Source organism: Lynx rufus, unplaced genomic scaffold (genome assembly GCF_022079265.1).
Source record: "Lynx rufus isolate CCGP_SWC_20201006 ecotype Redwood Valley unplaced genomic scaffold, mLynRuf1.p SCAF_2, whole genome shotgun sequence".
NCBI lineage: Eukaryota > Metazoa > Chordata > Mammalia > Carnivora > Felidae > Lynx > Lynx rufus.
This window is the reverse complement of record NW_025814834.1, coordinates 179,616,268-179,674,396: the sequence shown is the minus strand read 5'-3', so window position 1 is coordinate 179,674,396 and position 58,129 is coordinate 179,616,268. Positions and strand designations below refer to the sequence as shown.

General features: G+C 44.1%; 1 protein-coding gene across 3 annotated transcripts; it reads left to right on the top strand.

The window, feature by feature from the left end:
• Window positions 1–40,662: 40,662 nt before the first annotated feature.
• Window positions 40,663–57,756, top strand: CPT2 (carnitine palmitoyltransferase 2). 3 transcript variants are annotated; one of them, XM_047084650.1, is made up of 6 exons: window positions 40,663–40,921; window positions 49,784–49,864; window positions 51,368–51,474; window positions 54,842–55,419; window positions 55,702–56,146; window positions 57,120–57,756. In XM_047084650.1, exons 1-6 carry the CDS (start codon window positions 40,770–40,772, stop codon window positions 57,449–57,451), a joined length of 1,695 nt encoding a protein of 564 aa, XP_046940606.1. In that variant the 5' UTR covers window positions 40,663–40,769; the 3' UTR covers window positions 57,452–57,756. The 3 variants fall into 3 exon arrangements, with proteins under 3 accessions (XP_046940606.1, XP_046940604.1, XP_046940607.1); XM_047084648.1 differs by having other exon boundaries at window positions 54,842–56,146; XM_047084651.1 differs by lacking the exons at window positions 40,663–40,921; window positions 49,784–49,864; window positions 51,368–51,474 and adding an exon at window positions 53,838–54,645 and having other exon boundaries at window positions 54,842–56,146.
• Window positions 57,757–58,129: the final 373 nt, after the last annotated feature.

Here is a 58,129-nt window from a genome sequence, read left to right as displayed (position 1 = left end):
GTTGTGCGCCGGCCTGTTCTAGTTGCTTGACTTATGTGAATCATACGGAATCACCCAACAACCCTAAGACTCCAACCTTCAGTTTACTGAAATGGAGACCCCAGGAGTGAGAGTCCCTTGGTCATTTTCACAGAGGCAGCAGTAGCAGAGTGGAATTCAGGCCTATGTTGGTTCGATTTCCACCACATGAATAGATAGATGGCTTCAAAAGTGCTCAGCAGTATTATGGGGGCTACAGGATTTGAACCCAGTGGATCTGGGTTCAGACTTGGGGCCGGCCATTCTCTGTGATGTGTATCCCTCAGGTTGCTTTACGCCTGAAGCTGGGAACCCTGTCAGCTCTCATAGGCTATTATTTTTTAAAATGACACAGCCCAAGGGACCTATTCAATTCCCAGCTCTGCCGTTTACTAGCTGTGTGGCCCTGGGCGAGCCATATAAGCTCAGGGTGCCTCAGTTTCCCCATATGAAAAACAAACATAATAATAGCACCATTAGCGCTGGTGTGACTTCCCATCCAGAGATTATTTGTGAAAGCAGGGGTGAACTGCACTGTGCCGAGCAGGGCAAAGTGCTGTTAGGATCATCGTCCACATTTAGCCATTTTTGTGAGCAAAGTTTTCTTTTTGCTTTTTTTTTGTGGCCCGGCCTGCCCTTTAAAGCTACAGAGAATTAACGCTAGTCTGTCTCACCAGGAGTCTGTAATCTCATTAGGGGCAGTCAGGCAGCAGCAGGGAGAGCATGCGTGTGCACAAGGGGTCCTCCCCTGACGAAGGGGGGAAGGAGGAAGATGGAGAGGAGAGGGTGAGGAATGGCAGGGAGGGCTGGGGGGGTCCAGGCAGAGGGGGCTGGGGTGCAGGCCCTGAAGCTGCGAACAGAGCTCACGACTGGGAGGGGGACCCCTGGATGTTGGTCCCAACTTAACCAGCTCTGTGACCTTGCCTTTTTTGGGCCTCAGCCTTGCCCTCCTTAGAATGAGAGAAATGGCAGGGTGGGGGCTGTTAGGGGTGCGGTGCCTGTTTGGTTCAGTCGGTGGAGCATGTGACTCTTGATCTCGGGGGTTGTGAATTTGAGCCCCACTTTGGGCACGGAGCCTACTTTAAAAAAAAAAAAATTAAAAGTCTCAAAAAAAAAAAAAGGATGAGAGAAACATCTTCTGAAGGGCCTCTCTTTGCCAATAGCTTCGGGCGGTGAGAGTGAGGTGGCTACCAGTCTGAGAGGTGTTTTTTCTCCAACTGTGATTCTTAAAACCAGGAATTTCCCGATAAACCTTCAACTCCAATGAATGTCTCATTTTCCAATTAACCAGACGGTACAGTTACTGTTGAAAAGAGAAAATATTTGGAGTAGAGATTTGGATTTGTGTTTCAGTCAGTGTCCTGGCCTGGCCTGTAGCCAAGGAACTCTAAGAAAGAACTAATTCACACTAAAGTGTAAGTGACTAATAATGAGCTTACTAAGGATATTTGCAAATCAAATCCAGAGTCCAGGATGAGAACGCTTTATTTTTTATTTTTTTAAAGTTTATCTATTTATTTTGAGAGAGAGAGAGAGAGAGAGAGAGAGAGAGAGAGAGAGAGAGAGAGAGAATCCCAAGCAGGCTCCCTCCCATGCAGGGCTCGATCTCACAAACCCTGAGATCATGACCTAAGCTGAAATCAAGAGTCTGGGTGCTTAACTGAGCCACCCAGGTGCCCCAAGAACCCTTTAATAGCTCCCTGTTGCCCACAGAATCAATTGCCTTACAATGTTACTAGATATGCAAATGTTTTCCATAATTAAAAACAAGTTGGGAAATTCTGGATGGAACAAAGTTAAGTTCTTTAGGACAGCTCAAAGTCAGACTGTTCAAGTTCAAACTTTAGGTCTATTTACTAACTGTGTGATCTTGGGCAAACTTCTTGACTTCTCTACAAAATAGGAATGATACATACAATAGTGCCTAGTTCATAGAGTTGTGATGTGGGCCAAATATGGTGATGCATGCCAAGTGCTCAGAGCATCACCTGCTGCCTTGTAGACACTCACAGGTAGTTAGTATTAGTTATACTATTAAGTTTTACAATACTAATATATGTTGGAGGAAGTCACTGAGTAGGGATGCAGAATCTTAGCCCTCTTCTGCAGCAGAGAAGTCCATGGGTCTGGTGTTTGGGGAACACAACTTCGGAACATCCCAGTCTCCTGGATGAAGTCCTTGCTTCTTACGGAAGGGTTTGAGGGCCCCAGGGGCTTGCATTGGTTCACCTCTTCAGGACACCCCCTCCTCCTGCTCGAGAGATCTGGAGCTTCTATAACGCCAACCACTTCAAGTCCCTTAGCCCTGCATTTCTCTTAGGCCTCTACCCCTGTGCTCATGCTATTTCCTCTGCCTGGAATGTTCTTCCCTCTGACTCCAAAGATGCAGGTCCAATGCCCCATCTTCCTTGAAACCTTCCCTAATTATCCCAGATACAACATTCCTTCTTTCCTCCTATTCAGGCCCTTCTGCCGTCACCACCTGAGCATGAACCCTGGTTCCCTTTTAAGTGGCTCAGACAAGGAAATAAATATCTATGAGAATGGAGTGAAGTCTCTGTTACCATGTCACTTGAAAACACCTTGAGGGTTCACCTTCAAAGTTGAAGGCTTAGACTAGGGGCTCAAGGGCACCCCAAGGAGCAAGGAGTTGCCCTCCAGAGCAGCTGAAACTGATGGGCAGCGAGAAGCCTGAGAGATGCTTCCTGGGAGACTTGAGCTGCACAGATTAAGATGCTATGGGCAGAGAAGATAAAGAATGTTGTGAAAAACGAGCCCAATCCAGTTGAGTGGAAGTGTAATGCTACGTAAAGAAAAATGCAGCCCATGTGAGCCGTACTCAAGTACAGCTGCTCTACTCCGCAGAAGGGAGTTTGCAGGCAAGCCGTTGCCACTGTAACAACTCTGCGTCGGGCGTGGTGGCAGGCACCAAGGTGGATTTATTTGTTAGTGATTGATGATTCTCCAGTGCCAGCAGAGGGCAATTCAGCCCGGGGTGGTGGGGGTGAGAAGGCTTCCTGGAGGAAGGGTCATTTAGCCAGAGGCCTGAGTAAACCGCGAGTTAACCCAAGGAAGGGGGTGCTGGTCAAGAGGGAGACAAGAGGAGAGCCTGCTCTGAAAGAGGAGCCCAGGCGGGAGGCGCAAGAGCTGGCTCTGGAACCTGCAGGGGAGCAGTGTGCTGGGGTGGCCAGCGGGCCTGGGGCCTCACCCCTTCCTCCATGTATCGAAATGAGTTTGGGTTGAGCTGTCTGAGCTCCTAGCTGGGTTATGGTGATGACAGCTCTGGGCTTGTTGGCTGCTTTTCAGAGACATACCAGAGGTGCCTTAATCTCCTCCCTGAGAAGCCTTCCCAGCCTAGTCTAGGCTGGGTCCTTCCGAGAAGGTTTTCTGTGGACAACTTGCCCATCTTGTTGTGGATTCCTGTGAGTGTTAGTCACTGAGAGGCTGTCCTGACCTCTGCTGAGGCTGGTCCTTTCCCATGTTTGCCTCAGACAGTGGAGTAACGTGACTCTTATGTTGCTGTCCTTCTTCCCTTTACAGCCACTCCTTTCTAGACTGTTCATCTATAGAAATTGGGCCTGAGCACCCATGAAACCACTTAGCTGCTGTTTGTTGAGCACCTACTATGTGCCAGGTTCAATCAAAGAGCCATGAACCAGAGGGAACCAGTGAGCAACTCAGTCCTGCTACAAACACTCGCTGAATCAGTCAGGTATTGGGGTTACAGGGTAAGGGCACAAATTCTGGATCTGCACGGTCACACTATATATATTCAAATTAATGAAAATTAGATGGTTTAAAATTCAGTTCTTTGGTTGTAGTAGCCACATTTCAAGGGCTCAATAGCCACATGTGGCTAGTGGCCACCATATTGAGCAGTTACAGAACATTTGCATTATCACAGAAAATTCTTTTGAACTTTCTCGAGTCACAATGAGCCAGATTCAAATCTCAGGTCATTCCCTTGGAAGCTATGTGACTTTGCCCAAATTTGTAAACCTCTCCAATACCTATACATTGCATTATACTTCCATTCATTTGCATATAATAGCTGGAGCAAAGTGTAAAGTTAAAACCCTCAGCAAGTTCAAATTCCAATTCCAAATTAATTAGGACTCTGGTTAGAAAATAACAGGAAACTGGGACACCTGGGTGGCTCAGTCGGTTAAGCGTCTGACTTCGGCTCAGGTCGTGATCTCACGGTCCAAGAATTTGAGCCCTGCGTCAGGCTCTGTGCTGACAGCTCAGAGCCTGGAGCCTGTTTTGGATTCTGTGTCTCCCTCTCTCCCTGACCCTCCCCCATTCATGCTCTGTCTCTCTCTGTCTCAAAAATAAATAAACGTTAAAAAAAATTTTTTTTAAAGAAAATAACAGGAAATTAAATCAAACTGGCTTAGGTAAAAAGGAAATTTATACGCAGGCTGATGACATGGTTTGTGAAGCCCAGAGCAAAGGGAACATGTGGAGATTTTTGTTCAAAAAGCAGGAAAAAAGTGCATTAAATGCACTAAAATATGAAGCTTTTTCTTTCTTCCACAGTCTCTCTCTCAACTTATTATGGTGGATTTTTTGGTTTTTTTGTTTGTTTGTTTGTTGTGTTTGCTATTTAATGTCATTCTGAAATAATAAAAATTAAAAATTTAAATTATTAACATGAATTTTCCTGTTCACCTTTATATTTGCAGCTCCACTCTTAAATGCAAATAGAGGAGCATTTATCTTGTATGCAGAGTCACCAAAAGGACACAATTTTTGTTTAGAAGCCCATACATGTATATATATTTTGTTCTTAACCGGAGCAGTGGAAACACCATACAAAACGAATTCAACTGTCTTTGTCTCTTGACACATAAACATTCTACCAGTCAGTACATTCTCTATCTTTGGCTTACGGGTGAGGAAGGACTGAAAAGCAAAGGAACTATATGGGTATCCCTTTCTCTTCTATATCATTTTCAGTATCAGTGGTTGGCCAGCACAGGGAAGTTACACCAGTAAGAAAGGATATGATAAGGTTCCTTGACCGTTTGCCTTTCTTATAACACCACTGTCTCCTTTCTGTGTTCAAAGCAAGTTCTGGTTTGAAGAAAGCATGGGTTTTCATGGCTGACAGCACCCCTGCTTACTCTGCTATAGACATAACATGCTTTCCTTGGACTTGCTTTGAGTCTTGCTGAACGTCCGTGTGTGGCCAGCTTACCAGAATTCTGAGCTCTTGGACACCACATACACTAACACAAGCAGAGGGGCAAGAAACTGGACGGGGTTCATTTATACTGCACACATCTTCTCTGCTCACATCATTCTCCACGGGCCTGTCCAACTTTGCTTATAAAACACAAATTCAAAGATAAATTATTAAGAATTCAGAGATGGTGACAGCAGAGCATTAAACCAAGCACAGGACCCTTCAGATGCCCATGGAACTAATCCCGTTTATAAGACTGGATGGTGAGGCCTTCACAGAACCCAAGGGCAAGAGCAGAGTTGGGCTGCAAAGACCATATGAACTCGGTTCTCAATTGTTGACAGAATTCTCTCTCTCCTTTCTGCATGACTGATCCATTCATTCATTCCTCATCAACATGTTTATTAAGAGGTGGTATAAAATAGTGATTAAGAGCACAGCCTCTGGAACTAGATGACTTGTGTTTGAATCCTGGCTCCCAGACCAACTATCTGTGTGACTTAAGACAGGATACCCTGTGTCTCAGTTTTCTCATGGAATATGGGGATAATAACATCCTATCTTCTAGGATTGTTATGTTAATTAAGTGAATTACATGGGAGAGGCACTTAGGACACTTGTCTGATCATAAGCACTATATACATGGTCCTTTTATTATCACTATTATTACATGCCACACATATTCAAGGGATAAAGCAACAAACAGAAATAGACAACAATCTCTGCTCTCATTGAGCCTACATTGGTGATGATATTTGTGCTAGATTGTTCTTTCTCTAATGGAGAGATGGAGCATTTCTGCTACTGTGCTGATCCTCGTGGAGGAAACATGGCTACCAGCAGCTCTGTTTCACTCCAAATCCAAAACTCCCAGGGAAGATTCTGATTGGCCCAGTCTGGACCAATCACCTGTGGCCAATAGGGGCAGGGGGTAGGGTCACATTGTTTAAAATCGCCATTTCTATGGTAACCCTGTAGCTGTGTGTGGGAGCAGTTAGAGAAGTGGATATACTGTGCAGACACAGCAAAATATCTAGTACATCATGCTAGTCACTCACCTCTTGGCATATCATGCTTAACCTTGGGTTTCTTTTCTTTCTTGTATAAAATGCTCAACTTCTCCTGTAAGGCTGCTCCAGAGCTTGGGACCAGCTGCTCAAGGTTCACCATTGCTCTGCCTTCTCTGATGTCTACCCTTCCCCTGCATGGCCCATCCTGCCTCACAGTAGGCATAGAAGAGACTGCAGACCACAGCTGGTCCAGGTGATTTCTCACTGCTTTCCAGCCCGCTCCTTCTCACTTGTTTGGGCCCATACAGCCACCAAAATCAGGGATCGAGGGTTCAAAACCCAGGGTTAAAGCCCACAGGGAGCCCCAGAGATATTCTGCTCCACTCTCTGAGGCTCAGAGAAGGAAAGAAGACTAGGCAGGGCCACTTGGAAATCAGGTGCCAAGTCAGGAACAGAACTGGAGTCTCCCCCTTTCTACTCAGTTCTCCCTAAACCCAGAAACACTTCTCAAAGAATCCTGTCATTTTTCAGCCTTTATGGTGCAGAATTGCCTCCACCTAGGAGGCTGCATGGCAGTAACTGAGTAGAGCCTCTTGGGGAGAAACACCCTCCACTACCAGCACTTCCTGTACAACCTGATCAGGCTCTTGCTCTCTGCTGCCTCTGGCTGCCAGACGATCATGTCCTTTGGGAAGGTGCTGAGGTTAGCAGATGCTGAATGGGAGAGGCAGGATGGGGGACACAGGATAGCTGTCTGCAGAGCCATAGTGGCCGGTGACTGGGGAAAGGATGATCTTGGGCAGATGGGACCACAGATGTTAGGGAATCAGATTAAGGAATTGAACAAGAAATGGACTGAGCTTTGGTTTCTCAAAAAAGTCAAAATAAAAGCGAGCAATGCACGGAGGCTCTGGGCAGAGGGTGCATGTTCTGACACTGAGGAATGCTCTCAGTAAGTCACTTGACCTCCTTGAGCTTTTGCTGTTTCAACACAAAGATGACTCCTTCCTTCAAGAGGCTATAAAGTGCTGCAGAACAGGCAAACACCATGGTGAAAGCAAGGGCTTTGGTGTCAGACAGACCGGGATTTAATTCCTAGCCCCACCTTAACTACCTGTGCAACTTTTAGGCATGTTGCCTCACTGCTCTGAATCTCTACTTCCTTGTCCATGAAATGAGAATATTAATTATACCTAACTCATAGGGCTTGGGGGAAGTTTAGAATCTTACATGAAAAATAATTCATGAGCTTGGCATGTAGTAACTGCTCAATAAATGGTTGCAAGATATAGAGACCTCAATTAGGAAAACTCAAGCAGAAAGAACAATTTATTCAAAAGCTTTTCTACCTTCCCTCCTTCCTGCCACATCACTGTTTCTAAGGCCTAACTCCTCAGCATTTTGGAATCTGACAACCATAAATGTTTGAAGATGCAATGGTCTCCCTCTAGAAGTAGTAAACTCCTTGTTCCCAGAGAAAAACAAACAAAAGCTAGATGACATCTTGGGGGCACATAGCAGAAGGGCTTCAAGCAACTGATGGGATCAGGGTGAGGGGAGGAAGGCACTGGGCTATAGGCCCTCAAAGATCTTTTCCAGACCCTCTCTCCCATAGTGGGCAGTGACCACTAAAAAGTCTCATGTGGGGAATGCTAAGAAAAATCCTGCTGAGAACTGGTCCCCAGGAAAGCCCATGATTAACAGATCCCTCCACATCATCAGGAATGTTTGTGTTCAGATGATTCCTCCTTCTCAGAGCTGAGGGTGGGGGCTGATCCTACAAGAAAACATGGTGCAGATAGCTGGCGCAGAACCCTTCAGTCAGAGCCTGGCTAAAGAGGGATCTGCAGTGATCATGGAGAACCTTCAGACCAGAGATGGGCCTTTGCAAGGGCAGGAGTGAGGAGCTCAGGAGAACAGCCCATTAACCTTCCCTCCCAGACCTCACCCACCTAGACCAGTCTCCAGAGCTGGGTACAACCACAGACCAGTCATCTGATTAAGTGATCCTCTACTCTAGGAGCGAGGGGATGCAGCACAACCCCTTGGGGGTAATGGCAGAGCCTCTGAGGAAGTTTTGCTTTAAAAAGCATGGTCAAGGGAAGCCTGCGTGACATAGTCAGTTAAGCTTCGGACTCTTTGATTTCAGCTCAGGTCATGAACTCGCAGTTCATGGGTTTGAGCCATGTGGGACTCTACACCGATAGCGGGGAGGTTGCCTAGGATTCTCTGTCTCCCTTTCTCTCTGCCCCTCCCCTGAGTGTGCACTCACTCTCTCTCTTTCTCTCTCTCTCAAAATAAATGAAAAAAAACATAGTCAATATCCTAATTTTATTTTTGGAAAATAAACACAAATCCTCTCTTTTTTTTTTACTACCTGAACAACAGAGTTCAACAAAATGTTCTTGACTAGTGAGGCTGTTTCTACCTAACCCCACCAGCCATGAAAATTCCCAAGGTTGGGGGAGAGGAGAATATTCCCCTGTAAGGTTCACATCATTATCTCTGGGAAATGTGAAATTTTTCTGTTCCTCTGAAAAAGGTATGTGTTCAAAATGGTCAAGTACTCTAATCTAGACTAAGTAATATTTTATAGAAGGGGGAAGAGATGCCAGCAAAGGAAAGGGAGTTACCTAAGGTTAAAAGTAAACTGGCTCTTGGGGCATCTGGGTGGCTTAGTTGGTTAAACATCTGACTCTTGATTTCAGCTCAGGTCATTATCTCACAGTTCGTGAGTTCGAGTCCCACGTCAGGCTCCATGCTGCCAACATGGAGGCTGCTTGGCATTCTCTCTCTCCCTCTCTCTGCCCCTCCCCTGCTTATGCATATGCTCTCTCTCTCAAAATAAATAAACAAACATAAAAAAAAGTAAACTGGCTCTGACTTGTAATTAAATCTCGTTTTATCTCATTGTTAAGTCCAGAGCTTGTTAATGCCTTGATTGGTTGATTGATGGTGAATGTGGCACTTAAGGATGACAATATGGGCAACAGTGCTAAGAACTATTAGTCATTAGCTTAATGATCAAGAGGTCAAGATCAGGGATTGACTCCTGTTGGGGTGAGTAAGGCTGGCTTGACTCTCTGACCACTAATGGCATCCAAACTCTTAGGAGGGTTCTGAGGGCAATTTTGCTCTAGCAAAGGGATGTTGTGTTTCCCTTAGCCCCAAGCTATAATCAATAAAATCTAAGGATGCCACAATTAAAAACAGAGGTCTTGGGGTGCCTGGGTGACTCAGTCGATCAAGCATCTGACTTCGGCCCATCTTGCAGTTTGTGAGTTGGAGCCCCTTGTTGTCAAGCTCTCAAGATTCAATGTCGTCGAGTATAGCTGTAATTTATTTTTTAATTTGCTATAAAGCATTTTGTGTTATGAATGGAATATTATTTATTTATCAAGCCTTGTTGATGGACATTTATGTTTTTTCCAGTTTTTGATTACTATGAACAATGTCACGATCAACATTCTTGAATGTTTATATGCACATGTGCAAGACTCTCTCTAGGTTACATACATAGCAATGGAATTATTAGGTCATAGGTTAGGCAGGTGTTCAACTTTACTGGGTAATACCACCTGTTTTCCAAATGACTTTTACCAATTGATGCATTCATCCACAATGTGTGAAAGTTCCCATTGCTACACATGATCTCCAACATTTGGTATTGATTAATTTTTAACTATTGCTAATCTGGTAGGTGTGAAATAGTATTACATTAGGGTGTATATTTGCATTTCCCTGATTACTGAAATTAAATATATTTTAATGCATTTGTGAGCCATCTGTGTTTCCTCTTCAGTGAAATTTCTGCTCATTTCTTTTGCCCATTTTTAATTGGGTTGTTTGTCTTTTCATATTGTTCTTCATACAATCTGAATATTTATTAATACATCATTTATATCTGTTTTCTGTTTATGGCTTATCTATATCTTTAGGTTTGTCTTTTAAAAATCTTCCCTATCCTAATAAATTTACTTTTCAATGTAAATTTCTAAGAGTTATGTATTTTTACTTTTCTCATATATATCTGACCAACCTGGTTAAAGACTAATGTAAGAGTCAAAAATTATGTTTCCCTTAGGGTAGCAAATTATCCCATTACTGCATATTGAAAAATCTATCCTTTCACCTTGAACTAAAATGCCTTCTCTGTAATAAAAAATCAAGTTCTTTATATATTTGAGTCTGTGATACCTTTGTCAATACCACTCTGTCTTAACTACTGTAAGTTTATAATAATTCTTGATTATTTGCCAAGCAAGTCTCTTTGTCTTTTTCTTCCTCTTCAGGAATGTATAGGTCTTCAAAAAAGTCATGAAAAATTTAGACAAAAACTTGTCAAGTTCCAGAAAAAGAAATTCTGATTTTTATTATAATTGCATGGAAATTATTGATCAATTTGATAAACTTTGCATCTTCATGATACTGAATCTTCCAATTCATGAACCTTTGCATTTATTTAGATATTGTTTCAATTGTCTTTATCATTTTTCTCCATAAGTGTTGAATATCTGTTTTTTAGATCTAGTCCTATAAATTTTATAGTTTTTGATACTATTGTAAATAGTATCCTGTTTTATTGCATTTTCTGTTTATGGTGGATAGAAATAAATTGATTTTTATACCTGGATTTTGTATCCTGTTGACTTACTAAATTCTCTTATACTTTAAGATGTTCTGTGTACACAGGCATATTATGAGCAAATAATGATAGCTTTGCTTCTTCTATTCAGTCCTTATACATTTTGTATCTATTTTATTTTATTTTATTTTATTTTATTTTTATTTTTTTATTTTTTGTCTACTGCCGTGGTTAAGACCTCTAGTACAAAGCTGAAAGAAAAATCATGATTTGCAGGCATCCGTGTCTTGCTCCTGATCTTAAAGAGAAATATTTTCAACATTTTGGTGTTAAGTATTATTGTTATAGGTCCTGTTCATCAGATTAAGGGAGTTCTCTTTTATTCTTAGTTTGCTAAAAGGGTTTCTGGTTTTTGGATTTTTTACATGCATGTTTCTTAACTTCCCAGCATAAGGTTTTCCTATTTATCTTTTGTTATTTTTTTGAAAAGCTTTACTTAGGTATAATTTACATACTGCATGATTCACCCCTTTAAACATACAATTCAATGGTTTTTAGTAAATGTACTAAGTTGTGCAATCATCAGCACAATCCAATTTTAGAACATTTCCATCATCCCCAAAACACCCGTCATGCCATCTTTCATCAATCCTCATTCCCATACCCAGCCCCAGGCAGATACTAATGTGCTTCCTGTCTCCATAGATTTGCCTTTTCTGCGCATTTTATGTAAGTGGAATCATACAGTAGGTGGTCTTTTTTTCATTTGACTTCTTTCATTTAGGGTAATATTTTTGAAGTTCATCCATGTTTGGAGCATGTTATCATGTAGGAGTTCATTCATATCAGTAGATCATTCCTCTCAGTGGTGAGTAGTATTATTTGTGTGGACAGCATACATTTTGTTTTTCAAATTAATGTTGCTATGAACTCTCATGTACAAGTCTCTCTGTGGACACATGTTTTCATTTATCTTTAATAGACATCTACGAGTCAAATGACTAGGTTGTTAAAAATAAATTTATGTTTAAGTTTCAAGAAACTGCTAAACTATTTTCTAAAGTGGATGTACCATTTTTAATTCCTGCCAGCAATGTATGAGGGTTCCAGTTTCTTCACATCCACTCTCACAGCTAATATTGTCTTTTTTTTTAAAGTTTACTTGTTTTGAGAGAGACAGAGACAGAGACAGAGACAGAGAGAGAGAGAGAGAGAGAGAGAGAGAGAATGCCAAGCAGGCTCCATGCTATCAGTGCAGAGCCTGATGTGGGGCTTAAAATCACAAACCATGAGATCATGACCTGAGCCAAAAATCAAGAGTCTGATGCTTAACCGACTCTTAACAACCCAGGTGCTCCTGTCTTTTTGATTATAGTCAACCCGGTGGTTTTGAAATGGCATCTCCTTGTGGTTTTCATTTGCATTTTCCTAATGGCTAATGATGTTGACCACCTTTTTTAACATGCTTATTAGCTATTTATATATCTTCTTTGGTGAAATGTCTATTCAAATCCTTTGCCTATTTGAAAAATCGGGTTGTCTTCTTCTTGAACTCAGTTAAGTTCTGTGTATTCTGGATCTAAGACCTTTATCAGAATTATGAATTGCAAATATTTTCTCCCAAGCTGTGGCTTATCTTTTTATTTTTTTAATCGTGTCTTTTAAAGTATAAACATTTATTTTATTAAGTTAGATTTATCAATTCCTCCTTTTATGAGTCCTTCTTTTAGTGTTACATCCAAGAACTCTTTGCCTAATCCAAGGTCAGGAAGATTTTCTCCTATGTTTTCTTCTAAAAGCTTTATAGTTTTAGCCTTAAATCTTGTCTGCTCCATTTTGAATTGATTTTTGTGTGTGATGTGGTGAAGGGTCTAAACTCATCTTTTTGAATGTAGATATCCAATTGTTCCAGCACCATTTGTTGAAAAGCTTATTGATTTTTAATAACTCTTGTGAACAGAGAATAAAGAGTTATGACAGTAAGCCTTTGAGGTTTGTAGAGATGTGCTTTATGACCTGTTTGATTTTCATGTTCACATTTTCATGTATTTGGGAAGGATGCATATCCTGCAGATGATGGTGCCGTGTTATATGTACATCTATGAAATCAAACTTGAGAATCCGTTAGTTCAAATCTTCTATATCTGTACTTCTTTTTTGTGTCTGTTTGATCTATCAGTTACTGATTGAGGCATGTTAAAATCTACTGATGTGATACCAGGTTTGTCTTTTTCTTCTTGTCCTTTCAATTTGTAATTTATAAGGAGTGCCTGGCTGGCTCAGTTGGTTGAGTGTCCAACTCTTGATTTCGGCTCAAGTCATGATCCCAGGGTAGTGGGATTGAGCCCTGCATCAGACTCTGCACTGGGTATGGAGCCTGCTTGGGATTCTCTCTCTCTCTCTCTCTGTCTCTCTCCCTCCCTCTCTCCCTCTGCCCCTCTTCCCTGCTCACACACGCGCTCTCTCTCTAAAATAAAATGAAAAAATTGTAATTTATAGATCTTAAGGCTGTATTATTAACTTTCATTAACTTGTAATCTGATCATTTTGTCATTAGGTGATGACCCTTTTTATCTCTGGCAATATTTGTTTGCTTTAAATTCTATTTTGTCTGATATTGGTATCTTTCAGGGAGAAAGTCCAGGGACTGTACACTTGGAAGCTTTGACTGGTGAGATAATAAATACTGCCTAAAACATAGTTAGCTTCTCTGCACAACACCTTTCCTCCCTCCCTCCCTCCCAGCCAGGCTCACATCCTTCTACTAATCTAGGGGCATCTTCATTGAAAAGGCTGCATCTTTCCCTTGGGATGCCAGAGAACACTAACAATTTTAAAAGGTCATTCAAGTCATTTGTTGTTTGGTATAAGGAAGCCAAACATGACAGAGAGAGAAGGTTCTGTCTTTTGAAGCCAGACAGAACTAGACAACTTCAGTATGCCAGTAGAGGTAGGCATATGTCCTAAAGGAAGGTGAAACATTTTAGATTCTAGATTCCTTGTGTATGGCACAATATCTCCACATATGTAGAACAGAAAGCACAGAAACTGATGGCCCGGCCAGCTTTTCCTGCAATCCAACCTGGACTCAACAGAAAGGCATGGGCCGTCATATTTAACAGACTCTGAGGCAGTCGGACAGGTCAGGCTAATGGGAGGGAGACTTTCTCCCTACCCAGACGTCATCCCTCACATATCTAAGGAAAGAGCACCTCCTTCTCCTCACTGGTGGAGGCTGAATAACTTTCTTGGGCTTGAGAGGAGACATCTGTACCCTGAGAGAAATAAAATTTCCTAGTGTGGATGAAGGCCTTGGTCTCAACCAAAACACCAATAGAAAACCCACTTATTCAGCACTCATTCTGTGATGTGTCCTTGGCACACATGATTTCCTCCAGTCTACACAGCACCCCTGTGAGGAAGATATTATCATTATTTCACAAATGAGAACACTTAAACCTGTATAAATCAACCTTCCAATGGGTAGTCAGCTAGTAAGCTGACCCTAGTCAGCAAACCCTAGTCAGCCAGGGTTTCGATCCCAGCACTTCTTACCTTCCTGTTTGAAGGAGAAACCAGAGCACCTGGCTTCTGCAGAGAAGAGTTTTCAATCGACAAAGAACAGCCAGGAGGGCAGACTGGGGAGGGGATGGAGGTGTGGCCACCTTCCCTCCTACTTCCTTCTGAGCCAGGTGCTTGGTACAGGTACAGGGGACATCAAAGTGGCACAGTGGGCTGGGAGTGATGGGAAGATAGATGTAAATCCTGCTCCACCACCCTACCCCCTATCAGCTGGATGACACTGGGCGAGTCACTTAACTTCTCAGGAGCCCAGTTTCCTCATCGGTAGGATGAGGTTACAGTTAATACAATAACAGTAGGATTAATAACAGTTTCTGGTTCAGAGGGTGCTTATGAGCATTAGATAGCACTGTGCATGAAAAGCACTGTGTTCTATGTTTCCTTAGATGCTGTATTGATCTATTGGGCATCCATTCATCACAGGGCCGACTACATTAACTACAGTTTCTTGTATTCTTGATGCTCCAGCATTTGGGGGCTTTACAGATGCAGGAAGACACCGCTTGTCCCAGAGCTAGCTAATTCCTAAAGACAATGTCAACCTACCCATAAGCTTGCCTTTTATAAACAAACCAGTGAGTCCTGAGTCTATTCTCCATTACCCACCTCCTTATCTAACCCTCACACGCCAAGCCCTAAATCATCCTGGGGCTGGGTCCCAGGCAACTAGAGACCACCCTTATAGCCCAGAGCCTGCTAGAATTATTCAAACTGCTTACCCTGCCTGCCTTTCCTGAAGAAATCCCAATATAAAGGTTCTGGCCTAGACTTTTCCCCCACTCCTGTCTCCTGACCAACACTGGTTCTTTCCCAGTGGCCCTGCCCTGCGCCATGCAGTGGCCCCCTCTCTGGGATCTGTGAGCATAATGAACATCTTTCTTTCAAGCCGTGTTCTCGTTTCCTCCTGCTGTGGCTACATGGACTTTACTGGACCATATACAGCATGCACATTCTTAGAACAGGTTGGCGGTTTCGGGCCTGTGGCAAACTTTCAATAATTGTTAGCTGTTACTGATACTCTTACTGTTATTATTCTAAGCCAGGTCTCTCTTTATTAATTCTGTGACCATAGACCTTTCTGAGCTTTAGTTCCCTCAGGCTACCAGTGCGAATTCATGACACTCCAACCTCCGTGGGATGGTTTTGAAGATCCAATATGTAAAAAGTTAATATTAGTTTATTTTCTCTTTTCTTCCTCTTTCTCCTTCTAGAGGCTTGAGAGAGAGAGAAAGGGGTTACCTTTTTTTTTTCTTAAGGTTTATTTATTTATTTTTGAGACAGAGAGAGAGAGAGAACACAAGTAAGTGAGGGGCAGAGAGAGAGGGAGAGAGAATCCCAAGCAGGCCCTGCACTGTCAGCACAGAGCCCAACGCAGGGCTCGAAACCTGCAGGATCATGACCAAGAAACCAAGAGTCAGATGCTTAACTGCCTGAGCCACTAGGCATCCCCAAAGAAGGGTTATCTTGATCTCCCAGAGGGTTTTGTGGTCACAGCAGGTCTCCGAGCTATAGAGGCTGGGCTGGATGGCCTGGGGCATGAGGAACTCTGCACTCCAAGACTGGTTCTCGGGCTCTGGCCAATCATCTGCTTCTCATCTGCAGGAACTGGTCCCTCCCAGGCCCAACAGTGCAGGGGGGTTGTGACCCAGAAGTGACAAGGGCCCCGCTTTTCAAGGCCCAGGCTTTGGAGAATAGGTACATAGAAGGACCCCAGACCATGAGAACAGCATGGGCACAGGTGTGGGCACTTACAGATCAAATGCACTTAGGCCACCTTCTCCATAACCAATCAATTAGTAATTTGTTCTAGAAGTATTTAGTGAACACTGTGGGGGACCTGGTTGGTCTCTGCCTTTACAGAACTTACCACTGAGTTGTAGACATAACAAGTACCAAACCACTTATATGGAACCTGGGGATGGGCTGCATTCCAGAGTTTCAGTGGTAAATCAGTGCTTAGTTCTTACAATAATTTGTTCTTTGGGGGAGTAAAAAAGTTATACCCACACTCTATGTTGTATTTCTGGCCCCATCCATGGAAAAATATTTAATCCATTGGATATATATAGTGGCAAATATTTGTAATGAAATATTGTAGGAAAAAATATACAGCTCAAAAAAATAAATAAACCACTTTGTTCTTGACACATAGTAGATAGTACATAAATGTTTATATACAAATATGAAAGTCTAACTTTTTTGGGTCTCATTTTTCTTCATCAGGACTTGGTCACTTGTTTCTGACAGGCCCCAGTGAGTTTTGTAATTGATTTTGGATGAGTTACAAAAGTCGGATTTTCAGAAACTAAATGTTAGGTTTAATTTTTAAAATTAGAAATGAAAGTAAAACAAACAAGCAATAAAATCTCCATAAAGTCAAAAGGTAAGTGACAAACTGAGAAAAACTATTTGCAGTTCATATCAGAAAGGATGAATTCCACCCCCCCCCACCAGTATATACAAAGCTTCTAGAAATGGAGGAGAAAAAGACCATCAATCTAATAGAAAAAGATGGGCAAGAGGTAAGAATAGGTAGTTCACAGATGATCCTTAAACATATGTAAAGATGGTCAACTTCATTCAAAGTAGGAGAAATACAGATTAAAACTATACCAGGCTACAATGTTTTACCTAACAGATTGGCAATAGTCAGACACATTTTGTTGGAAATTTGTGGTGACACAAAACATCCTCATCCACTGCAGATGAGACAGCAAAAACCTCTGAGCAGCAAACACCACCTATGAAATTTCCAAATTCATCTGCCCTCTCATGTTACATCTTACCTCTAGGGATTCATCCTCTCTCTGGCACCAATGTGAAATGGCACGTGCACAGGGTTATTTGACTGCAGAATAGCAAACAGTAATAGCAAAAGATAGAAATAACGTACTGTCGTCAGGTGGGAGCTGGTTATTCTGTGGTGCATCCACACAACGGAGTGGTGAGAATGTATAAGAACATAAAGAACTTTGCACTTGAATGGAACGATTTCTGGCATATATTAAGTAACAAAATTAAGATGCAGAATGGTCATTGTGTAAGAAGGGGGAAAACAAAAATGAGTATTTGTGTTAGGAGTATTTACAAAAGAGGCGCTGGAAGGATACATGAGAAATCAAGAGAAATGTTTAGTAATTAGACTAGAGCAGCAGTTCTTAAACATCTCAACCAGCATCACCTGGAAGACTTGTTCAACACCGAGTACTGGCTCCCACTTGCAACGCTTCTGAATCAGTAGGGCTGGGAAGGAGCCCAAAACTCCTTCTAGCAAGTTCCCAGGTTGCCAATCACAAGTTCGGAATTTGAGACCCACTGGGCCAGAAAATGGGATAGACAGAGGCTGGAGCAAGGCTCTTCCAGGTATATCTTTTAAAATCATTTCAACTTTTTAAAAGATGTGAATGTATTACTTAGTCAAAGTCTTTATTTTAAGATGTGTTCAATAAAATAACCTCTCTATCACTTTCTATCCTTTTAACCTGTTTTATTTTTCTAACAATGATTATTATACCTAAATTGATGTTATGTTGTTTACTTGCTTTTCTCTCTCCCCTCACTAGACTAGGGTAAGGGTGTTGCTTTTTCATTGCTCACTCTATTTCCAACACTAACATTATGTCTGGCACAGAGCAGGTTCTCAAGAAATAGTTGTTGGGTAAATGAAGTATCGCTCAGTTCTCTTAGGGTATGCTAGGTCCAGCTCCAGATGCCTCACTGAGAGGATACCCTAATGCCCAAGACCCTCTTTTAGGTGAGGACCAATTCAGGCGTTGAATGTTGGAACACAGTTAACTTTAACAGTCTCCATGTAGGTTTCCCCCTTGACGTTTTAGTTCCGCAGTGAAGCCAGGGGACCCGTGGGCTCAAGTGACACCGTGCTGCAATCTTGCCACACTGTGAAAGCGCGAAAAGAGGTTGGGTTTGGAAGTCACAGACACATGGCATCCAATGTCACCAGCCACTCACCAGGTCTGTGACCTTAGGCATCTCTAGCCCTCAGTTTCCCCAACTGTAGATTCTTATGCCTATCTCTTGGGATGGCTGGGAGAGTCAAATGCTATAATGCGCACGACCCTGGCACCCAGTTAACGTTAATTATTTCTTGGCTTTTCAGCTGGTTTATTGCATCAGCTGTTTTCATAGTTCTGCCCCCCCCTATCTTGTTTATTAAGAGTTGTAAAAGTTTATAAGTCCGATTGGCAGCCTGCACCCTTGTTTTGATTGGCTCTCAAAGTGTTTAACAAAGATCTGACTTAATTGCCAACACTTAGTAACTAGAGATCCTACATAAAAATCTGGATTTGTGGCTTCATTGGAAACATCTGCATGACCGCAATCGCTGGCGCTCGGCGTTGGCTTCTTTCCTGCTCACAGTTCCCGTGACTCTTCACCTCCTTCCACCTCACCACCCCGTGTCGCCCTGAATAGCTAGCCACTACAGGCTTCGGGTCCCTGCTTTAAACCGCCCAGTTTATAAAGTGGTTCCACTTCTCTCACTTGAACTTCACCCTTGAGGGAGATGTTACCATTCACCCCTGCGCTCTGACCTCCCGGGGGTTGTTAATATTAGCAGCAACAATAGCTAGCATTTGTTGCGTATTCAACACATGCCACGCATTATTCTAAGCACTTTACATGTCTTAATTAATTTAATCCTTACAACAATTTTTTGAGATGTTTTCATTATCCCTATTTTACAGATAAGAAATTGAGGCAGAGAGAGGTCAAGTGACTTTTCCAAGGTCACACAGCTAGAAGGCTCAAAATGAACCTTTCTATTCCTCTTCTGTGTCCTCATCTGCATTGTAAGGCAGTGCAGTCTTTCCTTGTTTTCTTTCTTTCATTCATTCTTTCTTCTTTCTTTTCAAATAGGCAAACCTATGGATGCAGCTTCTGGTAAGATTTTGTAAGGGTTTTTTGGTGGGGGGAGGGAAGATGGAGTTACATTTTGTAATATTTGTACCCTGCTGTACCCCCATCACCCAGAACAATGCCTGGCATGTAGCAGAAGTATATGAAATATTGAAAGAATATAGCAATAGAGGCATTCATTATCCATTATCAGCTTTCAGTACCCCTGGGGTCTGTTAACTGGTTAGTTAATTGGCATAGAGATGATGACCTACTATATGGGCATATGATGGGTTCTCTGCTCTTGAGTAGCTCAAGTTCAGGTGAAAAACACTGACAAATAAAATTCAAATACAGGATATACACAGACATGTCACTGGCCAAGAAAGTTACATTTCCCCATCACAATAATTGATTTTCAGTAAAGGCTAAAAATGGAGTCAAGTCAGTTTCGAATGCTAATTATCTCACTGGGTTTGTATTTTCAGTGGTGAAACTGGATGCCTGAAACAGGAAGACCTGGAGTCTGGAAAAGTTGTGTGATGAAAACCCAAGACAAAATGCAATTTGATAGAATGTCCTGCTACAATATTCTCCTGTTGCTAGGGTAGGCTCACTGGGATCCAGCAGAGACAGTGAAGTTTAATGTGTTTGATCAGACTGATTTCTACCAGTGTTTCCCCTATGAGGGCTTCTGGAGAGTCCAGGCAAGGACTGTAGACTTCCAGCCTTTTGTTTTCATTTTTTCTGGTATTGCTATGCCCTGGACTTGGCTCTCTAGAAAGCTAGTCACATAGCATTGTCCGTGTCCCTTTCTCCCTCCTTCCCTCTCTCAACCTTTATCTCCCTTTGCTTCCCTCCTGTCTCACGTCCCAACCTCTTTCCATCTGTTCATCCTTTTCCCTCCCTCCCTCCCTTCTTTCCTTCCTTCCGTCTTTTCATTATCCATTATTTCACTTTCTCCCGCAATAAGCCTACGAAGTAGTCTGGTCAGGGATTATCACTGCAATTTAATGAGGAACTTAAATCGCAGAGGAGTGAAGTCATTCTTTTAGGATTATCCCCACCCTCCCCCCCCATGGATCTGACTCTCAGGTTGTGTGCCTTCCACCACACCACAGCTTTATTTCCCTGTGAGAACACAGCCTCCATCAGAACCTTTCTGCTCTAACCATGACATAAATAAAGATACAAGATGGAAAAAAAAAAACCACCTAGACTTAGGATCCTTCTCCCTTTTTTAGGACAATAGAAATTTGGCATCATTTTCCAAATGGGGTGGAAACTCAGCTGCACACCTCGCTGCAAGACTGGGTATTCTCCATCAAGAAACCAGCTTCATCTCAGGTAAGAGATGAGTTCTGTTCAGCTCAGCTAACCCAAGCTTTTACCCTGGCTGGGCACCGGGCTGGGCACCGATGAGACCTGACACTGCTTCGAGAAACTCACGATCTGTGTGACATAAGCTACGTAGAGGGGTCTTGGGAGACTAAAAAGGATCTCCAAACGCAGGTGCTCCAAACCCCTTCTTGGAGGAGGTATCAGCTGAGTTTAGTCTTGTTGACGAACAGATGTTGTCTTCTGGTGAAAGTGAGGAAGGGAGAGACAACTTATCATATGAGCAAAAGGATAGAAAAAGGCTGAATAATATCCCATTGCATGTTTATGCCACATCTTGCTTATCCATTCATCTATCCACGGACACTTGGGTTGTTTCCATCTCTTGGCTGTTGTGAATAATACTGCTATGAAGATGGGTGTGCAGGTATCTGTTTGAGCTTCTGCTTTCAATTCTTTTGAGTATATATGTAGAAGTGAAATTGCTGGATCACATACATATTGCTGTTTTCTTTTTTCCATTTCTTTTCATAAAAATTTCCCTCGTAATCATTTTTAAGTATACAGTGAGTGGTATGAAGTACATTCATCTTATGCAAATATCACTACCATTCCTCTCCAGAACTCTTTTCATCTTGCAAAAACTGAAACATTTTACCCATTAAACAGTGACTCCCCGTCCCCCTCCTCCAGCCCCCAGCAGCCACCATGCTGCTTTCTGTCTATGAATCTGACTACTCTAGGAACCTCAGGCGAGTGGAACCATACAGTATTTGTCTTTCTGTGACTGGTTCATTTCACTTAGTGTAATGTCATCAAGGTTCACCCATGTTGTAGCATATGGCAGAATTTCCTTCTTTCCTTGAATATCCACTGTAAGTATATACCACATTTTGCTTATCCATTCATCTGCCAGTAGACAGTTGGGTTGCTTCTATGTTGTAACTATTGTAGATACTGCTTCTTAATATATTATGAACATCTTTTCCTATGAATAACAAAATTTCCCCTTTTTTAAAACAAAAGGCTTTTTTTAGTGCCTTATCACTGTCCCACAATTTAGTTGACTAGTCCCTGATAGTTGGAAATTTGGTTTATTGCTTAATGTTTTGCTATTATATATAGTGCTGGAAGAAATACTCATGAATAGCATCTTCGCATGCCTGACTGATTATTACCTTCAGATAAAAGAGTGTGCACTGTGTTCAGGCCTTCCGTACATACTGCTGGGCCCTTGTTACCACCAGCCTCCCTCCCTCCTATGCCCAGGCAGTAGCCTAAGCCTGAGCAGGCTGCTGCACAGGCCCCCACCCCTCAAGGCCAGAGAACACCATGGTGTCCAGGCATCCCTGCACCTCCTAGGGGTGAGCACCAAAGGGCTCCTGTAATAGAAGCTGATAAGGCCTCACGCCTGCTTACCTGTCATGGGGTTCTTGGGTGGGGCTTTCCCCACGAGGTCAAGTGTGTGTCATGTGGCAAATGGTCTTTGCCAGAGAAAATTTGGCTAAACAGAAATATTCTCAAACTAGCTGAAACTAAAGGGGGTGATTTGTGAGAAGGGAAATGGAGAGCACTTAAAGGGCCTGAAGATAAGGCCACTTGGGCTTCACAAGGGTCTAGAACCAAGAACTGAAAAGTCAGGAGTTCAGATTCCTTCTCTATCCCTCTAGAGTGATCTCCTCTCTCATACCTTCTTCTCTTGTTGCATCCCCTCAGTCTTCTCTCTCTCTCTCTCTCTCTGTACAGATCAAGTATCTGTCTTCCAACATGCCATGGTGGACCACTTGTCCCACACCCAGCAGTAGCTGACCTCTCGGTTTCAGCACCATCATGAGGAACAGCGGTTTCTGGGTCCCAATCCCAAATTCCTGGGAGAAGGTGTCTCTACCTAGAAGAGGTATCTATCTGGGGAAAGAGGACAGTGTAGCTGAGCCCACACTCCTCATGTAGAAGTCACGGCTGAAGGACATAACAGAAAGATTTGGAAAGGTCTGCATCCAAAGGGATCCCACACCTGCCCGGCAACTCTTTCTTGCACTTCCAGATTTCAGGTTTCAATGGGATCATTCTCTGTGGAGAAACCTTTGAACAGTACAACCATTCTGCAGGAAGGAGACTATGTACTCAGAAGATTAACTCAAGGGAGAGCATGAGGGTGTCTAGGGAGGAAAGGGCAGGGTTAAGGGAGCCAATCAGGGATGGTGAAGCACTCTGGGACCAGAACCAGGAGAACCAGTCCCACCCACACATGGGCCTGAAGCAGAGAGGCAGGAAGCTGTCATTGCTGAAACCAGAGAGGACTGAAGTCAGCAGCGGAAGGTCAGAGGGGGAGGGACACAGCCACTGTCCAAACTGCAGACAGAGCAAGAAATAACTGGCCACTCTCTCCTCCCACCCAATCTGAAGCCAGAGGACAAGGCACTTGGGTGATGATGGGTTTATAGGGTTCAGCCTCTCAGATCACAGAGCAGGGCAGAGAAGGATGCAGAGAGGACGCAGCTGGGGTGGCACAATAGAAAATACCCAGTCCAGGAGGTTACGACATACTTTTTTAGAACATGATAGGTGTTTAACTCTCAACTTTGTCCTCTCACTCCTGGGAATGTAGTTTGAAGATGATGCAACTTAAAATTTTTATTTGTACTAACTTTGGGAGGCAGTATGGCTTAACGGCAAAGTGTGGGTTTGGGAGGCAAAAAGATCAAGCTACAGACCAGACTCTCCTATTTCTTAGCTTTATGGGATTTGGGGGCATGTGGATTGACCTCTCAAAGCCCCATTTTCTTCATCAGTAATACCTGTCTCCCCATGAAAGAAGTTTTCTTTTCCTTCCCTTCTTCTTTTCTTTTCTTTCTTTCTTTCTTTCTTTCTTTCTTTCTTTCTTTCTTTCCTTCTTTCTTTCTTTCTCTTTCTGCTTCAAATAATTCTTTATTGAGAGGCTTAACTACAACCTTATAAAGTGAAGTGCGTGAGCATGAGGCACCATGGACACACCACAAATGGTTCTTATTTCTATGATTTTTTTCACTATAACATTATCTGTAACAAAAAGTTTAAAAAGTGTGAAAATACCCTAGCTACCTAACAATAGCGATTAAATAATCAAAGCTTGCCATCCCACTCTAAGAACCACAACCATGACTGTCATGGTGAAGACAATGAAACCACAGGAGACAATAGCTCCATTGTAGAAATGACTGAAAGGGAAACGTGGCAAATACTAGGTTTACAATACTTAAAAGTATAACAAACACAAGAGAACATGAAGAAATAGAAATAATCAAAATGGTGAAGATCACGGGTATTTTGTCTGTTTCTTTTGAAAAAAAATATGTTAGGTGATTTTAACAGTATTTATATAAACACAGTATCAAAAATCACACAATTATTTGATCTGAACAAAAGTAACTCCTTCCTAAGGCTGACTGGACTCATTTCCTGTGGCTGTTGTAATAAATGGCCACAAAACACAGTGGCTTAAAAAAACAGAAATCTAGGGGCGCCTGGGTGGCGCAGTCGGTTAAGCGTCCGACTTCAGCCAGGTCACGATCTCGCGGTCCGAGAGTTCGAGCCCCGCGTCGGGCTCTGGGCTGATGGCTCAGAGCCTGGAGCCTGTTTCCCTCTGTGTCTCCCTCTCTCTCTGCCCCACCCCCGTTCATGCTCTGTCTCTCTCTGTCCCAAAAATAAATAAACGTTGAAAAAAAAATTTAAAAAAAAACAAAACAAACAAAAAAAAAAACCCAGAAATCTAGGGGCGCCTGGGTGGCTCAGTCGGTTAAGCGTCCGACTTCGGCTCAGGTCACGATCTCGCGGTCCGTGAGTTCGAGCCCCGCATCAGGCTCTGGGCTGATGGCTCAGAGCCTGGAGCCTGCTTCAGATTCTGTGTCTTCCTCTCTCTCTGCCCCTCCCCCGTTCATGCTCTGTCTCTCTCTGTCCCAAAAATAAATAAATGTTAAAAAAAATTAAAAAAAAAAAAACCAGAAATCTAGCTTATAGTTCTGGAGGCTAGAAGTTCTAAATCAGGATGTCAGCAGGGCCATGCTCCCTCCAGAGGCTCTGTGGGAGAATCCATTCCATGCCTCCCTCCCAGCTTCTGGTGACTGCTGACAATCCTTGGCGCTCTTTGGTCTGTGGCCATGTCCCTCCAATATCTGTCTCCATCTTCACATTGCTTTCTCCTCTGTGTTTGTGTGGTCTCCCTCTAACTCACTCTTACAAGGACACTTGGCATTGGCTATAGGGCCTGTCTGGGTAATTGAGAATGATCCTATCTTAAGATAACATAATTATATCTGCAATGACCCTTTTACCAAATAAGGTCACAGTCACAGCTTCCACGGATTAGGATGTAGACATACCTTTTTTGGGGGGGGAAGGAGGGGAGAGGGTACCATTCAACCATTTAAGAGGATTCAGAAACTGGAGGAAGGGATATTCAGAAACTTGGAGGAAGGAAGCCAGCTGAAACATCAGAACAGATGGTGGGTATTGGAGGAAGCGTCATGGAGGAAACACAAGACAACTTTCCACACAGAAATAATAGAAATATTTGTTGGGTGAACAGAATGAATAGAAAGGAATTGAGGGTGAGCCATAACAGAAGTCTGATATTCTGGACTTGTCTCCCAGCCTCAGTAATAGAACCATGGACTCCAGTGTCTGCTGTCTGTCCATCGTTGTGCTCAACTCCACTCCTCACTTCTTAACCCAGTGTTGCCTCTGGCTTGTATCCTGTTTGATGAACATCTCAAATAGTGTGAAAATGAAAATGAAAATCGGGGATGTGTGTGTACTGAGAGGCTGAATATATAAACAGACAATGGCCAGACCATAATGACAATGGAAGTCTGACCTACAACCCCAGCAGCAACAAGCTTGGTAAGGAAAACCACAAACCTCTACAGTAACCAGCCCAGAACAGTCAAGCTTGGTCAATGACAGTCATCTTTCCTATTCTTTGCCCCTACTTCCAACTCAGGTTAGCCAGAGAAAGCCAAAGACATCCCCAAGCCAATCACATGCAGATGTCCTGCTTCCCTTCAATAGCCTCCAGGCAGAGCACGCTTGAAGGTCTCCTTTTTATTTTACCATAAAGCTTTCCTGCTCAGTGCCTGCCTTTGAATCTCTACCAAATGCAAATGATGGGGGCTGACTCCTTAGGTACAGTAAGCTCTAAAATGATAGCCTCTGTTCTCATTTGGGTCTTTGTTTATTTCCATTGGGAAGTCTCTCCATTCTGCTCAACTGAGTGCACTTAGGTTCCTACCCCTTGGTTATGAGCATTGCTTAGAATGTTTAACCACTAAACCAGTACAGTGCTTGGCACATAGTGGACGCTAAATAAATCAAGTTAATGAATAGCCCTCTAAGTTAAGGTGAACTGCATTGCTGCAACTCCACGTTCTTAGATTAAGTTTAAGAGAGTAAACTTATTTTACTTCATTTTAGGGAGATTCCAATGAACTCTCAGTTATTCTGAATTCTTTGAAAATGGAAATTTTTAGTTAATAGAACTTTCTGGTTGACTCAGTCAGAGAGTCTAAATGCCCTTGAATATGCTCCTCATTGAAAAGACCTTAATCCTTCTTAAAGATGCAGATGTCATGCTATCATTTCATAAATGGTGCTGTGAAAGTCTCAAGTGCCACACAGAATGGGCAGAAGTTGGATGGTGCTGGCTGTGGGGCTACACCCACGTTGGGGGCTATTGTTGAACTAACTCTCCAACTGGAGTTTGTTTTTTTATTATTTATTGCCAATGGAATGGAATGCAAACTGCTTTCATTCTCATTCCTTGATTCTTTTGGTTGTTCAGATTCTGGGTAAATAGGCTGTCAGGCTGTTACTGAGGACTAAGGTTGGAGGCAGCAGAGGTGAGAAAGGCAGAGGACCTGCAGGGAGGGGCCTCAGAAAAGGCTTCTGAGAGGCTGTTGTGCCCATGAGATGCTGGGGCCACAGGACCCTCCACTTCTATTAACTATGCAAGGTGGTAGGCACCATTTCCAAAGCATAGAGAAGACAATTTCTCTGAAAACAGCAAAAGGTTTTCTGACTCTTTTTAAAAAATATTCAAAACATCCTTTTCAAGCTCTGTTTAGCTCTGTTTATAGCTGTGTTTAGAGTGCAGGGCCTTTGGTTGGTCACTATATATTCTGAGTCTTGAATACAATTCTGACTTTCACATCAGCAGGAATTCTGACATGAGAATTTATTTACCATAAAATCCAGAGAATGTTCTTGTCTCCATCTCTCCTTACTTTCCCTCCCCTTCTCCCTCTTCCCATTGTCCCACACGTGTATTAAAATTCTCTTCATTTCCCTGGCATGCTTCTGCCTGTTCTTGTCAGTCTTTGCACATGCTATTCCCACCGCCTGGCACACCCTCTTCTTTCAGTCCACCCCATGAACCAAACAATTCTTTAAGACTAAACAGAAAAGAGGGGGTTCTGGGAAGATGCAGCAGTAAGAAGCATGAGGAATCTGTCTCCCCACTGAGACAACAATTGCACTGGAAGAATCTGTCTGATGTAACTATTTTGGAACTCTGGCTCTGTTCAAGGCTTGCAGATTCCAGGGGAAGACTTGGACAGTAAATTGTAGTGCATTTTAATCACTTTTAGCTCTTAGCACAGTAGCAGCTGCCCACCCCAACCAACCCCCCCCCCCATCTCCAGCCACATGGCAGGCAGCTGTGCCTGTGTTTCTGGAGGAGACTGCACACAACTTGCAAGAGCCAAGGCATGCAAAAAGTGTCCTGTCCCCCAAATATCTGTGCTCTGACACTGACTGCCGCTTCTTATCACAGAAGGTGCAAAGAGGTGGCTGCCATTGCTGTTACACTTCCCCCCACTGTTGCAAGTCCCTCCCCCTCCAGCTGAAGTGATTTGCTGGGAATTTTATGCATTGCTGCCCACCCCCCTTCATTTTTTTCTTCTTTCCCTTTTGGGAGACAGACATTAATGACCGGCTTGTTCAAAAACAACTGAAAAAAACAACTTTCAAGGGAAATTAGACAATGCATGCACAGACCCACAAAAGACCTGAGAAGGTGTGAAGTTTATGCCTCTAGCTGAACCTCACCACGAAGGCAGCCTACAACAATCAAAACAACAAAAACAGTAAATAAAAACAATAACAAAACCCAGCACACCCTGGGGGAGGAGGAGAATCTGATTTCCAGAGTTACCAGATTAATAGATTCAATTGCCCAGTTTTCAGCAAGAACAACAACAAAATCGTAAGACACACAAAGAAACAGGAAGGTATGGCCCTCAAAGGGAAAAAAGTAAATCCACAGAAGTGAGCCTGAAAAAGACCTAACGGCAGGTATGCTGGACAAAGACTTTAAAGCACCCATCATAAAGATGTTCAAAGAACTAAAGGAAGATGTGAAGAAAGTCAAGAAAATGATGTATGAAGTGAAAATGGCAGTAAGGAGAAAGAAAACTTAAAAATCAAAAAGAAATTCTGAAGCTGAAAAAAGCAGTAACAAATGAAAAAAAAAAATCACTAGAGGAATTCAAAGTCAGATTAGAGCTGGCAGAAGAAAGGATAAGTGAACTTGAAGCTAGGCCAAAAGAAACTTCTTCCTATGAATATGTCCTGGCCCCGGGATAAGAGGACAATGGATGGCATGACCTATGTGGGCAATACAGGGCTGGACACATTCCCTGAAATTTTTCCCAAAGTGACCCTGTTGGAGTGTGAAAATAACAGAGAGAGAGAGAGAGAGAGAGAGAGAGGGAGAATGTCTCTATTGCAGAGGGACTACCCATGTCAGGAATGAGGCTGATTTCTTAGAGTACTGTGATGGCTAATTTAATGCATCAATTTGGCTGGGTCATGGTGCCCAGATATTTGATCAAACATTATCCTGGATGTTTCTGTGAGGGTGTTTTTGCATGAGATTAACATTTAAATTGGTGGACTTTGGGTAAAGCAGACAGCTCTCCATAACGTGAGTGAACTTCATCTAATAAGCTGAAGGCCTAGATAGAACAAAAACTGATCTCCCCTGAAAAAGAAAGAATTCTATCAGCAGATGGCCTTTGGACTTGAACTGTGACTCTTGCCTGGGTCTTCGGCTGCTGGCCTACCCTGTAGATCTTTGGACTTGCACCTCCATAATCATATGAGTCAGTTCCTTAAAACAAATCTATCTCTCTGTCTCTCTCTCCCCTTCCCTTCATACACCGCCCCCCACCCGACCCCTACACACACATATATATACATATTGGTTCTGTTTCTCTGTAGAACCCTGATCAATACAAGTACCTTCCAGGCTAAGAAGTCAAGATAGGAACCAATCAACCACAGCAGAATGTCAGAAGTCCCATTGGAATAAATATTTGTCGACCCTTGTGCAAACATGGTAAACTATCCAAGCAGGAAGCCAGTTCAGGATGCAGCAGAATGCCATCCCCAACTCCTTCCACGAACCCCTCACCCCATGCAAATCCATTTAGTGACCGATCCTTTCTTTTTCCTGCATTTCGTCTCTCCTCCTGCTACCACCCTAATCCGAGCCATCCAGACAAATCCCCTGCCTGTTACACAGGGCCCTTTACATCCTAAACACTGCTGGCTTCCAGCTTTGATCCCTGCCGGTCCCAATGTTTTCTCCCCACGCCAGCTGGCAGATCTCCTCACCACTGCTCACGTGGTTCGTGATCTTTTATGCCTCTGTGTTTTTCAGTCACCTCACACATTTCTGATGAGGACTGCCCTTGTGTACGACCCTGTGCTAAGAGCTGACCACGCAGTTGTAGGCCTCAGGCACTCTAGTCTGGGGGAGAGATGGGCCTGGGAGCATGTAGGTGCAACCTCAGGCTGCCAGGGCCCGAGAGGGGCCCGCACAGGCTACAGATGGAGGCAAAGCAGCACGGAGTATGGGCACTTCACAGAAGGCAGGGACATCATAGTGTCACCCACACTTCCCTCTGCTGCCTGTGCCTCTTGCCCAGGGAACTTGTTCCACGGCTCCGTATCAGTTACGTATCATCTCTGCTCAGAAGAGCCTGCTGTGGCCTCACTGCTCTCTCCAGGGACCATCCGCTCTCTCTCTCCTGGGCTCCCTAACATTTCGTATTTACCACCTTCCTCACTTCCCACGTTGAGTACTCATACTCAACTGCTCGTCGAGCTTACTCTGTGCTGAGATGCTGCTGGCCCAGCAACCACCCTGTGCAGAAGGTACTGGCATATTGCCCTCCGCTCACAGGGGTTACATTCCTTGCTCAGTGGCTCGTGGTTTGGGAGCTTAATCATTTGAGGCCCCAGGGCTGAGCACCCTTTCTGGGACACGGTAGGTAGTAAATGTTTGTTAAACGGAACTACAGTATGTCTTTCCAAGTGCACGGCTTTGCAAGCTGAACGGAACGGAATAAAGTAAACTAGACGTATGTTTCAGGAAAGACTTCAAAAGCAGAGTCCGTTTGTTGTTGTTCTTTTCTGCCATCACTGACATTTCTCACTGGCTGGGGGAGGCCCAGGAGAGAGAAACCAGATCGCCCCCTCATTGGTTCAGGTCACCGCACCTTGCCACCACCAGCCAAAACGGTGTGGAATTCTGCAGCTTCGGGAACCGCCCTGGCAAGAAACACTCCCTGGCGCCAGGTTCCTCCCCCTTCTGTGTGCCAGTTGGGGTCTCTCCTGGCTGGAGCTGGCCCCGCTGAATGCCAGACATCTGCAGACAGGATTTGCAAACAACTGGCTCAACGTTCTGAACTTTTGTGATCTCATCCAAATGCCTGACTGTGGGGGGCAGGCTTGTTTTCCTAGGCTACCAGCTCCAGAGGGGTGGAGGTGGGGGTGGGGGTGGAAATTACACTAGACTTGGACCCAGAGGCCTGGGGTTAGTTCTCAGCCCTGCCACTTTACAGCTAAATGATGCTGAACCTCAGTTTCCTTCACCATAAAGTGGAAATGGTGACTGTTCCTACCTCACAGGGTTGTTATGAGAAGTAAGACGATACATGTGGGACATGCTCTTGACTGCTTTTTGCTGTAACGTGCAAGGGATCGTCAGTAATTCAAAGAAGCCAGAGTTCCTCAAGCCACAGTCTCAGGGCGACGTACCCACCGCGGCGAGCACGCCCTTAACAGCAAACGCCAAGATGTCTAGACAACCCAGTCGGTTTATCTGAGTTCATTACTGAGATCCGCATAACAGAGAAACTGCTTGTTGAGTTGATTGGACCAGATTTAGTTATTTATAGAGGCGCCTTGGAACTGGACCAGGATCTGGAGGCAGAAATACTGGAAATGAATCCTAGATCCCCAATTTCTGTTTGTGTAATTGTGAGCATGGTTTTTCAGCTCTAAAATTGGGACTATAATCTCTACTTTGCACGCGCCCTGTGACCCAGCAAGTCCGCCCTTTATTTCCCACGGAAGTTCTCTTACAGGAGATACAGAAGGGGATGTCTAGGAGGATATTCATCGTGACGGTGTCTGTGGTAGCGGACAGAAGAGGTACTGAAGGTTTTCCCTGCCAGAGGGATGGACAAGTAAGCTGTGGGGCCAGCAACTGTGCGGTTGAGACAGCAGGTGAGGCAGTGGACCAGACACACATACAGCAATGTGACTCTTCAAAACAGTGTTGGGAAAAAACGTAAGAGGCGGAACATATGTATCACAATAGCATGGAGAGAAATACAAAACACAAGCACGCACAAAACAAGAGGACATATTTCACAAGAATACCTGCGTATGTATAGAGATATCAAAGACGTGAGACTAGATGCCTATGAGAGGAGATGAAGAGGGGTGGCGATTAGTGAAGGGGGTTAGGGGATCAAACCAGAAAAGAGCATCGCACAGACCAATGACAACGGGCTACTCACCGAGAGGCACGATCAACTCAGCTTCCTGCATCAGAAATTAAAAAGAAATCCCTACCTCTTAAAAACTGAGAACAAACTGAGGGTTGATGGGGGGTGGGAGGGAGGGGAGGGTGGGTGATGGGCATTGAGGAGGGCACCTTTTGGGATGAGCACTGGGTGTTGTATGGAAACCAATTTGACAATAAACTTCATATATTGAAAAAAAAAAAAAAAAAGAAAGAAAGAAATCCCTACCAGCACGCCTGGGTGGATCAGTCAGTGAAGCGTCCAGCTTCGCCTCAGGTCATGATCTCACGGTTCACGAGTTAGAGCTCCTCATCAGGCGCTGTGCTGACAGCTTGGAGCCTGCTTCGGATTCTGCGTCTCCCTCGCTCTCTGCCCCTCCCCCACTCGTGCTCTGTCTCTCTCTCTCTTAAAAGTAAATAAACATGAAAAAATTAATTTAAAAAAAAAAAAGAAAAGAAACCTCTACCTCGAAGTGTTGTCAGAATTATACATAATGTCCACATAGGTCCCTGGCTCGGTACTTGACATATGGGAGATGTCCAGCCACTGCTGCTGTTTTTATTATGCACTCATTGAACACCTAATATACCATGTATCTACTTCGTGCTGGGTGCCGTGCAAGGAGCTATGGAAGAGATAAAGACTGGGTGTCTCTCAGGCACTGGAGAGATCATGCTGTCAGACCCCCCTCACTTTCCAGAATAAGGCTACAAAAAGTGACTTGCCCAAGGTCACATAGCAAATTAGTGACTAAGTTAAGGGCAACTGTCCAGGTCTCCAGGGCTCTTTCTAGAGCTTCATCAAAGCCAGGACCTCTGAATCCTAGACCACTGAGAGGCTTGTATTGCTTGTTCTATCACCCCGACAATCCTCCCTGAGGCTCCTCTTTTGTTTATATACCCAGGGGTGTGTGTGCGTGTGTGTGTGTGTGTGTGTGTGTGTGTGTGTGAGGGAGAGAGAGAGAGGGAGAAAAGTAAATTAATAAACTCTTTTAAAAATGCAGTTTGAGGGGTGTCTGGATGGCTTAATCGGTTGAACACCTGACTCTTGATTTCGGCTCAGGTCATAATCTCATGGTTTGTGGGATCAAGCCCTGCATTGGAATCTGTGTTAAGCATGGAGCCTGCTTAAGAGTCTCTTTCCCTCTGCCCCTCTCCCCCGCTCCTGCACTCACTCTCTCTCTAAAAAATAAATAAAAATAACGCAATTTGGTAGCCAAAACCTTTTAGGTCTATGGGGAAAAAACAGAAAGGTTTTGAAGGCGGGCAGAGACAGACCTCCAAGAAGTCCCTCCTGCCCTCCCTCTTCTGGGCCTGAACTGCTGCGTTAGCAGGTCCCGGGTCAGAGTCTCCCAATCAGAAGCAACCTCCACCCCCCAGCCCTCAAACTGGCCCCGTTAAATCTTTCCACTTAAATGCTGCTCTGAGGAGAGGGAGAAATGTCCCTGTAACCTTATTTCCTTTCTCACCCTTTTACTCATCCTTAAAATATCCCGTTCCCCGGAGACGGCAAGAGAGCCTCCAGAGAAGTCTCTAATGGAGTGCAGCTCCCTGAGGTTTTGGTGGAGGGGTGGGGAGAACTCTGGGCCTGGCTCATGGAGTGCTGTGTCCAGGGATGTGAGGAGGTGGTCAGAGAAGCCCAGAGGAGACATAGACATGGCAAAGGAGAGGAACAGGTCCCTGAAGACTCTGCCAATGTCTTGCCAGCCTTGATTCATGAGGCTATAAGAGACTTTCCTACGATTTCAGGAAAATTCAAGTTTTCTCATGGATTTCAAAATAAGATTGGCAAGGAACAGAATAACACGCTGATTTTCCGAGAAGACATGGTTAGTTTCGTGTCAGATATGAATAGAGATGAAGAGGAAAGAATTCTCTCTGTGATGGGAAGTCTCCATCTCCCGGGGATCTGGCACAGCCCCATGGCATTGCTGAGGAGGAGAAGTGAGGCTAACATTGAACGAGCACTTACTCTGTTCCGGGGACTGTGATAAGCCCCTACTAGATCGCTACCATTTAGCTCTCACACAGCAGCCCTGTGAACCAGGCACTGCGGGGTGCGCATTTTTCTGATAAGACGCAGAGAGTTCATGAGTTGCCCAAAATCACACTGCTGGGAAGTGGTGGGAACAGGATTTGAACCCAGGTTGCCTCACTCCATGGTCCATGGGCCTAACTGCTAAATGAACCAGCAGCTAGGTCATAGTCTGGTTACTAGAGATCTCCCAGCATATGGCTGAGAATGTGAGATAAACAAACCCTTTCTATTCAGGGCAGGGATCCCAAGTGCCCCCATCACTCACTGCTCATTTTCCCTGAAGAATGCTTCTTAGGGAAATGCATTCTAGGAAAACATCAGTCAACAGCCCTCTGGAGAATACTTTTGCTTTATATTATCTCAGTATTATCTCTAATATTTTATGGTGTGGTCTCTGCTAATGAACAGCAGAGGATATCACTGGGTGTTACACAGCTAATCCCCTTTATTGTAATCAATTCAGTAGCACTACTGCTTATGGAATGTCTGGATGACACTGTTATAAGATATTTAAAGAGATTTGAAGGCACAAAAACGAAATAAAAGCCACCACAATTACTGGAAGAAATTCTGTAAACCACAGCCTAGTTGAGACAATACTGGTAGGACCCAGCAAGGATTTCCGTTTACTGGCTAATGTGGCGCCACCGTGTGGCAGGAATGTAAACACCAGTCACAATATATCCCTGCTTTGAAATTGTGTCCTAAGTTTTTTAAATTAAATTAAATTAATTTATTGTTGTTATTATTTTTTTTTTTGAGAGAGAGAGAGAGAGAGAGTCAGGGAGAGGGACAGGGAGAGAGGGAGAAAGAATCCCAAGCAGTCTCCACACTCAGTGTGGAGCCCTATTCAGGGCTCAATCCCACTGTTCTGGGATCATGACCTGAGCGGAAATCAAGAGTCAGAGGCTCAACCGACTGAGCCACCCAGGTGCCCCCTGATTAAGATTTTTTTTTTCATTCCAGTGAGTTGCATTATTTTAAAGTTGTATACATAAAGTCAAGCTTTATTGTTATATCATATTACACTATTATCAAGGAGCCTGTAAAGTACAACATGGGTGACCTGTAGATCACGGTTCAACATTGCTCCTCTTGCATGTTCAACTGATTAAAGAAGCTATGTGAAGTAGATGAGAATTCTGATAATCTGACATTAGGTGCATTAGAGAGGCCTTGGCTGCACCCCATCTGGCAGGTCCTCAAAAATATGGTAACGAATTAACTTAGAGAAGCACTCTGAAATTGAACCAAAGAACCTTGGGATTTCTGGGCCAAAAAGAACGTGTCAGACAATATGGTGACCCTTCAGGAAGGTACATGTTATCACGTGACTTTCTTCACAGTCACAAGCTTGCTCTGGCTCAGTCAGCTGTCTTTAAATAAGTCTCATTTGGGGCACTTGGGTGGCTCTGTTGGTTAAGTGTCTGACTCTTGATTTCAGCTCAAGTCATGATCTCATGGTTCATGGGATCAAGCCCCACATAGGGCTCTGTGCTGACAGCATGGAGCCTGCTTGTGATTCTCTCTCTCCCTCTCTCTCTGCCCCTCCCCCGTTCCTCCTCCTCCTCCTCCTTCTTCTTCTTCTTCTCTCTCTCTCTCTCTCTCTCTCTCTCTCTCTCTCAAAAACAAAAACATTAAATAAATCTCATTTGGGAGCCCATCCTGGATGGATTTCACTGGTCAAACTCTTAGAGTTCTGGGAACACTTGTTGGGAACCACATATAGATACAGTGCATGGCATAGGGTGCAGTCAATACTTTTTGGTTTCTTTTCCTTTTACTAGTTGAAGTGTGCTTTGTAAATGACAAAGTGACAAATGTACAAATGTCATTGACAAACGTTCCTGGTTAGAATGAGGTAGGTGGTACTGGTCCAATGGAAGAGACCAGTGTTTCTCAGAGACTAATGTATCTATGACTCACCTGGAGATCTGTCTACCCTGTGCCTCCACCATTTCCCTTCAATGTGTCATTACTATCTGTCTATATCATATCTCTCTCCACCTGTCAGTCATTCACCTACCTATCCCAACAGCTCTCTGCACCCAGGGGTCTGTCCCTTTACCCTTTCTCAGATAACATTGTTAACTGTTAACTATGAATAATTGGAATGCGAATATTGGCCAGCTCTTTTATTTCAAATCTAAATTGTTCCAAACGCCATCATTTTATTGGCCTCTCTAGAGATACTCATTATCTTGGACGGGAATCTTTGCATTTCCTCTGGGTCACTGTTAGAAAGCACTGATCTCACTGTAAAGCTGGAAATTGTGTGTGATTTTTATTTTAAAAACATTTTTAACATTTATTTTTTTGAGAGAGAGACAGAGGGTGAGCAGGGGAGGGGGAGAGAAATTGGGAGACCCAGAATCCGAAGCAGGCTCCAGGCTCCGAGCTGTCAGTACAGAGTCCGATGTGCGGCTCCAACTCACAAACCATGAGATAACGACCTGAGCCAAAGTCTGACACTTAACTGACTGAACCACCCAGGCGCCCCTGTGTGTGATTTTTAAAATGCTAAATTCTTGACATCAGTTCTTTGTCAGTTTGTTCTTTTCTCGTATAATCTTAAAAAAAATCTGACTGAGGTTTCTGTGTGGTTGAATTCTGTGAAGTTTTTACTAACCCAGCGCACACACACACACTCCCATTAAAGTTCTTGCCCGTTGAAATTGCCAAAGGGGCACAAGAGAACAAGGCCTGAGGACGCAGTGAGGACAAAGATTTCCATTGGAAAATGGTCTTGTATAATAATCCCATCATATCGAGGAGATAGGACAAAGCCATTATTTTTGTGCCTTGAGACTCACCTTCCCTCTTTCTGCCCAGTGCTGACTTGGGGCTATGGGCGGAGAGGCCTGCTCCTACCAGGGAAGTCCACGAGTGAAAACGGCCACGGCTGGAGGATGCTGAAGTCGAGCTTAATCTTCCTCACTTTGGAAGAGCTGAGTGCACACAGGAGTGAAGCAGAAGTCAGGAATCTATTGCCACAGGGTCCAGAGACGGGCAGGGCTTCCTCAGGAGGTACTCTCAGCTGTGGGTGAACGCTCCACCTCGCTCCAGCCCAACTCTGGCCCCTTCGTAGCCACATTCTCCATTGTATGCTTGTAGCCAAGGACCCGGAGGCCTGCCAGCTCAGATGACCAGAACCCATGTCTCAGATGCATGAACTTGGTCCTCTGGACCCCGCAAAAGGTGCACCTTCTACTACCTGAAGACTCTGCAAGGTCTTTACGCTCTGGCCCTCTTTTTTTTCCTCCAGTAGTTCTGGGCAATGCTTCAAAAAGTGGATGTCAGGTTAGTTATAAGTTAAAAGGAACAGGTTTTTTTCTTCACATACCACGATTCCTCACTCACTGGTTTAATCAAATATCTAGTGTACTCACATATGAGTTTGTTTGTTTGTTTTTAAATATTTATTTATTGGGGGCAGGGGAAGAGAGCAGAGAGCCCAGTGTGGGGCTCGAATTCACAAACCATGAGATCATGGCCTGAGCCAAAGTCAGACCTTTAACTGAGCCACCCTTTTTGTTTGTTTTTTAAGTTTATTTATTTATTTTGAGAGAGAGAGGAGAGGGCGGGGGAGGGGCAGAGAGAGGAGAGAGAGAATCGCAAGTAGGTTCCACACTGTCAGCGCAGAGCCCAACGCAGGGCTCCAGCTCACCAACTGTTCATGAGATCATGACCTGAGCTGAAAGCAAGAGATGGATGCTTAGCCGACTGAGCCACCCAGGTGCTCCCTCATATGAGTTTAAAAAGTTTTTTTTTTTGTTGTTTTCATGAGTGTATTATTCAGGGTTCTCTAGAGAAACAGAAGCAAAAGAATATATATAGATATACAGAAAGAGATTTATTATGAGGTATTGGCTCACAAGATTATGGAGGCTGGAAGCCCAGGAAAGCTGATGATGTAGCTCCAGTCCAAACCTGAAGGCCTGAGAACCAGGGGTACCGATGTTCTTGGGCAGGAGAAGATGGAAATCCAGTTCAAGCGGATAACAAACGTACCCTCCCTCTGCCTTTTTGTTCTGTCCAGACTGTCATTGGATTGGATGATGCCCACCTGCCCTGGAGAGGGCAATCTTCTTTACTCAGTCTGCTGATTCAAACGCTAATCTCTTCCAGAAACCCTTTCACAGACACACCAGAAGTAATGTTTTACAAGCTACCTGAGCATCCCTTAGCCCAGTCAAGTTGGTGCATAACATTCACCATCACAGTGGAGCAGGGAGTGTATTTTTTATACTTGGGTTTCAATTTTTTGTACTTAAATACTTTCTCACATACTGTTTCTCTTTAAAGGTTTGGAGTTCGTGATGACAAATCCTGCTGAGTGAATTTTTGAGGGCTGGCCTGTGACTTTCCTTATTTCAGGCAACATTTGGTCCAGGTAAGAGCCAGCAGAACTGAAGAACTTGGGACCGCCAGGCCAACTGGAGTTGCTAGTTCCTGTCATTTCTTTCAACACCTAGATCTCTTTTTCATTGAAATGTGAACTCTTCTGATGCTTATTTAAAATTCATTGTCCTTAAGAATTTTGATTTTGAATAAGAATATTACTTTAAAAAAGAAGAATATTACTTTAACCTGGCCAAGTTCTGCTTTTTCATATTAATTTGAAACAAAGCAGAACTCTGGGATTACTTCAATACAAACAATTTATTCTTCAGGATTTTTCTCTAAGTAGAGGAACTTTCTTGACTCCTACACAGCAAAAGTTGGTGTTTCCAGTCTTCCAGCTCAGGGGTACCCTTGATGTGATACAGGCACCAAGGCCATCCTGAAGAAAAGCATATCTCCATGATATGCCTGCGTTCAACACGTGGGGACATAAACAAAAACAAGATCCCTGCCTTGGAGGACCTCAAAAAGTTTACTGTGAGAGATGAACTATTAATTAAATGAGTCAGGTTTCACATGTATGACAGTAAAGGAGGATGAAAAGTGCTGTGGAGCCATAGAGGGAGGGATGTGTTCTTGTGGGAGGAGAAAGGATGAGGCTCGAGAAGGACTTCATAGAGGTTGTGTGTTTTGAAGTGGCGTTTGAAGGATGTTGAGGTGTACTAGGCAGAGATGCATGAAAGAATATTCTAGAAGGAGGCACAGTTAAACAAAAGGCCACGGAATAAGGACAAGTTCTGGGAATGCTGAGTCATTCAGTGTTACTACGGCATAGGGTCCTTGGGGTGACCCGATGGGGTTAAGAAGCAAAAATTCTTCTCCCCTTCAAGGTCCTTCTAGCTGGACTAAGAATCAAATTGATATGAGACAGAATAACAGGAGTAAATCAGATTCAGTAGTGTACATATGGGGAATCCACGCAGACATGGATATTCCAAAGGCAGTCAGGCGAAATGAGGTATGTACATCATCCTGAACTAAGGAGAAGAGGCCTAGGAGTCTGGGGCTTCAGAGGAAAGAAATACACTTCACAGGACGGTAAGAAGAAGAACAGATGTTGGCTAAATTCGACGTTTGCCCTTACAGATGGGTCACTCAGATAAAATTTATCTCTGCTAATAACCCTTGTTCTGGGACCCTCCCTGCCCCCCGCCAATTTAGATTCTTTTATGTAGTTAAAGGAGAGGTAAAAGTTACTCTTGAGTCTGCAGGGTCTCAAATGCCTTCAGCTCAAAATAATCTTCATGCCAGAGTGGTCCATCTTGGGGCAGCCTGCCTTTGACCCTACTATGGGGATTGGAGAAGCAGGTGGGGACCAGAATTAGAAGGCCTTGGCTATTGGTGTGAGGGGTTAGATTTGTTCCAATCAGCCATGCGCCCACAGAAGGCTCTGGAGCCCCTCTTTCAGCTGTTATATTGGATGAGCACTATTCCTTAGCTCTCTGTCTCTAAAATGTTTATTTTGAGAGAGAGTGCATGCACACACACGCAAGCAGGGGAGGGGCGGAGAGAGAGGGATTCTCTCAAACAGGTGCCGCACTCTCAGCGCAGAGCCAGACGTGGGGCTCAATCCCATGAACTGTGAGACCATGACCTGAGCCGAAATCCAGAGTCAGAGACTTAACTGGCTGAGCCACCCAGGCTCGCCAGCCCTCTGTCACTAGAAGTAAGCCACTGTCCTTCTACTGGGTCTGCTGTTTCTTCTGGTTTCTCTGATCTCCTTAGCTCTACACAGCTCCTAATGTTTGCTTCAGGTTTCAAGGCTTTCAAAACTGGATTTGATGGAATGTTCTAATTTAGAAAAGAATTTCTATTCTCTCTCTGGCTCTATACATTGTAGGCAAATGGCACTGATGTTTTAGGTTTGGGTCAGCTCTGTCTGTTCTCCCTTCAGGGAAGGAGGATTAGATATTCAGTATCTTTGAGTTTCATGTTCAGTTCTTAAGGATTTGTAGTCACCACCGAATGAATGAGTGTTAGAGCTGGTTAGTGATCTTCCTGTTCAACCAGGGGTATGGGGTACCTAACCGGATTAAAGACAGGGCTGAGACAAAAACTCAGGTCTTTTGACTCCCAGTCTAGTGCTCTTTCTGATGTGCTCCGGCCACTGCCACTGTTTATAGACAACTATGGGGCAGACCAAATGTACCTGGCTACTTCAAACACACAGGGCCGTGACTGACAGCTGGAGCTAAGAAAAGGCCAAGTTCCCAGAATGGAATTCTGTCCCTCAAGCCAGCCAACACGGTTTTATGTCTTTTGATACCTTCCTTTCTTGTGAAATGGGAGCAGAGCCTTCAGCTCTTCTTCAGCTGCAGCTGAGAGCAGGGATTAGACTGTGGTTGGGGTTATTTGTTTTGTGAGGGACAACAGGTCTCTGTTCAGTTGTATCATCTTAGAGTCAGGGTTGGAAGGAAAGCTGGAGGTGATTTGTGAGAAGAGGCAGCCTCCTGTAGTCAACAGAGCATGGCTTATCAGATTCTCAGCGCTTTCTTCGGCTTTTCTTTTCCTTCCGCTCCAGTTTCTGTATTGCTCCAAAACAGAAGGGAGTGGCTTCGGAGTTCCGTTTCCCGCCGCCTCCGGAGCAGCAGGGAGACAAGCAGGGAGAACAGTAGAGAGACCAGTTGAGCAAAGAGGTAGCGTCGCTACCCTTCCAGCAGCGGGCCGGAACCCCGAAGCCAATGGTGCGCCCATGGGCGGGGCCCGCTGGCGGGCGGGGCCGTTCGTGGGCGGGGCCGGGGGCTGGCCCTTTCGTGGGCGGAGCTGGAGGGCCGGAAGTAGCTCGGCGGACCGACGCTAGCCGGACCCACGGCGCTGATCCGGTGACCCGGGGACCTCGGGGTGGCGGCCTTGTCTCTGTCCCCTCAAATCCCCCATTCCCTGCCTTCTCGCCGTCCGGGACGATGGTGGCCCGCCTGCTGCTGCGCGCCTGGCCCCGGGGCCCTGCAGTTGGCCCGGGGCCCCTGTGTCGGCCCCTTAGCGCGAGCTCGGGGTCCGGCGAGTACCTGCATCGCAGCATCGTGCCCACCATGCACTACCAGGACAGCCTGCCCAGGTGAGCCCGGCTTCCCGGTCCCCGCTGCCCTCCAGGACCGGCCCCAACCTTCACTCCCGTGAGTCACTCACGACTCTTCTACTGGACCCGCTTCCACCCGAACCCCCTCCCTGGGACGCTGTCGTAACACGCAATCTGGAAATACTGTCACTTTGAGAGTCTCCTGGTAGAGGAGCCTCAGTACGTTCAAATTCTCTACCAGAACCCCACCCCCCACCCCCCATTGCTCGCTCGGATTCTCCATCTTTAACCCTTCTCGAATTCTTTCTCCAGTAACCCAGCTTCCATCCTGATACCGAAGAGTCCCTCATATTTCTTCCTGAAAAATGCCCAACCTGCATATCTCCAACACCAACCTTACCCCTCCAACTAGGGTGTCCCCTGAAGTACTTTCATGACTGCCCCGCGTTCCTGCCCAGAATATGGACAGGCCAATTCCTGATACATAATAGTTACCCTCCCTCAACTTTTCCCAGCACTCCGCCCTCAAGCCTGTTGCTCAGCCCCACTCCCTGTGCCTCCAGTACTCTGCTCTTATAGCAGCTCATCCAATACCCACTACACTCCTCGAGTGTTCACCTTACCCTCCCCCAACATCAGCACTCTTCATCCCTTCCAGACCTTCCTCAGCTACCCCTAGGTTTCTCCCCCTAAAATATCCTTTCTAACCCACATCACCCTCTTCAACTCCAGCCCCCTGGTAGAATTCTAGACACCACCCTCAGTGCTCCTCTCAAAGTCTTATTCAGCTGAGATCCAGAACCTACCCCAATTCTTTTATTCTTCTGTATTCCTCCTCACCTTAACTACCCTCTCCACCTTCTAAAATGCTTCACCGAGTGCACTTCCCTATGAAAACCCAATAAATCTTCCTCTCCCTTTCTCACCCAGTATTTTTTTTTTACTCAGTATTTTCTTTTCTTTTTTCTTATTTATTTATTTATTTATTTATTTATTTATTTATTTATTTATTTATTTAGAATGCATGAGGGAGGGGCAGAGAGAGGGAGGGAGAGAGAATCCCAAGCAGGTTCCTTGCTGTCAGCACAGAACCCTACGCAAGGCTTCATCTCAGGAACTATGAGATCATGACCTGAACCAAAACCAAGAGTTGGATACTAAACCGACTGAGCCACTCAAGCGCCCCTCACCCGGTATTTTCTTTAATATAAAAAAAAAACTTTCGGTTTTCCCAGCCTTTCAACTCCCAGCCTTAATCTCAGCTGCCAGGGCTCCTTTTTCAATGTTAGAGACTTCCTGAAGTTCTTTTACCATCTGAAACCAGACTTTAACTTCTCTACTCACTCACCGGTTAGTTCCTGGTGCCTAGTCCCAAATTTGTCTCAAAGACCGTTCTCGCTTCCTCTCTCACCAAACTGCCATCGGGGATCTCCCAGTCCAGAAGCTGGAGGCCAGGGCTCCCCATCCCATGAACAGAACATAGATTGTATCACAGGTATCATCCCCAACTACTAGGTTGGTATTTTTCTCCACATCCAGCAGCTGTTTAACCCGTTGTTATCCCTGCTGCCCACCCCCGCCCTCTCAGGAATATCATTTGAGGTGAAATAACTGTGCAGACATCTAAAGCAGACTAAAATGAGATTATCTAGCCCCAACCCCAGTGCTTAAATTTGGCAGGAGGAAGGGAGAGAGAGAAAGAAAAAGTGGCCTGTGTGCCTGTAGGCGAATCCTCTGTAAGCTGAGCCCGTATGTGGGGGAAAGGTGAAGAATGACAGAAGCTCCCTTCACTTGCCAAGCCCAGTTGCATCTGACTTTCAGGCAGGCCTGGGCTCCAGCCCGGTTTAAGATCAGAGGGATTTTCTCCACTAGAATTAGAAAGCTGAGAGTAATACTCCAGATCATTTCCTCCAACCTACAGCAGAAAAACCTGTCGGAGTCATCAACATCAATGCATAACTTTCAGCAAGGACACCCAGGCCTCTGTTACCTCAGTTGTAAACTGGTGGTTAGATAAGATGAGATTCCTTTTATCTCTGAGATTCTAGGCTGGCAAAATGTATTATCTGTGACACTCATTTTGATGTCCCACTTGGTGAAGAGCCCTGGCTTTGAAGTCTGGTAGAACTTGGCCTCATATGCTAGATCTGATGCTTTTGTAACTTCAGGCAGTTCTGCTAATTTCTTTGAGCCACGGTTCTTCCCTGCAAGGTAGGAATGGAACACATACTTCATAGTGCTAATGTGAGGATAGAGTGAGGTAAGATGCCCAAAATAGGGAACTATTTTAAGCCATTGGCCTGGAGAAGGACTAGTCCTTTTGTGGTGGTCCAATTGGATCCCATTCCCTCCCTCTTCCTGTCATATCACTGCCACCTTATGACCCAGTGGCCTTGGACTCACTTTCCTCCTAAGAACCCTTGCACCGTCATTTGTTTGTTTTTTAGGTGTTATGATTTTTTTTCTAGGCTCTTCTTTAGTGTGGTCAATATACATTGCATAAAATTTAGCTTTTTAACCATTTTTAGATGTATAGTTCAATTAGGTGTTATTTTTTAAGGGCTCTATTTATATACACTGAACAGTTAGCCTCAGAATATAAAACTGCAAGCCCTAAGGGGACAAAGGGTGGATCAACCTGACCGACTCATTCACATTATTAATTTGAGACACATTTATTGGTATGGATTTGGAGACCAATCAGTCATGGTGAGGAGTGTACATATGGGGAGGGGGCGGGGGGGGGGAGATTTGACAGATAGTTAAGATATAATGTGATAAATGGGAAGCAACATTTCATCGTGGTTAAGATTGTCAACCTGAAAATAAAGAGCTGCAATGAGAGGCAGATGAGCATTTCTTTGGGATTAAAGAATTGCAGTGTGGGGAGCACAGATTCAAGTACATACCCAAATAAGATTCCCACTTGTAGGGTGAAAGCAACAGGTTTATATGAGGAAGAGATAGGGGGCAGTTACATGAGTTGAATTAAAAGGGGGAACAAAGGTTGCCTACACATGCTTACAAGCCAAACTACTCCAGGGTATATATTAACTGCTGACTTTTCTTTTTTTTCTGGAATGTCCATAGCCATCAGTCTTGTGATCACGATGTTTGTTCTCCTGTTGACTTCTCAAACAATTGTTTAAAAACAATTACCATTTTGTCCAGAAGGTTTTGGCCAGTTCAAACAAAAGCAAGTAAGGCAGTTTCTCTACAATGGCTGCTTCAACTCCATTTTAAAATGGCTCTAGTCCTGTCACTTTTTCACAAGATCTTGAGGCAGGAGTTAGATCTCATTATTGTTTTCAAATATTTTTTTAAGTTTATTTCTTTCTTTTGAGAGAGAGAAAGAGAGCATGAAAATAGGGGGAGGGCAGAGAGAGAGAAGGGGACAGAGGGTCCGAAGTGGGCTCTGTGCTGACAGCAGAGAGCCTGAGGTGGGGCTCGAACCTGTGAACCGTGAGATCGTGACCGGTGCAGAAGTCAGATGTTTGACTGAGCCACCCAGGCATCCCATATGTTATTTTTAATCCAGCTCAACTTCATACTAACTGCACGGGTATAAGCAAAAGTCATCTAACCTTAAACTTGGGATGATAATGTTACCTTTCTCTCGGGATTGTTAGAATTAAATACCCTCATATAGTGCCTTTAATACAAATCTGGTAAGTACTTAGTAGATAATCATAAGTACTATAGCTGCATTAGGCACACATGTGTTGCATGTATAGGATGTGCTTGGTGGCAACTATTGTGTCAGTGTGGAGGTAGGAGTGATGGTGCCTGGGCGAGTAAGGGAAGCTTCACAGAGGAGGTGACGTTTGCAGAATTTGACGATCACTAAGTGAGAGAAGTGAGGGAAGGATAGAGCAGCTAGTGCCCAGGAACAGAAGCCTGAAAATGCATGACATGTTCAGAAATGTTGAGAAGTTTATGGAGAGCCCAGCCCAAAGTAAAGAATCACCATTTGGGCCCTAAGTTATTAGAATTGGGCTAGGGGTGTGTGTGTGTGTGTGTGTGTGTGTGTGTGCATGTGTGCACGTGCGCGTGCACACGCATTGGGGTAGGGATTGGGAGAGACCCATTGTGTCTTTAAAAAAAATAATATTGGTCACCATTTAAATTGTATAGTTGATTCACAATAAATGTCAATATTATTTTGTCTTTTAATCCCTAATCGTTTTATTTTATTTTTTTTTTTCAACGTTTATTTATTTTTGGGACAGAGAGAGACAGAGCATGAACGGGGGAGGGGCAGAGAGAGAGGGGACACAGAATCGGAAACAGGCTCTAGGCTCCGAGCCATCAGCCCAGAGCCTGACGCGGGGCTCGAACTCCCGGACCGCGAGATCGTGACCTGGCTGAAGTCGGACGCTTAACCGACTGCGCCACCCAGGCGCCCCAATCCCTAATCATTTTAGATGATAGTTGATGTTCAAGACAGAATGGGCAGGTTCTCTAGAATTCAGACAGGGAGGGAGGTGAGGCCAGAATGTCCAAGGTATGGAGGATAACAGGTAGAAACAGTAAGGTTCTGGGTAGGCCCCAGGGGCATGTCCTTAAAATAGATCGGCTTTATTCCAGTGATAACTAGATTGTGTAAAAATTACAAAGGGTTTTTTAGCTGTGTTCTTGGCAGGAAGAACAGTGAAGTGCCTGCTGCTTGGAAGCTGGGTAATGATAGCAGGTCACTTACACAGAGTCATTTACACAAGGGATAATTAGTGAGATATATCTGCTTGGTGTTTACTTTTATAACAGATAATGTTAGATGGGGATTCTCTAGATTGCGGGTGGGGAAGGAGAACCCACGTGGTTAAGATGGAACTGCCAGGCATCTCTCAAGTCCCTAACTACCTCTTTCAAGGCACCTGATGAATTACATCACAGGCAGCACAAGAAACTACAGGTGTGCAAATGAAACCCCTTTTGGTATTCTTTAAGGAGCTGCCAAGAGTCTGGGGGTGACCTTGCGACTTGATTTCTAAAGATAAGACAGGCAATGTTGCCTATAAGTGAACACTTACTGGCCTTTGTGGTAGCAAGTTACCGAACTAAACTGGCCTAAGCAAACAAGTATAGGGACTCACAGACCTGCAAAATCCAGGTTGGATTAAGGGCTCAAATGATGTCATCAAGACTCTTTTGCCTTTCCACTCGAAGCTATTCATTTGTGTGATTCCATTCTTAGCCAGGCTCTCTCCTTATGGTGACAAAGTGGCAGCCACCACTTAAGAGACCCCAACCTTTTAGTGACCTCAGCTAGTAGAGATTTGCCCCTCCTAACTGTGCAAAAAAAAATCCTGTAATTAAGTTTTATAGGTTCATCCTGAGTCTCATTGGGTCTGAACCAGTAAGCTGTAAGCCCACTCCATGGATTTGGGTTGGAGTCAGCTCCACCTGAACCAGAGGGACTTGAGTAGGAGGGGTGCTGTTACCAGAAGAAGAGGGAATACATGGAAGGCAGGCAAAACAATAGAAATGGTGAAACGTTGTGCTGGGCACTGAGGAAGAGGTGATGAGCTAGTTCCCTAGGGATGTGAACAGTCTAATGGCAGAATTTGGATCTATAGGACTTAAGGACTGAGTAGATTAAAAAAAAAAAAAACGTCGTATTTAATTGAGTGCTTACTAGGTGCCAGGCACTATTCTAAGTCAGTGACATGCATTGCCTCATTTAATCTGCACAGAACCCTAGGAGGTACATATTAATATCAAAAAAATTTTTTTAATGTTTATTTTTGAGAGAGCAGGCGTGTGCATGGACACAAGAGTGTGCATGAGTGGGGGAGGGGCAGAGAGTGAGGGGGACAGAGGGTCCGAAGCAGGCTCTACACTGACAGACAGCACAGAGCCCGATGTAGGGCTCAAACTCACCGTGAGATCATGACCTGAGCCGAAGTCAGATGCTTAACTGAGCCACGCAGGTGCCCCTAGGAGGCACGTACTAATATTATCCCCATTTTATAGATGAGGAAAATCAGGTATAGGTTGAGTGGTGTGCCCAAAGTCACATAGCTGTGAATGATGAAACCAGATTAGCCACTGCAGCTATGCTGGCTTGTAAGGGGAAGAATCAATGTGACTCCTGAAGTTATAGTCACAGAATTGTAGAGGGGCCTTAGAGACCACCTTTTTCACTTCCGTTATCTTACTAAAGACAACACTGATCACCAGAGGTGAAAAGGGACTTGTTTTAAAAAATTTTTAACAGCTTTGTTGAGATACTGTTCACTTTGTAAACGTGTACACAGAGATTTTTTGTGTATCACAAGAGTTGTGCGACCATCACCACTGTTCAGTTCATTTTCATTCCCTTCTGTCCCCCGCAAAAAACACCCGTACTCATTAGCAGTCACTCCCTGCCCCCCTCCCATCCCTGGTAACCACTGGTCTATCTTCTGAAAAGTGACTTGTTTATAACTAAACTCAGGTTTGTCTGGCTTCAATGCTTACGCTTTTCCAGCATACCACACTGTCCCTAGACAGAATAAATCTGCAGTCGGCAGGGTCATGCTCCCTTGCATACGTTCCATTTTGCATCTCAGTACCTGCTTGGAGGAGCCTGTGCGTCAGAAATGAAAGTATCAGAGCAGAAAGGTTAATGACAGAGTAGACAGGGGAGGGCAGAGGACCGAGTCTTGAGAAAACATGCACTTTTAGAGAAAGAGGACATAGGGAAAAGAGACTCAGAAGATGATGGAAAAAACACTAGCAGGGCGGGAGGAGAGAATTTCTAACTCCATCTTTGATGTCCTTAAGGATCTCACAGTTTGCAGTCTTATGGGGGAGAGTACACAGTACATAACCCACTAAATGTGATGGAGAAGAATCAGGGCTGGGGGAGGAAGGGAAGGAGTAATCAGTGCTTGTTCTCTGGCAGCCCATGTACTGGTGGAGGTCAGAAGTTTCAAGGAAGGATCCTGATGAGTGGCGAGCTTCCCTCTCTGTGCATCACTGTAACCACGAGAGCCAACTCTGCAGTTCTTCCCAGCTCCACATTCAGTGGCATTGTGTTCGTAGCTTGAAATTTGCCTGGTGGGAGAGTTACAGAAATTGGTAAATACTAAAAATCAGGGCTTCACCCCTTCCCACCCGGGAGCTGGTTTACTTCCCACCCCCCTTTAGAGTAGCCAACAGATGAGGATGGGGAGAAGGTGGTACTTGGCTTTGAGAGGAAAGAGACTTGTTTAATGCAGGTGATGGGGGTCAGGAGGGTGCTGGTCCTTCCTAGAAGTTGAGGGGCGACTTTCTTTGGAGAGAAATCTGAAAGCAAATGGTGTTTTAGAATAGTCAGATTTTTTTTTTTTAAGTTTGTTTATTTAGAGAAAGTGTGCGTGCGAGGGAGGGGCAGAGGGAGAGAGAAAGAATCCGCATGACAGCGTGGAGCCTGATGCGGGACTCGAACTCACGAACCATGAGATTATGACCCGAGCCGAAGTAGAATGCGCAACTGACTGAGCCACCCAGGCGCCCCTAATAAGGACTATTTTTCTAAAACTGCTGTTGCCTCTAATTTAGAATTTTGTTTAAAAGAACTTTTGGGGGCGCCTGGGTGGCTCAGTTGGTTAAGTGCTGACTTCAGCTCAGGTCATGATCTCGCAGTCTGTGGGCTCGAGCCCCACGTTGGGCTCTGTGCTGACAGCTTGTAGCCTAGAGCCTGCTTTGGATTCTGTGTCTCCCCCTCTCTCTGCCCCTCCCCTGCTCGCGCTCTGTCTCTCTCTGTCTCTCAAAAATAAATAAACATTTAAAAAAAACTAAAAAGAACTTTTGTTAATGTCCCTATTGTATTAAAACAAAGTTGAGAAAATTAGGTAGATAACTATGAGTAGATAATTATGAGGTAGCTGAGGTAATATTTGAGATGTTCTGTGTAGTTCCACGAATATAAGGACAATAATTGATGGCGTTAAAGTGTTATGAGTGGTTACTCAGTGCAGCTAAGTCCATACTGACTGTAAATAATTCAGATTAATTTTGACATCATGTTTTTGATAAACATGCATTGAAAAATAAACTGAAGAATCACAGTATGTCTTACATATAGTAGGCTTTTAAACTGTGTTTTATGGATAACTTCACAGTTTTCCAAAATGGCTGCTATATTTAGATATTTTGAATATATTAGTGCTGATTTTGAGCTGACAGAGGTAACTTCGCAAACCACGATTAAGTTTTGGTATTATAGGCTATATCATTTAATAAAATTACTGACATGAAAGAAAGTACACCTCACTCTGCTGTCCGTGTGTTTTCATTCCACTGTGGACCAGTAACTTTATCACCATAGCCATCATTGGGATTGTACTGGTAGAGAATGATGAGTAAGTACACACACAGGAAGATCTGGTTCTCCTCAAAGGACTCTTGGTGGCTGGGCATAGCTTGACGGTCAATCCCATATTTGGCTGGCCCTTGGACAGGACTGTGCTTCATTTCTGTATGATTTTCTCTCATAAAATGCACAAGGAAAGTTAAAAAATAGAACTTTCTGTTTTCATCTTGGGGAAGAAAAGTGCAGTTGTTCCAATTAAGAGTAGGATTAAAATCAGTACCAATATAGGGTTAACACAGGTATTGTAATTGTGACTAGGAAACAGGAATGCTTCAGGCGGCTTCCACTTCCCCATTTTGAATCTGTTATTTGAATATTTATTTCGCCTATGAAATTCACCATTAAGACCTTAGAAAGTTCTTATTTTACCTAAAAAAAAAGTTACTATTGATACTTACATTAGTAAATCCTTCTATTCTGATTTGTTTGTGGATTCCCATTATTGGTTTTTGTTTTTGTTTTTGGAAGGAAATTAATTATCTGGTAATTAGTTATTAGTTTGGGTTATGAAGCTAATTGACCCCTTCCACATATTGTCACACTTATACTTAGTTTTTTTCCAGGCTGCCTATTCCTAAACTTGAAGACACCATTAGGAGATACCTCCGTGCACAGAAGCCTCTCTTGGATGATGGCCAGTTCAGGTAAATGCAGAGAACCCTGAATGACCATGGTTGGGTGGTTCAAGAGAGGCTGGCAAGTAGTAGTTTCATGAAGTGTCTGTGATCCAGTTGGGTCTCCAGAAATCTGGGACCCCGTCCTTACATTTTCAAGTTTAGGAAATAGATCTTCACTCAGGAGGGGCTGAGCAAGCCCTGAAGTGACATTGTGTCTAACCAGACTCAACAGGCAATGGTTTATAAGCCAGAATGCCAAATTTATACTGTATCTTGTCAGGTGGACCTGGAGGCTAGCTGGTAATGGTCATTGGCAGAGGGCATGTGCTGTTGGTAGGGAGTTCATTGAGGAGAGCACATGGCAGACCAGCAGTTTGCTTGTTGAGCATGTGTACTGAGCTGGATAGGATGCTGCCTTCCCCCCACCCCAATTCATTCCCTTCTGGGAACCTTAGTATGTGACTTTATTTGGGAATAGGACTGTTGCAGGTGTAATTAGTTGAGTTCATACTGGAGTAGGGTGGGTCCTTAATTTCGTATGACTGGCATCCTTATAAGAAGAGGAGAAGAGACACAGAGACAGCCATGTGATGATGAAGGCAGATTGGAATGCACCAATAAGCCAAAGAATGCCAAGAATAGCTGGTAACACCAGAAACGAAGAGAAAGGCGTGGAGCAGAAAGAGAATACGGCCCTGTCAACACCTTGACTTTGTACTTCAAAGAACTAAAAGAGAATACATTTCTGTTGTTTTAAGCCATCCAGTTTGTGGCATTTTGTGATGGCAGTCCTAGGAAACTAGTTCAGCATGGAAGTGGAAAATAATATTGGATATTGTCAAAAGTGGGTTGCATTAAATTCTTCTATCCCACTTTTCCATAATGGAAGGTTTTGTGCAGATAACTGGCACTGTCATTAGAATCACAGAGTCCTTCACTGAACAGTGATGGAAAATGTAGATGAATTGTTCATAATCTAGTCCTCTGCTTTTAAATATTCCATATTAGTCACTTGAAGCTTCTCTTGACATAGTTATGATTTAATAGCTACCAGTTACTAAGTATTAGGTTTAAAACTATCCTGAATCCTTAGCTTTAAAAATACTTTTTTTAATTTTGTAAGGTGGTATATTATTTCTGTTTTACACATTAAGAGACCAAGACTTAGATCAAGTCACATGTCCAGGGTCCCATAGTTTGACAGTAACAAAGCTCGAATTAAAACTCAGCTCTCCTTGACTCCAAAGCTTATGTCCTTTTCTCCATACCAAGCTGCCTCCTAGATTATAGATTGTTGTGTGAGATGTCGATTGATCTTCCCGATCAGTTATTTTAAGAAGATATCCTAAATGTATCTGTTTGGGATTGGTGGCTGTTCTTCTTGCTCAGAGGGACTTCCTGATTTCAGTCCCAGGTTCTAGGGATATGCTACAGGGGCCCCACAACTCTGTGTAAGAGTTCTTGGCCATGAGTCTGGAAATCATGTATTTCCTGCCATGGTTTGATTCTATCTTTTCTTGAACATTTCAGGAAGACAGAACAGTTTTGCAAGAGCTTTGAAAATGGGATTGGAAAAGAACTGCATGAGCAGCTAGTTGCTCAGGACAAGGAGAATAAACATACGAGCTACATTTCAGGTAGGTGGGCTGGGCTGTGGGCACGCTATTCCTGGAGCCCTCCACAGTGGAAAGTAAGGCATCATCTGTCCTGTTTTGGTCTCAGAATATTTTTGGTGAGACCAGCCCACCAGAGTAATGTCTCATCCTCTCTTTCTTTTTCTTCTTTTTTTTTAAATTTTTTTTTTACACTTATTTATTTTTGAGACAGAGTGAGACAAAGTGAGAGTGGGGGAGGGGCAGAGAGAGAGGGATCAGAAGCAGGCTCCAGGCTCTGAGCTGTCAGCACAGAGCCCGACGCGGGGCTCGAACCCACAGACCGTGAGATCATGACCTGAGCCGAAGTCGGACGCTCAACCAACTGAGCCACCCAAGCGCCCCTCATCCTCTCTTTCTGAGGTAAACATGAAGGCTGAGTGAATTCCTCCTCCACTAAGATCTCACCTGGAGTCAGTGCTGAGGAGCAATGTCTTGCCTGCTCTGTAGGTAGGACCGAGACAGAGCCTGATCATTGGTTCTGTTTGAAAAGGATGCAGGATTAAGTCCTGTGTCCTGCATATATCATCCTAGACGCTTCACACTCTGGCCTAACTGCCCTCTCCAGCCTCATCCCTTACTCTTCTCCATGATAGTCTTATGCCTCAACAAAACTCAACAACTCACTGTTTATTTAGTCTTTCATTCTTCTGTGTCTTTATCCATGTTGTTCCCACTACCATTTTTTAACCTGGCAAATTCTTTCTTTAAGACCCAAGTATGTGGTTGCCATTGATGGTGGGGGGTGGCGGCGGGGGGACAGGCAAAATGGTCAAAGGGGGTCAAAAGGTGCAGACTTCCAGTTATAAAAGAAATACGTCATGGGATATAATGTACAGCATCATGACTATAGTTAATACTATTGTATATTTGAAAGGTGATAAGAGTGCAGATCTTGAGAAGTGTCATCACAAGACAAGAAGCTTTTATAACAGTGTGTGGTGATGGGTGTTAATTAGACTTACTGTGGGGATCGTTGTGCGACATATACAAATACCGAATCGTTGGGTTGTACACCTGAAAGGAACACAGTGTGTTATGTCATTTATATCTCAATTTTAAACAGAAAAGACAAAAAACATCCAAGTGGGATGATTTTTGCAGGAAACCTTTCAGTTCTCCTCCCTCTCCTTTCAGAGTTTGTTTTTTCTGCCTCTGTTCTCACAGAACTTCTTTTAACTTAGTTTATATTTTCATAAGGTTATACATGCACATAGTTTACAGAATCAATGGTTCTACCAGTCTTGTTTGGAAAAATGGCAATTTCCTGACCCTCCCCTAGTTTCCCGCTTCTTACCTCCAGCTGCTCATTCTTCTGCTGTCTACCCCCATTCTGCACATCACATGCCCGTTATCACTGCTTCTTAACTTTTTCAGTTGTAGGCATTATCTGCTGACGTCTCACTGTGGAAGACCAGAACCGAGCAGTCGCTCATGTCCCCACCACACATATGAGTGTACATGCACACGTCCCATTCCCTGATTATTGCAGTGTGGTTGTTTGTCATTTTGGTTTGCTCGATACGTAGTGTTTATACTAAGGACCACATATACCCTATTGTCAACTGAGTCGTGGAGCATACTGAGATTGTTTTTCCTGTTCCTGTGTGAACTTTTTTCCTCTTAAGTTAATAATGGTCTTCTACTTTATTTTGTTTCGTTTTCTATATGCTTAATAATTTATTGGGGAAGTTTTTTTCTCATCTTCCTTCGTAGTCTGTCTCCAAGTTGCTTTTTTCTCTATTTGTTTTGCCTGCTTTTCTTTCTTCAGATCCTTCATAATCCTTCTCTGTTGTCTTAGATTTGAGTGAGATATTGAAAAGCTCTGTGGATGAGGGTGGGGCTGGTCCGTCAGAACTTCACTGTAATGTGACCCGGCTAAACCATTTCCTTGGGGTGCCCTTGTACTAATGTCTCTGGGTTAGACTCCCAAGAAAGGCTTTTCCGTTAAACTGCCAAATGGTATGTTCCCCGGTTGCTACTGTTGTAGGAGTAGAGTAAGGGAAGAAGCCTTGAGATCTCACCTATGACTTCTGTCCCTAGTTTTACTTTCTCCAGAGAAGAAAACCTAAGTCTGCCAAATACTACGCATTCTGGGGGTTCTGCTGTGTAAATCATGTTATCTCTTAGCTTTCTCTGCCACTGGCTTAAGGTTGGCTTTTTTTTTTATGTTTGTTTGTTTGTTTGTTTATTTATTTATTTATTTATTTATTTATTTATTTATTTATTTTGAGAGAGAGAGAATCCCAAGAAGGTTCCTTATTGTCAATGCAGAGTGCAACATAGGGCTCGAACTCACCGTGAGATCATGACCTGAGCCGATTTCGAGAGATGGACGCTTAACCGACTGAGCCACCCAGGCGCCCGTGGTAGACACATTTTCTGATAAAATATTGCTTCTGGAATTTTTACAGGTGAAATATCCACAGGAATGTAGAAGGCTAGTTTGGATGATCCACACACACTGGCTATTATTTCTAATTGCTTTTTGAGCATTTCTTAAAAGCGGGAGTACACAAATGTACAGCGTACCCAGACTGATGGTGAATACTTTCCCCCACGTTAGGTTGACAGCCAAGTGTGAATGTTGTCCCTGAAAGGAGATAAAACAAGAGAAATCCAAGGAAATGGGTGGGAACTAACACCTGTTCCGTTTGAGCGTGCATACAGATGAGATGTTACTGTATTTCTTTGAGAGTCAAGAAAGGAAATAGAATGAGAAAGAAAAAGCAATAAACCTAGGGAAATGCAAATCAAAACCACAATGATATACCCACCAGAATGGCTGTAGTCAAAACGACAGACAATAATTAATGTTGCCCAGGACATGGAGAAATTGGAACCCTCATGCATGGTGAAAATGGTGCAGCCACTTTGGAAGACAACCTGGCAGTTCCTCAAAAGATTAAACACAGACTTAACTACGTGACCTCACAATTTCATTCCTAGCTATTGCCCTAGGAGAATTGAGAATATCCATCCACACAAAAACTTGTACACACCAGCATTGCTCATAATAACCAAAAAGCGGAAGCAATCAAAGGTCAGTCAACCAATGAATGGACAAACAAAATGTGGTATAATGGAACATTACTCAGCAATAAAAAGAATGAAGAACTGATACACGCTACAACATGGCTGAACCTCAGAAACATAGTAAGTGATAGAAGCCACATGCAAAAGATGGTGTACAGGTCGTGAATTATTGCAGATCGGAAAAATAATTAGGGAATTTCACCCTCTGGAGGCTGATGTCATTTTTCTCTGCATATGCTTGTTTTTCTCTCTCAAATTTTATCTTTAGGGACTACATTAACTTTTTATGTTGTTCTTTTTTACTTTTATTTTTTAGGCCCCTGGTTTGATATGTACCTGTCTGCTCGAGACTCCATTGTCTTGAATTTTAATCCATTTATGGCATTCAACCCTGACCCAAAGTCTGAGTATAATGACCAGCTCACCAGGGCAACCAACATGACTGTTTCTGCCATCCGGTTTCTGAAGACACTTCGGGCTGGTCTTTTGGAGCCAGAGGTTTTCCACTTGAACCCTGCGAAAAGTGACACTGATACCTTCAAGAGACTCATACGCTTTGTGCCTTCTTCTCTGTCCTGGTATGGGGCCTACTTGGTCAATGCTTATCCCCTGGATATGTCCCAATATTTTCGGCTTTTCAATTCAACCCGTTTACCCAAACCCATTCGGGATGAACTCTTTACTAATGAGAAGGCTAGGCACCTCCTGGTCCTAAGAAAAGGACATTTCTATGTTTTTGATGTCCTAGATCAAGACGGAAACATTGTGGGTGCCTCTGAAATCCAGGCTCATCTGAAGTACATTCTCTCAGACAGTAGCCCTGCCCCCGAGTTTCCCCTGGCGTATCTGACCACCGAGAACCGAGACGTCTGGGCAGAGCTCAGGCAGGAGCTGGTGAGTGGTGGCAATGAGGAGGCCCTGAGGAAAGTGGACTCTGCTGTGTTCTGTCTCTGCCTAGATGACTTCCCCATTAAGGACCTCGTCCACTTGTGTCACAACATGCTGCATGGTGACGGCACAAACCGCTGGTTTGATAAGTCCTTTAACCTCATTATGGCCAAGGACGGCACTGCTGCTATCCACGTTGAGCATGCTTGGGGCGATGGGGTGGCGGTGCTCAGGTTTCTTAACGAAGTGTTCAAAGACAGCACTCAGGCCCCTGCTGTCACCCCACAGAGCCAGCCAGCCCACATGGACTCTTCTGTCGCTGTGCAGAAGCTTAACTTCAAGCTGAACGATGCCTTAAAGACTGGCATCAGCACCGCTAAGGAAAAGTTCGATGCCACCGTGAAAACCCTCACTGTCGACCTCATCCAGTTTCAGAGAGGAGGCAAAGAGTTCTTGAAGAAGCAGAAGCTGAGCCCTGACTCGGTGGCTCAGCTGGCCTTCCAGATGGCCTTCTTGCGGCAGTATGGGCAGACGGTGGCCACCTACGAGTCCTGTAGCACTGCAGCATTCAAGCACGGCCGCACTGAGACCATCCGCCCGGCCTCCATCTTCACCAAGAGGTGTTCCCAGGCCTTCGTCAGGGAGCCCTCCAAGCACAGTACTGGAGAGCTTCAGCAGATGATGACCAAGTGCTCCACGTACCACGGCCAGCTGACCAAAGAAGCAGCAATGGGTGAGATGGGGTTGGGGAGCATGCCCTTGGGTCGTGTTGCCCTCAGCTCTGGGGTAAGCCTCAGTAATATTCTTCTACTCCAAGTCTGATTTCCACCGCTTTCCCAGTTTAATCCATCTGCCAACTCCCAGATGATTATTATTTTCTACCCTAGCAGTCTAAACAGTCAGACTAGCCTAGGGATCAGAATGTTCTTTTCCTCCTAAGCAGGGATGGAGAAATGCGTCTAACTTCATCCTCACTTAGGGTCACTTTCAGCTGATTGTCTTTCTATTATTTATTATTATTTATTGGCCATCTAACTTCTGACAGTTCAGGATTTCTGAGTCTGCGGCCTCTCTTGCTTCACCTCACTTGTGTGTTGGCTCCCTATCAATAGGCCTTCTCCGAAGGTCTTCCCAAATCTAAGTGTCCTCCTTCCTTTGCCTCTTTGTGGTAAAATCGGAGACCCGGAAAGAATTTGGAGGACCATATAGTCCTGTCCTTTTCATGCAGCCAAAAGTCCTGGAAGTAAAAGGGATCTCCCAAGACATTCTGGTCTCACCCTTCTCCATTTTAGGGGTAGGAAACTGAGGCCACTGGCTCAGCATTGCACAACAAATTAGCAGTAAAGCTGAGATTAGAACTCTGGTCAAATACCCTTTATATTTTATTCCAGTGACTCAATCATGTCTTTTACACTTGACTTGGACTTTGGGTTTTATTTTGGTTTTTAAATTCATAGCTCTCTTCGTGCACTTTTCTTGACTGCTTGACTAAACTAACTCAGTTTCAGAATTTTAAAAATCATACTTTAATTTTAGGCCCTGCTGCAGAGGTTAGTGAGTTGGAGGTGCACATGTGGAGGCAGATAGACCCTTCTTCCACTCTCAAAGATGCCGTGAAGGGGACTCCTACTATGGGTGGGAGGTTTTACTAAGGTCTCTTAATTCCGGGATTCTGAGACTCTGGTTTCCTATTTTGTCTTTGACAGGCCAGGGCTTTGACCGACACTTATTTGCTCTGCGTTACCTGGCAGCAGCCAAGGGGATTGCTCTGCCTGAGCTATACCTGGACCCTGCATATGGGCAGATAAACCACAACATCCTGTCCACGAGCACTCTGAACAGCCCAGCAATGAACATTGGTGGCTTTGCCCCTGTGGTCCCTGATGGCTTTGGCATTGGGTATGCTGTTCATGACAACTGGATAGGCTGCAGCATCTCCTCCTACCCAGGCCGCAATGCCCGGGAGTTTGTCCAGTGTGTAGAGAAGGCCTTAGAAGACATATTTGATGCCATCGAAGGCAAATGCATCAAAACTTAGCTTCTGAGTGGGTGAAAAACTTCCATCACTTCATGGACATGAAAATTGGAGCCTAATAGCCAGTAGGTGCTAGTATAAGAACGAAACTAATCATGAGGTGCCTAAGCAGCCAGTGCTGTAAGACTTGAGCTTTAAGGTCATGGTTTTAAAGCTAAACATATAATTTCCAAGTGGGACTAGATCACAATTAAGGGTAATGTGAGATTTCAATTTTAAGGACATTTGATCAGAAGGTGGGATTTGGAAAAATAACTCTCAGGTGTATTTATTGTTGAAGCAGAAATAAAATTTAATTGTAGCTTGGAGATGGTATCTTTCAGTTGTTGTTTAACCTAATTTCCTAATCCCCACAAAGAACATTAAGTTCAGGTAACAGTAAGTTCCCATGGCTCCTGGCTCTTCAGGTGAGGTGGGAAGCACTGTTTCATCCTCCCTATGAACTTGTCTCTCTCTCCTGGGGACATCTTCTCTTTGATTTTTTTTTTTAAACATTTATTTATTGTTGAGAGACAGAGTGCGAGCAGGGAAGGGGCAGAGAGAGAGGGAGACACAGAATCTGAAGCAGGTTCCAGACTCTGTCAGCACAGAGCCTGATGCAGGGCTCGAACCCATGAACGTGAGATCGTGACCTGAGCCGAAGTTGGAAGCTCAACCGACTGAGCCACCCAGGCACCACCG

Excerpts from the sequence above, each read along its gene's own strand:
- CPT2 (XM_047084648.1), top strand. The coding sequence starts at position 40,770 with ATGGTGGCCCGCCTGCTGCTGCGCGCCTGGCCCCGGGGCCCTGCAGTT. Across the intron at positions 51,475-54,841 it reads ACATACGAGCTACATTTCAG|GCCCCTGGTTTGATATGTAC; the intron begins GTAGGTGGGCTG and ends TTTATTTTTTAG. Across the intron at positions 56,147-57,119 it reads GACCAAAGAAGCAGCAATGG|GCCAGGGCTTTGACCGACAC; the intron begins GTGAGATGGGGT and ends TGTCTTTGACAG.